The 67,881-nt window shown below is 53.7% G+C and overlaps 4 protein-coding genes and 1 long non-coding RNA gene across 13 annotated transcripts; 3 read left to right on the top strand and 2 right to left on the bottom strand.

Moving 5' to 3' along the window:
• The first annotated feature begins 15,550 nt into the window (after positions 1-15,550).
• On the top strand, positions 15,551-19,176 carry LOC132004863 (interferon-inducible GTPase 5). Of its 3 annotated transcripts, none has more exons than XM_059381460.1 (2): positions 15,551-15,816; positions 17,669-19,176. In XM_059381460.1, exon 2 carries the CDS (start codon positions 17,734-17,736, stop codon positions 19,126-19,128), a length of 1,395 nt encoding a protein of 464 aa, XP_059237443.1. In that variant the 5' UTR covers positions 15,551-15,816; positions 17,669-17,733; the 3' UTR covers positions 19,129-19,176. The 3 variants fall into 3 exon arrangements, with proteins under 3 accessions (XP_059237443.1, XP_059237444.1, XP_059237445.1); XM_059381461.1 differs by having other exon boundaries at positions 17,631-19,176; XM_059381462.1 differs by lacking the exon at positions 15,551-15,816 and adding an exon at positions 16,206-16,244 and having other exon boundaries at positions 17,631-19,176.
• A 3,100-nt stretch (positions 19,177-22,276) lies between these two features.
• LOC132005891 (interferon-inducible GTPase 5-like) lies at positions 22,277-24,116 on the top strand. The gene is made up of 2 exons (XM_059383402.1): positions 22,277-22,880; positions 23,473-24,116. Exons 1-2 carry the CDS (start codon positions 22,277-22,279, stop codon positions 24,114-24,116), a joined length of 1,248 nt encoding a protein of 415 aa, XP_059239385.1.
• Positions 24,117-25,536: 1,420 nt separating this feature from the next.
• Positions 25,537-44,878, bottom strand: SMG9 (SMG9 nonsense mediated mRNA decay factor). 4 transcript variants are annotated; one of them, XM_059381351.1, is made up of 14 exons: positions 44,586-44,875; positions 41,910-42,065; positions 39,521-39,595; positions 39,167-39,431; positions 38,979-39,076; positions 37,119-37,231; positions 33,696-33,807; positions 31,840-31,935; positions 31,333-31,418; positions 28,742-28,848; positions 27,915-28,022; positions 27,618-27,746; positions 27,163-27,307; positions 25,537-26,067 (listed from the first exon to the last, which is right to left on the bottom strand). In XM_059381351.1, exons 2-14 carry the CDS (start codon positions 42,057-42,059, stop codon positions 25,989-25,991), a joined length of 1,563 nt encoding a protein of 520 aa, XP_059237334.1. In that variant the 5' UTR covers positions 42,060-42,065; positions 44,586-44,875; the 3' UTR covers positions 25,537-25,988. The 4 variants fall into 4 exon arrangements, with proteins under 4 accessions (XP_059237334.1, XP_059237336.1, XP_059237333.1 ...); XM_059381353.1 differs by having other exon boundaries at positions 25,977-26,067; positions 27,163-27,320; positions 44,586-44,877; XM_059381350.1 differs by lacking the exon at positions 25,537-26,067 and adding an exon at positions 26,074-26,703 and having other exon boundaries at positions 44,586-44,878.
• Positions 44,879-45,143: 265 nt separating this feature from the next.
• On the top strand, positions 45,144-55,778 carry LOC132004995 (uncharacterized). Of its 2 annotated transcripts, none has more exons than XR_009400694.1 (3): positions 45,144-45,346; positions 46,634-46,776; positions 55,664-55,778. It is a non-coding gene; the product is annotated as an uncharacterized LOC132004995 (long non-coding RNA). The 2 variants fall into 2 exon arrangements; XR_009400695.1 differs by lacking the exon at positions 55,664-55,778 and adding an exon at positions 49,417-49,760.
• On the bottom strand, positions 54,804-67,453 carry KCNN4 (potassium calcium-activated channel subfamily N member 4). Of its 3 annotated transcripts, XM_059381655.1 has the most exons (9): positions 66,825-67,444; positions 63,678-63,773; positions 62,017-62,450; positions 60,019-60,154; positions 57,665-57,775; positions 57,423-57,541; positions 57,006-57,075; positions 55,785-55,952; positions 54,804-55,376 (listed from the first exon to the last, which is right to left on the bottom strand). In XM_059381655.1, exons 1-8 carry the CDS (start codon positions 67,272-67,274, stop codon positions 55,788-55,790), a joined length of 1,581 nt encoding a protein of 526 aa, XP_059237638.1. In that variant the 5' UTR covers positions 67,275-67,444; the 3' UTR covers positions 54,804-55,376; positions 55,785-55,787. The 3 variants fall into 3 exon arrangements, with proteins under 3 accessions (XP_059237638.1, XP_059237640.1, XP_059237641.1); XM_059381657.1 differs by lacking the exon at positions 63,678-63,773 and having other exon boundaries at positions 66,825-67,446; XM_059381658.1 differs by lacking the exons at positions 54,804-55,376; positions 55,785-55,952; positions 57,006-57,075; positions 57,423-57,541; positions 57,665-57,775 and adding an exon at positions 59,534-59,758 and having other exon boundaries at positions 66,825-67,453.
• Between the last annotated feature and the right edge of the window lie 428 nt (positions 67,454-67,881).

Below are 67,881 nucleotides of genomic sequence, written 5' to 3'. Positions count from 1 at the left end.
CATAACTATATGTGACATATTTGAAGGAATAAAATTAGAATCGCAAAAATGAGCTGACATCAAGAGATTTTAAGAAATGACCAGGCATGGGATGCCTGGGGGGCTCAGTCCGTTAAGTACCTGCCTTCAGCTCGGGTCACGATCCCAGGGTCCTGGGATCAAGTCCCACACTGGGCTCCTTGCTCAGCGGGGAGCCTGCTTCTCCCTCTGCCTGTTGCTCCCCCTGCTTATGCTCTCTCTCTCTGACAAATAAATAAAATCCTGAAAAAAAATGACTAGGCAGATTTGGAAACAAATCATACAGAACTATCGAGACAGATGGGAATTTTCAAAGAAAGTCTGAAAATCAAGGTGGGAAGGCTCTGGTTCTGAGTCTCCCCTTGCAACTTCCCCCCGTTTCTGCAGGGGTCCCCAAATCTTGAAGGGCTGTGCTACCCCAAATGTGTGCCACCTACAAGTGAATACGATGCTGGGCCCGGAAGCATCTGGATTTCATCTCACCAGCAAGCCTGAATGCGACTATGTGGCCACTCCCAGCCCACCAGGTGCCTTGAACCCTAAATTCCTCCGTTTCTACATTCTCTGCCCTTTCCAATCTTGTGTGTTTCCAGGGAATCCCCCCGCCCCCCCCCCAACCAATATGCCCTCAGAAAGCACAGTTACTCATATACAGCGTGCCCAAATGCATGGTTGCACAAACACACACACACTACTTAGCACATCTAGAAGCAGAAAATCATGCTGGCACATCCACACACCCACAGACATCTACATCTATGTCCCGGTGCCCAAAACATACCGACAGAGAAGCACACGTTTCTAAACATGAGCATCCTGTCATGTAAGTGAGATTAGAGGCACAACTCTGTTTAAACAAGAAATCTTGTGGTCTTTTTTCTTTCCTTCACTTCCTTGTTTGTGAGAGAAGACAGATTTGCCAACCGTCTTTACTCGGCTTAGCAAAGAACACGGACAGTTAGTTTTGTCTTCCAGAAAAGAGAGATGCTAATTGAGATTGTGTTTACCAGGGCAACAGTTTTTTAAGTGAGACAACTCAGCAGAATCAACAGACGTTTCAGAGGTAAGAAAGGCAATTTTCGAAGCTGGAGAGAGCAGCATTCCCTCAGCTCTGGGGTTGTGGGAGCCTCTTTTGTTAAAAACCGCACCGCGAAGTCAGATCTGCGATGCAGAGGAGAATCCCTTCTCCCCTTGGCTTCCTCTGATTACCAGCTGTTGGAGTTTTGCTTTTAAAAAGTAAACAGTGGGTTAAATTAATGATTACAATGAAGAGGGAAAAAAAAAAAAAAAACAACCAGTGGACCCAGGAGCTCAAAATTTACACTATGACAGGAGAAGGGACAAAACAGGGTAACTAACAACCAGAAGACAGGATATGGAATTTTTCCATATATGGTCCCTATGGGCTTGCAACACAGCCAGGCGGGGACTCTCTCTTGTCAGGTCCATGCACACAGGCAGGTACAAGCACACAAACATATAAAAGTACAAAATATACACATGCTGAAACACTGTAGCAACATCTGTGGAGACATTCGCATCTGTACTCCGACATCTGTATCCAAGCACCCTAAACCTTGCTGGGAACCCAGACACAGCCAGATGCAGAAACACGTTCAGACCCCCCAAAACCAGCCTTATGTATATCCCCGTAAAGAGGTGCTCTGTTCACACAGGGAGGCACCCAGACTCCTCACACAGGGGCCCACAGAGCCGCAAGTGAACATCCCCACCCTGCCGCAGACAGTTCCAGAACACACAAGAGACACACAATCACGTGTGCACTCAGGGAAGCGGGTGTGTGTGCTTGTGTGTGCAAACTGCCTCATAACAGATGCGCACACACGCAGCATATTTATATCCATGTGCCCAGAATGTACACACACACATGCACACGCGCACACACACATGTCATTCTCCAGTGGGCTTATCTTCCTCTTTCCCTAGGTCCCCCTGCAGCTGCGACTCTGACCAAGGATGAGGTCACCACCTGTTTCACCTGCTTGAGCCTCAATAGTTGTGAAACTCTCCTCTGCCCAGCGGACAGACAGTACTGCCTTCAGACTGCGGGCATCCTGAATGAGTGTCCCTGGAGACTGGCTTGGCAGCAGGGCCCAAGGCACACCAAGACCTCTCATTGCCTCCCACTCCCCACCCCCCCAGACTCCCACCCTGCCCAGTATTTGCTGCCCTGACTCCAGCCACAGAGGCCAGTGGCAGGGGAGCCTGTGAGTTTAAAATCTGACCAGCACTGCTGTTGTTGTTTATGACTGAAGAACAAATCAGCCCAAGACCTAGAGGCCTAACCAGTTACAAAAGAACTAATCCCATACCATATGACTCCTCTTATCTGAGAAGCCTAGGGTAGTCAAAGTAACAGAATGGTGGGAGTGTCCATTTTACAAAATGAAAAATTTCGGGAGATGTGTTGCATAACAATGTAAATACAGTTAACACTTAAAAAGGCCTAAGAGGATAAATTTTATTCTGTGTGGGGGTGGGGTTTTTTGGTGGGAGGGCCACAATGAAAAAAAAAATACCTTGTGGCTCAAAAAACTGATTTATTGTTCTCCCTGTTCTGTGGGTTGATGAGGTTCAGCATTCCACCGAGAACCTGAGTGGAGCTGGAACGCTCAGTCCAGCCTCTCACCTTGCGGGGTCTCTGTGCCTGTGGTTGGTCATCGGTCAGTAGCCTCGCTGAGCTGCCTTAGAGTGTGGTGGCTGGTTCCAAGAAGGAAGAGGTGGGAAGCATGGGCTTCTTAAGAGAGAAGCCTAGAACTGGCCCCATGTCATTCTGGCCGCAGTCTCTTGATGAGAGCAAGTCACAAGGCTGGCTCAGATTTGAGGGGTGAGGAAACAGATCCCACTTCTTGGTGGGGGAGTGAGTGGTAGGGTAAGATACAGAAAAGCATGGGGCATGGGAGATACGGTTGCAGCTATCTTGGTATTTAGGAAAACATTCTGGGCAAGGAGGCCCCTGTCAGTCTGCCCCATAAAGAAAAAAACTGGACTCTTCTGTAAACGGGAAGGGGGCGTTGAACTGGAAACTGGCTCTTCTCTGTCTTCTAGCAACATGAGTCAGCGTAGTAGGGAGAGTGTACCAGGCTTAGTGGTGGGCATTTCTGGGATCCTTCAGAAATTTCTGGCTGAGGCCTTGAGGTACTCTTAAATAGGTCAAGAGACATCACAGGTACAAAGCCACCCTGTTTGTTGGATCCCTGGCGGGAGAAGACAGAGGAAGGTGTTTTGTGTCTTGATGAACAGTGATAGGCTTCAAGCGTTTTAGGGGGAATCTTAAGCAAAGTGAGAGGGTTTTGGGGGGTTTCTAGTTAGGGGCTGGCTCACGATCACCTTTCCTCACCTGTGGATTGACTTCCACATCTCTCCAGCCTCAAGGAAAGGTGACTCTGTTGTCTGGAGAAGTGGCTCCTGCGTGGCCTCCAAGGACTGCAAATTTGGCAGCTCTGTCTCTGCCTTCACCTACAGTGTTGACTTTGGCTTCTGGATCAACTCCACCTGTTGCCAAGGCAACTGCCAAGAACTCACTCCTCTCGGTACGCCGTCACCAGAAAGCCGTCACGAGTGGCCAAGGGTGGTGGTGGGGTGATTTTGGAGGAGATTTTGCCCCGAGTTGAGGAAGGCAGGCTGGCAGGAGCATCCCCATTCCCCAGCCAGGCTGCCTGAAGGCACCCTGACCCCAGCTATGTGGAAAATCCCAAGAAGGTCCTCCCCCTGTGGGAGAGTCTGTGAGTCCAAGGAGGCCCTGGAGGTTCTGAGAGTCCTCCTGGCTGACTGTCGCCCTCCCTTCTACAGAAGTTTTGCCAACCTCACACACCCTGAGTGAGTTCCTGTGTCCTACATGTCCTGGTGGCCAGCCGGGGCCCTGCAATTCCTCCTTCTATATGCAGTGTCCCAGTGGGGAGACGGAGTGTGTCCAGCTGGACCTGGTGCTTGTAGAAGGTAATAGACGCGTGTGTGTGCATGTGTGTGTGCCTGTGTGTGTATGTGTGTACACGCACGTGTGTGCTTGAGAGTGAGCCTGAGCACGTCGGTTTTGGATTCGGGCATGCCGGAGTGGGGGGTCTCTAAGTCCATGAGACTTCTGAATGGGTACTGTCCAAAAGGAATAGAATGCAAGCCACATGTAGAATGTAAAGTTTTCAGGGGTGCCTGGGTGGCTCAGCGGGTTAAAGCCTCTGCCTTCAGCTCAGGCCATGATCCCAGGGTCCTGGGATCGAGCTCTGCGTTGGGCTCTCTGCTCGGCGGGGAGCCTGCTTCCTCCTCTTTCTACCTCCTCTCTCTCTGCCTGCCTCTCTGCCTACTTGTGATTTCTGTCTGTCAAATAAATAAATAAAATCTTATAAAAAATAGAATGTAAAGTTTCCAAAGAGCCACATTAAAAAGTAAAAAGTAACAGATGAAATTAATTTTTTATTTAACCCAGTATATGCAACAGTTGTGATTTCAACATGCAGTCAGTATAAGAAAATCTAAGGGAGGGCTCTTACATTCATCTTTTTCCTGCTAAGCCTTTGGGATCTGGTGTGGATTTTACACACACAGCCCATTCCAGTTCAGACCAGCCACGTCTCTGGTGTGCAGTAGCAATAGGTGGCTAGTGGCTACTGTAGTGAAAATTCTAGAACAGGAACACCTGGGTGGCTCAGTCACTTAAGTGTCCAACTCTTGCTTGCGGCACAGGTCATGATCTCAGGGTTGTGGGATTGAACCCTGTGCTGGGAAGGAAGGCTGCTTGAGGATTTTCTCCTTCTCCTCCCCCCACTTCACTTGCACTCTCTCTCTCAAATAAATAAAAAAATCTAAAAAAAAAAAACAAAACAAAACAAAGAAAATTCTAGAACATAGTAAGTGCCGTGTATAGCACTTCAGTGAATCTGAGACCATCATGACCGCAAGGAAACATACTCTAGTTCAGGGCAAACAGAGACAAATACAGAGGGTGCTGTAAGGCTTTTAAAAAATTTTTTTAATGGAGAGGGTCAAAGATTAATAAGAGTGAACACTTTAATAGCTGCCATGTGAATAAATCCCCTTCACCCAACCCCAATAATTATGCACTCGTGGCCAGTGCAGTTTCATCTTCACCCCCACCCCACATTATTTTGAATGGAACCTCAGATACCATCTCTCTTGACTCCTACAGATTTCCATACATTTCGTTAAAATGTTTTGTTAAAAAACAAGCCCCAGTTGCAGTGAGGTGTTCTTTGTTGGTAAAATAAGACTGGATTGCTTTCAAATCCCCCACCAAATCCCCAATAAACCAGTTACGTTGGGATAGTTATATACAAATGTATCACATCGTGCCATCTTCTGTCATAAATATGGCTCTGAGGAGGCAAAGGAAGGAGAAAACTGTTCGCCAAGTCCGTTGGAGGGGTGTGTGCAATCGAGTGGCCTCCGGGGTCATGAATACATTCAGTCATTAAAACATCCAGTATTATGAGCACTGAATACAAGTAAAAGAAAGCCTGCAACACACGTGTAAGATACAAAGAGTGACAATGGAAGACACGGAGGGACCAGGCCCCAGCCTGAGGATCCCAGCATCTTCTGGTGAGTTTTCCTGAAGGACAGGAGTCGGGGGCCTCCCTGGCCTCCAGGGCTGGCCCGCTCGCACATTTCCTGTTGGATGGGACAGTCTTGTCTTTTACGAAAACTTGGTGTCGGTGATGCTGGCACATCCCTGGGCTCTGTCCGACCTGGGGAGACAGGAGGACCCATGGGGCTGAAGAGAGTTGCAGGGAAATGGTCTTGGTCACGGGTCCCCTCGAACTGCAGGCATGGGGATGGGGGGACGTGGCGTGCAGTGGCAGGTACGCATGGGCACCGGGGACACCTGCCTGTGTGTGTCCTAATGCACATCCTCCCCCGCGTTTCCACAGGCGGCCAGAGCGTGAGCATGTACGGCTGCGGCTCCCAGGACCTGTGTGGTGCCCCCGCCACCAAAGGGCTGCTGGAGCTGCCCGGCCACTGGCTGGCCCTCCCTCCGCACTGCAGCACCAGCCAGCGGGCTGTCATGGCCTCCAAGTGCCACTCTGGCGTGCCATCCGGCCTCTGTCTTGCCCTGTCTGTGCTGCTGGTGGGCCTGGGTGCCGTGACCCTGTCCTGAGCAGGCCTGGCCTACACCACCCTTGCCCCGCATTCACTTAACCCTGCTTGTGTCCCACGTCGCTAGATGGCACCCTGGCTTCCCCCTACTTCCAGTATTTCTATGTCTGGAAGCTTCTGGTGAGAAATGTCAAAACCAGAGGGGGTGGGTAAGCCTCCTCCCTCAGACTAAGGGGTTCCCTAAGGCTAGTCCTCTTTCTTAACACCTGGGGCCCAAAGGCTATACCTCCTCCCTCAGACTAGGCTGTGCTTTCTCAGACCTTAGACTTGAGACAGCTCCCTGGGCCCCAAAGACTAAGCCTCCTTCCTCAAACTAGGAGGTACCCAACACCAGCTTACTCCCTCAGACTAGAGCTGTGTTTTCCAGAGGATTGGGAAGCAGCTGCTTCTGTCTCCCTCTTTAGGCTCTAGCAAAGTCTTGGGCAGCCAAGATAGAGTTTGGGACCAAATACACCCCCTTCCCAGGGTTCCCTTCCCAGGGTTTTAGAGCACCCCTTCCACCCCCACTACAGGCCCTCTTCTGTCTGGGCTCAGTCTCCCCGCTGTCACCAAATCTGAATGAATCAAATCCTACAATGCCAAGTGGATTGGGTTTCCTTCTTCTCCATCGCAGCCTCAAATGGGGCCCTGATTGTGGTCTGCTCTCTCCTCTAGGGATGTCGGGACCCGAGGGGACCTCCAGATGACGGTGTCTGGGAGCCAGAGTGGGCATGAGAGCAAATGCTCAGTCTGGAGTGAGTATCATTTTTGAGCCAGCATTGTACCCAAGGATTGAACCGAGAGGTAAAAATGGGGAACTCAGCACGAGGCGGGAGGCCAGGAACCACCTGCTTTCAGCCGAAAGTAATACAAAGTCCAACAAAAAGAACCGAAAGCAATCCCTCCGTGCTAATTGGACAAACGTTTATGGATCACATGCTATGTGACAAATACAGTTCTAGACACCGAGGATACCTAGTAAAGAAAGTTCTCTGCTCGCGAGAGGGTTATGTTCTGGTTGGGGGTGGGGACAGATAATAAACAGCACAGGGAAGAGGAATGGGGAGGCCCCCAGAAGGGGTGTGTGATGAGGCTTCTGGAAGGAGACCTCTGAGTGAAGACCCAAAGGGGGTGAGGCAGAGACCATACAGGTGTGTGGGGTGTTGATGGGGGCATTCCAGGCAGAGGGAACCAGAAAGGCAGAGGCCCCGAGGCAGCAGTAAGGAATCGCTAATATATATCGAAACAGAAAGAATGGAGGTACAGGTCCCCAGGGGTCATTAATTCAGCTGTTCAAAGGGGTCACTGAGAACCTAGCTTGCTGCCCGGGCATCCTCAGCATGCTGGGGTTTGGGTGATGGTGGCTGGGGTTCCGGCGTCATAGCCTCATATGACCATACCCCAAGTGGAGGAGGTGGCCTCCAACCTCGTCTTCCCAGAAACCCTGTCCCCTGGCTGCCTTTCCTCATTCCCCAGGTTTTCAAGGGAACGGTAACCCTGATTGACTTCACCTAATGGAGATTCTGTCTCTGGGGTTGGGAGAGGCCCCTGCCTCTCATAAGGCACGCCATGTTAAGCTTTCAACGGATGGAAACAGTCACCTCCTGCGGTGTTAATCAAGAGACAGCTGTACTACGCATTCTTTGTGTGAAAGAGACAATGGAGGCTCGCAGGAGAGAGTGCTATTAAGTGGGAGCCATGGGATTTGAACCCACATCTGCCTGATTCTGGAGGAGAAACTTTTGCCCCCATTAAACATGTCAAAACACACGCAAGAGTAAACAGTACAACGAACCTTCAGATATCTATCCCCTCCTCTACCGCCCGTGTCAAAAATCACCCACATTCTGCCGATTGTATCCCCTTTCCCTTCCTCTTTCTACTTTCCTCCCTCCCTCCTCGCCTCCAAATCTTTCTCTCTTCCTCTTTCCTCCCGCCATCTGTCTTCTCTTCCTTCCTGCTCCCCCTCCCTCCTCCCTCCCTGCTCCTACCCCTCCTTCCTTTCTTCTGCTTTGTGCCAAGAAGTTTTAAAACAAATCCCAGATGTTGTATTTTCCACAGAAATACCTCATTGTGCATCAGAGCCTGCACGCATAACCTCTGTATTACGTGTCCTTCCTGGGAGGGAGAACAGACTGAAATAAAGCCGCTGACAGTTTCCCAGACCTGCCCTTGTCCCTGTCCATTAGCAAAAGGCCCTGGAGTGTCCCAGCCTTCAGGGGAGATCTCCCCTTACCCCCGGGGGCTGCGATATTCTTCTCATGTCAGAAGTGCCTATCTCGATATGCAGATGGAAGTCGCACCAAAGAGAGAGATAGTGGTTAAGAGTGTGGACTCTGGGAGTCCCTGGGTAGCTTGGGCGGTTAAGTGTCTGCCTTTGGCTTAGGTCTTGATCTTAGGGTCCTGGGATCCAGCCCCCCAACTTGCTCTCTGCTCAGTGGGGAGCCTGCTTCTTCCGCTCCCTCTGCCCCTAACCTGTGCTCCTGCTGTGCTCACTCGTTCTCTCTCTCAAATAAATAAAAAATTTTAAAAAGATTTTATTTATGTATTTGACAGACAGAGATCACAAGTAGGCAGAGAGGCAGGCAGAGAGTGAAAGAGAGAAGCAGGCCCCCTGTGGGGGCAGAGAGCCTGATTCGGGGCTTGATCCAGGGCCCTGAGATCATGACCTGAGCTCAAGGCAGAGGCTTTAACTCACTGAGCCACTCAGGTGCCCCTAAATAAATATTTTTTTTTTTTAAGATTTTTGTTTATTTATTTGACAGAGAGAGATCACAAGTAGGCAGAGAGGCAGGCAGAGAGAGAGAGGAGGAAGCAGGCTTCCTGCTGAGCAGAGAGCCCGATGCGGGACTCGATCCCAGGACCCTGAGATCATGACCTGAGCCGAAGGCAGCAGCCCAACCCACTGAGCCACCCAGGCGCCCAATAAATAAAATTTTTAAGAAAAAAAAACACAAAAGAGTGTGGACTCTGGAGGCACCTGGGTGGCTCAGTTGGTTAAGCGTCTAACTCTTGATTTTGGCTCAGGTCATTATCTCAGGATCATGAGATAGAGCCCTGTGTTGAGCTCCACACTGATCGTGGAACCTGCTTGTGATTCTCTCTCTCTTCCTCTTGCTCTGCCCCTCCCTGCTTTCTCTCTCTAAAAACAAACAAAAAAAAGAGGGTGGACTCTGGTACCAGCCTGTCTGGGCTCAAATGCCAGCTTTGCCAGTTACTAGTTTTGTGACCTTGGGTGAGGACGATATGTGCACAGAAATCAGAATTCAATACAAGTATACAATAGCCTTTACCGAGTAACCTTGGGGAGGCTGAGCGCCCTTTGGGTCACATGGCCCAGATATGTGTTTGACTCCCAAAGCCCCTTTCTTTCTGCACCTAGTATGGCCTCCTGTCTGCCTGGCTGGATGCCTGCCTTAAGGTGGGGTGCAGAGGAGCCTGGGGTGGCGAGGAAGGAAAGAGACACGTTTCTGTGAGATTGGAGGCCCAGGGGGAGGCAGCCAGGATGTGATCCACCTCGGCTGAGATGGGAGCCCGCAGAGATGCTCAGGAAATGCTTGCAGGCAGAAATAGCCATCTGGTGACCGTGACCCTGGGGTCCGTGGGGGTGGGGGGTCGTGGAGGGGTAGGGTGGAGGGAGTCCAGCCTGGGCAGAGAGTTTAATTTTATTGTACGTTCCTACTTTTCTGTAAGGGCACCGATGAGAGCACATTATTCAAGTTTTTCACATTTATTACAAAAAGCATACACAAACAAACACAGCGTAAGCTGTACTTCTCAGCACTCAGCTGACAGGAAGCCTTGAAACAGCTTCAGTCCCCGTCGGCCCCTTCCCTGACCACTGCCTTTTCCTCCTTCCTCTCCCAAGATAAGTGCTACCCCGAACACCATACCTGTCATTTTGCAACAAATGCACATGCTTTGAATTTTTTCCCTTTTCCTTTTCCCTCCTCCCCCTCTTTCCTCCCCATAGATTGTCCCCAGGGAGAGTGCCCCTCCCTGGGATTTCACGTTAACAGCTTCCCGGAGCTCCTTGTGTTATTCTCCGAAGTCAAACAATCCTGTACAGACGTTTGATGCGTAAACACGTACAGATGCGTTCATATGCCTGCCTTGATATCAGCATGTGCGAAGATACATATACACGGGCACATGTATTTTGGTATATAGGGGTGTTTTTATGGGATATTGGGTCTTTAATAGGGTATTGACTGCAGCTCTCTGCATCTTGCTTTTTCTCCCTCAACAGCGCCTCATGGAAATTCTCCAAGTCTTTTGATTCACCCCCTTTCAGTGACTGGATGGCGTGGTCTTCCCGGCCTGTGGAGTGGATGTACCAACATTTATTCATTCGGGGTCCCACTGAAGGAATTCATGGTTCCCATCCTGCTCCTCCCCACCATTGGAGCCAGCAGTAAACATGCTGACAGCAGTGTTTATGTTTCTGTATGTCTTTTGAAAATGTCAGATGCATTTGAAAAGTTTGGATGACATAGGCCTTTAATGCATTGAAAGTTACTTCTAAAATGTAAATGAAATGGAATGGGGCACCTGGGGGGCTTAGTTGGTTAAAGCGTCTGCCTTGGGTTCAGGTCATGATCTCAGGGTCCTGGGATCGAGCCCTACATCGGGCTCCCTGCTCAGTGGGGACCCTGTTTCCCCCTCTCCCTCTGTCCCTCACCCTGCTTGTGCTCTCTTGCTGTCTCTCTCGCCACCCAGGCGCCCCATCTTGGGGTTTTGACCAGTGCCATGCTGAGCCATATTGAAACCTGATGAAAAAGGCCCTGTATACATACTTTGGCTTCTTTTTTAGTGGTTTTAATTTTTTTTCCAGAACACTAAAGTAGTTGGGAAAAAATACTGAAAAAAATAAGAGGGGCATATTAAAATTCACATTACTTTTAAAGTATTTTATTTATACCAAGAAAAGAATTTAACATAATTTTATTTCAGTCAGTTAAAATTTGTTTAACATCATCATTTGGCCAAAAGAAACTGTCAAGCATGAAAATTCTCTTGATCGAAAATGTGATAAGGGGTACCCAGGTGGCTCAGTCAGTTAAGTCAGTGAAGTTAAAATCCGGTCGTGATCTCAGGGTCATGAGATGGAGCCCCGTGTCAGGCTCTGTGCTCAGTGCAGTCTCCTTGGGGTTCTTTCCCTCTTCCTCTCCCTCTGCCTCTGCTCTCTCCCACCACTTCTGTGCTTGCATGCACACATGCACATGCTCTCTCTCTCTCTCTCTCTCAAAAAAAATTCTAAAACAAAATGTGATAAGCCAAGATGCAGATTAAAAAAAAAATCATTGATGAGTTGGCTTCCTGCAAAACCAGGGGTGGACAGTTTTCCTTCTGCTTCAGGCACCAACATGGCTCAGCATGTTGCTGGCCTTTATTTAAAATTTTGGGATCCTCTTCATTAAAATATGGATTGGGGTGCCTGGGTGGCTCAGTGGATTAAAGCCTCTGCCTTCAGCTCAGGTCATGATCCCAGCATCCTGGGATTGAGCCCCGCATCAGGGCTCTTTTCTCAGCAGGGAGCCTGCTTCCTCCTCTCTCTGCCTGCCTCTCTGCCTACTTGTGATCTGTCTGTGAAATAAATAAATAAAATCTTAAAAAAAAATAAAATAAAATATCATGGATTTTTGCATTAATTTTTGTTTTTTAAAAAATATTACATTATAATATCATTTATCTCGATAACAGTTTTTTGCCCCCCCCCCCCATATTTTGCACCCAAGGCCAGTGTCTCACTTGTTTGGCCATAGTCCTGGCCCTAGTTCTAACCAAATTGTGTCGCTGAGGGCAGAATGATCCCTGCCTCATCCCTGTGCTCCTCTCACGACACTCTTCAAAAGGCCTTCAATGCTTTCAATGAAAGCAACAGGTAGCAGTTATATACATCCTCAGTGTGGTCTATCATGAGATCTGGGCCCTGATAGCCTCTCAGACCTCATCTTCTAGCACTCTCTCCTTGGGTCACTCTGCCCCAACCACACCAGCCACTGGGATTCTCCCCCAGACACACAAGACTCAGTTATGCCTCAGGACCTTTGCATATCCATGCCCTCTGTCTGGGCATGTCTTCCCCCTGATGTCCACATGGCTTGTTTCCTTACTTCATTCAGACCTTGGCTCAAACAGAATGTCACTTTCTCGGGCCTTCCTGCACCACTCTTTCAAAAATAGAACACTTCCTCCCCCACGTCACTTGGCTATTTGGTGGCCTAAAACAATGCTTGATTTCCCACAAGTCTGTCCCATAAGTGGGAAATTCTAAGCTCAGCTGGTTCTTCTGTTTCCATGTGGTAGCAGCTGGGGTGGTTCTTGCGGCTGCATTCATTTGGAAGTCAGTGGGGACCCGAATGTGGTGGGTGGCTTCTGTCTTTCCATGGGATCTCTCCAGCTGGGTAGGAGGACCTCTACTTGGTAGGTCACTTTCTGAGAAAGAGAAAGCAGAAGGCGCCACCTCTTAAGTCTAAGCTTGCAAGTCTCAGCAAGTCCCTTCAGCTATATGTCATCGATCAGAGCAAGTTACAAGACCAGCCCAGGTTCAAGGGGAGAGGCCAGAGACTCCCACTCTTAGTGGAATAGTGGCGTGCACCACCCAACATTACAGGCAACCGACTTGATCCTTGCTTTCTTGTTCTTTTTTCTTCTCACTATTGATACTACCTTATTTTGGTTTATTATCTTTATCTTTCAAAAAAATATAAGCTCCACGAGAGTAGGGGCGGTCTGTATGTCAGTGCCTACAACTGTGTCTAGCCAGTACATACTGGAAGGAAGGAAGGAAGGAAGTCAGTCAGTCAGTCAGTCCTTGGGGACCAACTTCCGGTTTCCTCAGGACTATGGTGACTGGAGACAAGGTGAAGACCACATGTGTCGACGTTCCTAGGGAATTGCTTTAGGCTTTTGAAGAGACACGGGGAGGACAGGGAGGGAAGAAGGATTGGGAGCAGTCAGGAGAAATGGGAGGAAGAAGAGGAGGCAAAGGGCTGGGAGTTCTGTGAGGGAGGCAGGGCCTGGCACAAAGCAGGTGTTCAGCAAGTGTGTGTTCTGTGAATGAACTTCCTCCAAGAAGCCCTCCCTGACTCCACCTTCTCCAGCGCTGGCTCAGGCATCCCCTTGGTTCTCACACTCATCCCGGGACTCCAACCCTACTTTACCCCTGTGGGTTGTCACTGTCAGGGGAGGGTTCTATTTCCCTCACCGGACTCCTGTGAGTCCTATGCTGGGTTCCGAACATCAACCAACAGGTCCTCGGTGCTCAGCAAGCATATGCTGCGGAAACTGCCCCCCTGTAGGAAAGGGCTATTGCTGTCATTGCTGTTCCCAGCCTGGCAGACACAGAGTGGACACTCAGGAATCACCTTCATTGATTCTAAGATGCACTCCCCCTGCCCTGCCCCCACATTTTGACGATTCTGAAATCAGGAAGAGTCACCGGGCATGGCACCTAACAGTCACCGTGGGCCAGGCAGCCATTGTGACGTAGCCGTCACTGCCTGAGGTGATAATGAGCTGCTTTTAATAGCATCGTCCCTGCTCCTGATGGCACGGGAGGGTGTGGTGTGTGGGAAAGCAGGGGTGTCCGCTGCTCAGAGGCAGGAGTGATCCAACAGCGTCAGACTCTGTGGTTAGCAACAGCTTAGCCAATTTATTTCCCTTGTATCTTCCTAGTAAGATACACCCACAAAGTGATGCACAATAAAAAAAAAAAAGTCGGTACTTTCTACGTTAGTCTACAAAGAGTAAGTGTAAAATAAAAATTTTAAGTGACAAGGAAACGTCGTGTCAGACTTGTATTGGCAGCAATTTGTCCCCTTGTTAGGGGAATGGAAAATGGTGCGACTGACACCCAGTGACACCTTCGATCTGATTATACAGGGAACCCGTGGAAAGAAGGAATGAATAAATGCGTTCATCTCATTTGTCTCCGTCTTCCTCTCGATCCCAGTCTCAGCTCCTGGGTTTTATGTCTGTCTGGGGATGACAGGTGGGAGAACAGAATTCTAGTCCCAGTTAAATGAGCTACCTCGTCTGACGGGCTTCCCACGGCGCCTGGCACTTTGGAAACACCCAGTCCGTGGGCGCTCTGCCTCGTGTGTGGCTGTGTCAGCCGCCCACAGCAGCCTGTGGGGCCTATAAGGGCAGGGATGAGTTTGAGTCTCACCTCCGGACCAGTACAGGGACTTGGCTATTCGGTTTCAGCAGATGTTCGTGGAATGACCGAATAACCGTGTGAATTACAGGGTAAATGGGAACTCTCTGTCGTATCAGGGTCTTTGCACCAGCTGGTCCCTTGGCCTGGGAAGCAACTCCCTATCAGGCCGTCGGGCTCACAGATCTCAGCTCAGCTGCCCTCTCTTCCAGGAAGCCCTCCCTGACCCCCAGGCGGGGTCAGGTATCCCCTTGGCGTTCCCACAGCCCTCTGGAGACCTCCGTTGCAGTGCTGGGTCATCACTGTCTGCGGATGGATGAGACTCCCACATGGGAGAGAGCCCAGGGCGATCTTGGTCACTGCTGCCCAGGCTAGTGTGATGAATGAGCAGGAATGAGAAGGCTTGGCAGACAGGCTGCAGCCTCTCCCTGGCGGGCACCCTCAGGAATGGGTAGCGGCGCCCCTGGCAGCATGCGAGCCTGCATCAGAGGCATTTCGGCAGGTGTCCGGCTTTGTCTTGGCCCTCGGTCACCCGGGGCCGAGGGCAATCTTCCTTCCCTCTGACCTGGAGCCCCTGAGGGCAGAGCCTGGGGCTGAGCACTTCTGGGGCGCTGGCTCGTGGCTGGCTGGGGCCTGGGGATCCGGAGCGGGGGCTGAACGAATGAGGCCCGTGAAGCGGGAGGTGGGCTCCCAGGGCCACGGCCCGTGTGTGTCGTCCACGTGTACTGGAGTCTCTCGTGGCCGCAGGGCTGTGTGTGCCTGAACGTGTATGGCTGCACGTCGCCTGACTGCCGCTGTCCTGTAACAACTATATTGGGGGGTCTGGGTCTCTGCTCTCCCTCTTGGGCTGGTGCGCGTGTCTGTAAATTTAGGGAAGAATCCAGGTCTGCGTGCTTGGTGTCTGGGAACGTCCGCAAATATTTTTTAATCTCTTGACCTCCAGCTCCTTCCCTGCGCTTCCGTCCCATCCCGTGGCTCTATACCTTCTCGTCCCCTCCGTAACCGGTTCCTTTGACAGGTCCTCCCCCGGCTCTCTCTGAGGTGGAGACTGGTCCATTCTGTCTTCCTGCTGGCCTCTCCCTCTACTTTTTCTAGGGGCGTCTCTTTCCCCAACCCCAACTCTGCCTTGTCCCGGGGCCGTTGCCTCAGCCTCGCTTCTCATTCATGTTGCTCCCTACTTCCACCTCACCATTTGTCACAGTGCTGCCACCTTCAGTGATCGAGAGGAAGCAGAGGAGGCAGAGGGACCGAGGGGACCAGGATGTCACACTCGATTGGGCAGAGAGCTGGGATTTGGACGGGCTGGGCTGGGCAGGAGAGGACGGAGGACGTTAACGTGCGGGGCAAGGAGAGGCCTGGACACTGGATAGTGCACAGAGCTGTGGCACTGCGTTAGTCCTGGCCAGGACCCAGCAGAGCCGTGCTGGCAGTGACCTTGTGGGTGTTGCAGACCTGGCCTGTCCCCGCAGCCAGCACTGGCGAAGCTAAGCCAGCAGCCTCAGAGTACGCACACCGTGGGACAGTAGGTGAGTAGATGGTGTGGAGAAGAGAGCGTGAATGGCTTTTTGGGCAATAGTCCCCTGAAAGGAGAAGAAATAGAGGGTGGGTGGTGAGCAGGGTCAGGCCCTTGGATATGCGGTGGCAGAGCTGGGACTGGGTCCTATGGGTGACGGAGAGCACAGATGGGTGGTCCTCCCCTTGTTGAGGGGGGACTGAGGGCCCAATGTGACCAAGAGGGGGGCCGCAGGAGCAGCTGGGGGAGGGGGTCCCTGCCCCAGAGTGGGACCCCGCCCCCTGACATCACTGTCACATTATTGCGCTAGGGTTGGCTGACCAATAAGCTGCTGCTTGCTCTTATAATGGGTCCTAGCAACGGGTCTGACCTTGGGCTAACAGGAGAGGAGACCCCACCAGCGGGGAAAGTGTGAGGGGAGAGGGAGAGCCTGCAGGGCGGGTGAGTCTGGCTGGGCCCTGTGGATGAAGGGAGACGGGGGCTGCCAGGACCAACCCGAGCTCCCTGGCTGCCTGGCCCTGGCTGCTGGGACTTGCCCCCGCACCTGCTTTCCTCTCCTTGGGCCATATCCTTCCATGGCCCAGGGGGACAGGGTGCAGGGAGAGTGGGCATAGCACGGGAGAAATGTCCCTATCCGGGATGGGGGTGCAGAGCTGGCGGGAATAATGGAATAAGGAAAGTTTCTGTGGGGCGTACACAGGGACAGCCAGGAGGCAAAGAGGGAGGCAAAGACACGTAGCCGAACGGAGAGCTCCGGAGGGATGAGGGAGCCCAGGGAAATAAGCTTGAATCCTGGCAGGGACCTCACTTGGGTGGTCTGAGCGCCTCGGTCCCTCTGTCTGATGGGGACAGTGATCTCTAGTGTGAGCTTACCTTGGCCACCGGGGCAGGGCTGGGTGTTTAAGGAGAGGGACTCCCAGTGTCTGGGCATCTCCTCATGCCAGGCTCCGTCCACCAGCTGAACCCCAGGACGTTGCCTAGGGCCAGACGGGTGAGCTCACGACCCTCACAGGCCGCCTTAGCCCCGTGAGATAGCAAGGGTGTCTTCCGCGTGTCTTCCTCGGGGCACTCGAAGTCTCACAGCTTGAAGTCACCCAGCTAGGAATGCTAACCAGGCTGAGAACGCTTACTGCCTGCTGTGAGCCACGCAGTTTCAAAACACTTTCTATGTATCAACTCACTTAATTCTCGAAGACCTGAGTAGGGGTTTGCTATTAACCACAGTGACTGGCTTCATCTTACAGATGAGGGGAAGGAGACGGAGTGTTTCAAGTCACTCAGCCCGTACGTAAGGGAGCCAGGATTTGAGCCTGGGTCTGGCTCCAGGGTTGGGGTCCCCCTCAGCACCCCTTCCCGCTGCCCCCCACGGCAGTAGGGGCAGGAGCCGAGTGTGCTCAGCCTCGGCCCAGGGGCTGAGCTTCCACCCTTTCCTTCGGAGGCCAGGCTACCACATTCGTGCAGCCTGGTGCCCAATGAAAACACAGGCCCCTGGCTCAAGTATCTGTAAGAATTTCAGTCAGCATCAGCAGAGCGTTAAGCTGAGAGCTGAGCCTTCCAAGCCTGGGGCTCTGTGTGACCGCCTGGGTCACAAGCAGCCATCAGGCCCTTTCCCTGAAGACTCCTGCGCACCGCAGGAGGCACTCGCTATGCCTTTTACGCAGAGGAACAGGCTCAGAGAGGTGCCTCGCTCTGCCCCAGGTCACACAGCAAGTCAGAAGCAGGGATGGGATGTGAGCCTAGGTCTGTGAGACCTCAAAGCCCCCCACCTCGTGCCAGAGGGACTGCCCTTATGTCCTTGGTGTCTCTCTCTCCCTACCCGGCACCAAGGCCTAGGAGAAGTGAACGGCTCCCTTCTACCCCCGCAGACGCTGAGGACCACGCGTCCTGTGACTCTCCCCCAGCTCCCGTGCCCTCCGAACCGCTGGTCACCATGGCTACTTCGAAGTTGCCAGCAGTGCCCGGGGAGGAGGAGACCACCATCCTCATGGCCAAGGAAGAGCTGGAGGCCCTGCGCACGGCCTTCGAGTCGGGCGACCTCCCGCAGGCGGCCTCTCGCCTCCGGGAGCTGCTGGCCTCCTCGGAGAGCATCCGCCTGGAGGTGGGAGTCACAGGCGAGTCCGGCGCTGGCAAGTCCTCCCTCATCAACGCCCTCCGCGGCCTGGGCGCCGAGGACCCCGGTGCGGCCCTCACAGGCGTCGTGGAGACCACAATGCAGCCCTCGCCCTACCCACACCCCCAGTTTCCCGACGTGACCCTGTGGGACCTGCCGGGGGCCGGCTCTCCGGGCTGCCCGGCTGACAAGTACCTGAAGCAGGTGGACTTCGGCCGCTACGACTTCTTCCTGCTGGTGTCCCCCCGCCGCTGCGGGGCCGTGGAGACCCGCCTGGCCTCGGAGATCCTGCGCCAGGGCAAGAAGTTCTACTTCGTGCGCACCAAGGTGGACGAGGACCTGGCGGCCACACGCACCCAGCGGCCGTCGGGCTTCAGCGAGGCAGCCACCCTGCAGGAGATCCGGGACCACTGCGCAGAGCGGCTGCGGGCGGCCGGCGTGAGCGACCCCCGCATCTTCCTCGTGTCCAACCTGTCGCCGGCCCGCTACGACTTCCCGCTGCTCATGTCCACCTGGGAGCACGACCTGCCAGCCCACCGGCGCCACGCCGGCCTGCTCTCTCTGCCCGACATCTCGCTGGAGGCCCTGCAGAAGAAGAAGGACATGCTCCAGGAGCAAGTGCTCAAGACGGCCCTGGTGTCGGGCGTCATCCAGGCCCTGCCCGTGCCCGGGCTGGCGGCCGCCTACGACGACGCCCTGCTCATCCGCTCGCTGCGCGGCTACCACCGCAGCTTCGGCCTGGACGAAGACTCGCTGGCCAAGCTGGCCGAGCAGGTGGGCAAGCAGGCGGGGGACCTGCGCTCTGTCATCCGCTCCCCGCTGGCCAATGAGGTGTCGCCAGAAACAGTCCTGCGGCTCTACTCGCAGTCGTCCGACGGTGCCATGCGGGTGGCCCGCGCCTTCGAGAGGGGCATCCCCGTGTTCGGCACCCTGGTGGCCGGTGGCATCAGCTTCGGCACCGTCTACACCATGCTCCAGGGCTGCCTCAACGAGATGGCTGAGGACGCCCAGCGGGTCCGCATCAAGGCCCTGGAGGAGGACGAGCCGCCGTCTGAGGTCAGCCTGGAGGCTGCCGGCGACAATGGCGTGGAGAAGCGGGGTTCCGGGGAGGGGGGCTGTGAGGAAGCCCCGCTCTCGACCCGCCGGAAGCTTGGCCTCCTCCTCAAATATATTCTGGACAGCTGGAAGAAGCGGGACTTGTCGGAAGAGAAGTGAACGTGCAGACCCACCCCCTGCCTCACCCACAGACCAAGCCTTAACAAAACCAGCTTAACAAAGCCTGTGTGCTGGAAATGTGTACGCCGAGGGCCTGAGCTTGTCACTGGGGGGGGGGGGGGGGGGGAGGCGGCGCAGAGGGGCCCCGGGAGGCCTGTGGGACACACTGAACCCGGATGGGACTTGCTCGGGGCGGGGAGAGCTTCAGGGTGTGGATGGCAGGCCAAGGGCGCCTTGGTGGGGTCTCTCTCCCTGGTCCCCTGGTAGCCAAGGGAGATTTGTGGGGCAATGGGACAGCCAGGCCTGGATCCAAGATAGGCATCAACTTAGTGGAGACTGGGGCTGGCAGTGGTACTTATTTTTGCTGCCATCTTCGGTCCCTTTCCGGGAAGCCCCGCATCCCACAGGCCTCCTCTGGAGGGGGAGGGGCAGCCAATCGGTGCCCAGGATGGGCACAACGGTGCCTGGCAACCGGTCAAACAGGGTGGGGGACATGCAGGACATCCTGGGTCAGTCCTGCTGCCAGTGAGTGATGGTGGGTGTGGGGGGCCGGGGAGGTGGGAGGCCCGACGGCTTTGTGCTGGCCTCCGTGGGGAGCCTGGGGCAGCGGGAAGCTGGTGGTCCTTTCTCTGCCCATCGGAGGAGAGAAGGGGCTGAGGGTGAATCCTGCCACCTAGAATGGGTCACGTTGGAGAGCGTGCAGGTGTGTGTGTGGGAACCTGTGTGGTGATAAGCTTTCTGGTGTGTGTGTGAATGTGAGGGGCCTGGGTGAGCGTCCAGGATTCCAATGCTGTGGGTCTGGGGTGGTGGGCAGCCCGCTGACTGGAGTTGGACCTGTCGTGTCTGCCTGGCTGTGTGGGTGCACGAAGGCTGGGGTTGTGCTGAAGGCCAAGGGGCCCAAGCCAGGGTGACAGCGGGGGGTGGATGGGGAGACTCCTGAGAGGCACGTGGCTGCAGGCGTCCCTGTGTGCGGGCAACATGAGGCAAGGGGATCCGTGTCTGCAAAACCAAACCCGGGGCGTGCGCTCACTCTGCCCTTGGCTCTTCGGTGGGAATGCAAAAGTGAACCTGACCCCTTCTACACGCTCAAGCCCGACCTCACATGCCAAGTCAAGGGTCACATATTTAGAAAATTTAAAACTACCCGATTAGGGGCTCTGGACAGGACGGGCTGCCCCTAGGGCTTCTGTGGTCTTGGACAAGCGGTCGGGGAAGGGCTGGATTTAGGTGCAGAGAAAGATGAGTTTCCAGGAATTTACAAGGCAGCTGTGTGCAAGACCGGTGGCGGAGCAGGGACTGGAGGGCAGGGGAGGTGGCCTCATCCCTAGGTACTCACGAATACTGCCTATGGATATTCCTAGATCTGGGGAGGGTTCTTGCCTTCCTTGGGGGCCTCAAATGACCTTGAACCTAGGAAACAGGTCCAGACAAGGAGGGGCCACTTTCCCCTGGGGGATTAAAGAGGGTGCCAGTCCCCTCTGCTGCAGAGCTCTGGGTTTTGCAACAGGATTCTTCCTTTCCTGGAAGGCCTTCCTATTGGCTCTGTCAGGACTCTGTTTGGGTTCACCTGGACCTTTCTGCACTCAAGAGGATGTGGGGATGATGGAAATTATAATAGTAGAAATCCCAGACTCCCAGATATGAGGTCGGGATGGTCCACTCCAAATCTGTTCTCAAAAACACAGCCCACATCCCTATACCTGTGCACCCTCAGACATCATCCTAAACACAGGACCCCTGGGCCCGAGTGGCTGGGATGGAAAGGTCAGGCGTGAGTAGTGTTGCTCCCCACACAGATCCCATGGGTCACCCTGTCCTGTCCTTCCTGCCACCATCTCTGCCTCTGCCTCATCCCGCAAAGGCCACTGGGGGCGCTTTCAATGTCCACCACGCACCTCTCCCTTACCTGTTGAAAACCCATGGCTACCCACAGAGAAAGACCAAGTGCAGCCTGATTCTCCAAGCTCTTCCCAAGCTGGCCTCCGAACCTCGTCGACAGTAGACCCTGAGTCTTCCTAAAACAGAGCTGGAGGGCCCTGGGGAGTCATCGACCCATTTCACAGGTGAGGAACGGAACGGATGGGGGAAATAAAGGCTGCAGAAGGGGACAGAAGCCACCCAGTGTAACCCAAGTCCCTAGCATGGCTGGGACTAGTCGCTGTCCTGCGTTCAGTGTCAGCACTGGTTACCCAGGCCGTCACACCAAAGAGGACTCGGAGGCTCAGAGGCTGAGCGGGGTGCGTGGAGGCGCGCACTGCGGTTCCCGGGCAGATGGGGGTACTGGGAAGCCAGTGACAGTGGGGGCGGCATCTTCACACATGCTCCAGGCCCGTCCTGTCGAGTCTCTCTTCTTGGTGTTGGAGCTGCAGTGCCCAAAGAGGTCCTGCCTGGCCCACAGTGGGTGACTGGCTGCGCAAGGATGGGGTGGGGAGGCTGTATGGCAAAAGGATCGGAGGGGGCCGGTCCATATCCTGGCTCCAGGGCAGGCTGGAAGACATTTGGTGAGTGGCTTTTACCTCCCTGAGCCTTGGTTTCCTACCCTGCATAGTAGGGACTTCATCAAATGATGCTTGTGGTTAGAACAGTGGCTGGTCCTGGGTACACAGTGAGCAAACATTAGCTGCTGTCAGCAATGATGACAGGTCTGGCCCTTCATCACTGCCCTATATTGCTGATCACGGTGTTTGGCCTCTTGCTTGATCTCAGGGTCGTGAGTTCAAGCCCCATGTTGGGCAGAGAGATTACTTAAAACTAAAATCTTAAAAAAAAAAAAAAAAAGAATTTAAATTCTACCATCGTAAGACCCACTTCCCATTCCCAACACTTCATGCACGAGCTGGGGGCCTTGGGCATCTGATTCCTCCTCTCACTGCCAAATGCAGATACTCAGGGAATCTCCTTTACCGGCTGTTGGGGTTTTCGGAGATACTCCAAGGAGGAGAACCTGGCGGTGATGAATCAGAGTGAACTGAACTCAAGCATTTAGCACCAGGGCCTGGCATATGGTTGCTCTCTCAGTACGACTGCCGGCGATGCCTCAAGGACTGGGGCGTGCTGAGGGGTGAGAGAAACGAGGGCAAACGCTCCCTCACCTGTCCTGTTGAAGGTCGTCGATCCTGAAGACGGACGCCTGGATGTCGGGGGGCCCATGGCGAGCAGAGTCTTCCCGTCGAGCCTCAGCCAGTCCAAGATACTGAAGCTATGGGGGGACAGCAGCACTCTGAAGGGAGTCTTCGAGGCAGGGGACATGTCATCAGTAGCCACCAAGCTCCAGGCCACCCTTTACTCGCTGGAGAATGCCAGGCTGGATGTAGGCATCACGGGGGACATGGGCTCAGGCAAGTCGACCTTTGTCAATGCCATCAGGGGGCTGGGAGACGAGGACCCCAAATTGGCCTACACGGGCGTGGTGGAAATGACGGTGGGGCCCACGCCGTACGCATACCCGAAGTACCCCAACGTTGTCATCTGGGACCTGCCGGGCATCGGCGCACCCACCTTCCAGGCTGAAAAATACCTCCAGCGGGTGCTGCCAGCCCGTTACGACTTCTTCATCATCATCAGCTCGGAGAGCTTTGCTGCCCACCACGCCCGGCTGGCCCGTGAGCTCCGGCAGTGCGGCAAACGCTTCTACCTCATCCGCTCCCAGGTGGACGTGGACATCGCCGCCTCCCGCAGCCGGCGCCCCAGCACCTTCTCGGAGGAGAGGGTGCTCAGCCAGATCCGGGATGACTGCTGCCGGCGGCTGGAGGGTGAGGGGCATGCGCTAGGGGCCAGGGCGGGTGGGTTCTGGAGGGGTCCCCTGCCCCTTCCCCTGCCTCTGCCAGCCAAGGCCCGCTGAGAGGAGAGAGGTCGTCCAATGTCACACTGTGTGACCGAGCTGGGCCCCGCGGTGGGGTGAGGCTCACAGCTGCCATTCATTTACTGAGAGTTGGCGCTCTTCAGGCACAGGTGACAGAGACCAATCACCTGCATTAAGGAAACGGGAGGTGGGCTGGCTCGCGTATTTGCCAAGTTAGAGCCGTGCAAATGCTACGTGCCTGCGGGGCATGGGCACCTGTGGCTGAGCACAGCTAGTGTTTAAAGGATTACCGCAGGCACTGCTTCCATGCACTCACTTCACCAACCGGTTTCCCCCTTGTGTGGTTTGGTAACTTGCCCGAGGCCATTTGGGGTGGGGGGGGGGGTGGGGCGGCAGGGAGCAAGGCTGGGATCCGGGGCGGAGCCCACACTCTCCAGCAGGGCACTACACGCTCCTGGGAAGTGCTCGGCCTCCTGGGCAGCTGTAGGGACCTCGGGGCCTGCTCTGGTGCCAAAACGGCATGGTGCTCTTGTATTCTGCAGTGGGGGGCCTGCAGGACCCCAAGGTCTTCCTGCTCTCCATGTTTGAGTTGGGTAAGTATGACTTCCACCTGCTGGAGGAGATGATGGTGAAGGAGCTCGAGAGCCACAAGCAGCATGCGTTTCTGCAGGCCCTGCCCAACGTCTCGAAGCCCATCCTGGAGAAGAAGGCAGCCTCACTGCGGCAGCACATCTGGCTGGTGGCCGCGGTGGCCTCTGGCATCAACCCGAGCCCCGTGCCAGGTGTACGGGATGTGGCATGTGACCTACACATGCTCATCGACTCCCTGCAAGGCTACCGCTGCAGCTTTGGGCTGGACAAGGACTCCCTTGTCACGTTGGCGGGGCAGACGGGTCAAGCCCTGCACAAGATCCTGGAGGCAGCACGGGGCCCAGAGACCCAGGTCACCGAGGCACTGGTGGTGGAACGACTGGGCCAGGCCTCCCGGGATGCCTCTGCTTTCACCCAGGAGCTCCTCAACGTGCCCATCCTTGGCACCCTGGCCAACTGTGGCATCTCCTTTGCCACCATCTACCAGATGCTCTGCACGTCTCTGGATGAGGCGGTCAAGGATGCCCAGAGACTGCTGCTTCAGGCCTTCCTCGACGACTCCGAACACGAGTTCCCAGACAGATCCAATCCGTGATCCCAGCCCTGAGCCTAGGCCAGCTGGAGGTGGCAGCGATGGACTGGGAGGATACGGGTTCTGTCCCCAGGCAGGGTGGTGCTGGGTGAGGGAAAGAAACTCAAGCTCTAGCTCTCCTGGACTGAGCCTGTGTGCCGTGTTTGTGGTTTTGAGCTCTGGGTTTCACGCCCTCTTTGGCCACTGCCCCCACCTTCCCTGCTCTGAACCCCCGCGTCAACCAGCAGTCCCCTGGGATGGAGAAGGAACAGGCAGGACACGGGACAGGTAACCTTTGACAAGGTGGGGAGGAACACCATTGTCTAGCTAGAGAGGGCACTTTGGAAGGTGTTGGCATAGGTCAGGGCAGTGGGGCAGAGGGTTCAGAAGCATTTCCCTAAGAGGACAGTGAATGTCACAGCTCGGAAACGGCCAGTGAGAATGATTGAGGTTCTTGCCTAAGGTCTCGGTCAGCAAGTGGCAGGGCTGGAGCCTGCGGTGGGTCTCCTGCCCAAACCTCAGCCCCTCCCTCTTGGGCTACTCCTGGCCCGTGTTTTCTTCCCCATGCCCAGGATTCCAACGACCAGGACACCAGGACTGTGTGGGTATGCCCAAGGGCAGGAGAAGGCAGGGAGACCAACGGGGTATGGGGCAGCTGGCGGACAGACTCAGCTGGTGACTGAAACCAGCGGCATCCGTGAAGAGAGTGGAGCAGCAGGACTGGAGGGTCACGACTAACTGGGGATGGGTGGGATGGCCAGACCGATTTGGAGACAAACTTTGAGAAACAGCAAGCTAAGACGTAACAGATTGAAACCGAGCAGATGAGGGCAGGGCCTATACTGAAGGACATGGTGTATCTGACCGAGGGTCCATTCTGGATTTAAAGGTAGAGACTACTTTTAAACAAGAGTAGGTAAGGTCTATGGGGAAAGGAGGCCTCCATATTTAACCAACAGGAGGCATCGTGTGTAAGGGTAAGGTCCTGTTTGCATAAGGGTAGAAGCTGTTTCAACTCAGGGTAAATACTATGTTGAACTAGAACATGTCCTACTTTTTAACCACGTACTGAATTAGGTCCTGCATTTAACTAGGCATTTCACCAAAGGCAGGCACTGTCTTCAACTGAACGCAGAGGACATGAGGGTGCAACTGCATTTAGCCAAAGGAGGGCATGGGATTTTCCTATCAGTAACACGGAGATGGGAGGCTTGATGTCACCCCAGGAAACAGAACAGCCATTCCTAGGGGCTTCCTCCTCAGCAAAGACTGGTTTCCATCTGCTCCTGACAACTCTATGACCTACAGTGGATGTGTCCCCGTGGGAAGGTCACTCAGGCTCTAATGGTGGCTATAGGTAATGTGCCCCCAAAGGCTGGGACCCCACTTTGTTGCTCCCATGACAGCTCACCGAGGAGGTAAAGAGAGAAGCACCAGAACAGGCTTGTGTGATTGTTTTTATTCAAACCACCAGGTCTGCCCCAACGAAGAGCTCCCCAAGACCCTGCTGCACCTCACAGGAAAGGGCTCAGGGTCAGGGAAGAGGGACCTGCTGCTCCTATCCCTGCAGAGGGAGGTCAAGATGGAACCTGGGATGCTTGGGGACCATTCAGACTACTCCCACTGCCTGTCCCTGCAGGGAACCGAGGATGGGCTGCCCTGTCCCAGATTGGGGGTGGGATCTCAAAGTTGCCCCCCTGAACAATACTCCATTTAGGGTGGGGGGCCTAGCCCTGGACACCTCATGTCTCTGGGCGAGAATGTCGCGGTCCTTCATCCATCAGGCCTGCTGCCACTCTCCACCCACGGTGGGGTGGGGGGCAGGACACGTGTGGTCCCTCACCAACCATGGGGACCCAGAAGGGGGTTCTCCACATGACGCTCTTTCCCTCGGCCTCAGGCCAGCAGGCGGCTGTACTCTGCCAGGGCAGAGGACTTTTTCACGCCGTCCCAGATCCGGGCAGCGTAGTGGAACCTGTGGGAGGAGGTCAGCAGTCAGCTGCCCCGGCTGCGGCCTGTCAGCCTTGCACTGACCTTGCCGGGTGGGAAAGCAGGCACTGCATATGACCTGCACACCCTGAGACCAGAACCTCCACGGCCCGGACACATGGAAGACAGCAATGCTGATGGGACTGGCCAGGCTCTCAGACCTCACCCCGGGTGAGCCACACTGAGGGTGCCTGGTCTGGAACCCAGGCCTCAAGCCCCAATTCCGAGTCCAACTCCGAGTCGCCCCACCCCACACAGTGTTGGCCTCTGTGAACTCCCTCCAGAGTCTTACAACAGTTAGTTGTTAACAGCTACGTGACCCTTGCCTCCCTGGGCTCTGCCACTGACAGTGAGAGGAACAGAGCTCCCTGTCCCCACCCCTGAATGGCTGTGCTGCTGTGTGTGCTCCCCAGAACCCCTTCTGGCCCCAGCTGACCACAGACCCAGGGGAGCCACGCTAGAGGCTGCACCAAGGCCAAGCTAGTTCCCTCTCAAATGTGTGGCTCCTGGAAACGAGATGATGCCGACCTGAGATGCAGACCTGCTGTGGGCTCCGGACACAGTCACATAGAGTTGGGGCTGGGGAGGCTCGGGGCTCTGTGAGAGCAGGTAGGAAAGCCAGCTGGCAGAGAAGGAGTGAAGGTGGAGGCGGACAGTGGGAATGTGCCGTCCAGCGAGAGCTTGGAAAATGCAGCTGCTCTGGGGACTTTCCAGTGTCTTCTGGGAGGCCACACTTTCTGCCCTCAGGGCCTCAGAACAAACACTCCTCGAGCCTGACTGGGATCCCTGCTCCCACTCCTCACTGTCAAATGATACCTGGCCACAGCTGCTGTGACAGAGCTATGTGACATCTCCTGTCTCCAAGCCTAGATTTCCCCACTAGTAAAACTGGTGACAAGACTTCAACCTGCTGGCTACTTGGGAGGACTCAAGATCCCATGGAACAGCATCCTGCCGGGCATGGAAGCCATCAGCGATGTTTCCGAGAAGGAAACCGAGCTGTGGAGGGATCACAGAGACCTTCCTCTTGCCTGCACCAGGGTGGGGCCCTCACACTGACCCCTCTGCCAAGAGCTCTTACCAGTTCTTCTCAGTGAGGATTGTGTGTGACAGCTGTGGCCGGGCCATGGACATCACTTGGCTCCGGAGCTTGCTCACCAAGGACTGGAAACTGGGGTGGCCCCGGTACCCAGGGAGCAGGGAGAAGAGCGGGCTGGAGCCGGGTCCTAGAACGATGAGCTAGGGAGGATAAGGGCGCCAGCCTGCCAAGAGAGGGCCTTGCCTCTCTCCTGGCCACCCAGCTTCCTGGACTGGGACACCAGGAGTACGGCCCCGTTCAGACCAGTCCTTCCTGTACTTCCACAACTTGGACACATGCTCCTAAGAAAGGCTCCAAGCACCTTAGGGACAAGCCAGAGTCTCCCCTCAGACCAGTGTGGGTCCCTACCACCCCAGACCAGGGCATCCTGTGTCTCCCTCCAGACCAAGGAAGAACTGGCAGCCCTTGGACCAGATTCCCTCAAGGAGGAACCGTACCTGCCCTTGGTGGGTTTTCACTCTCTGCTTCGCTGTCCATGAAGGGCACCAGGAACAAGTTGACCTCAGAGTCCAGGAAGTCAGGTGGGAGCCCAGGGAAGACATTGCACTGTAGCATGGACAGGGTACCTGTGGGAGAGAAGCCATCAGCCTGCAGGTATGATGCCCAGGGGCAGGGGAGGTACACGGATGATCTTCAAGCTAGGGGCAGGAGGCCAGTCTGGACGCCGGGCCATGGGACCAGACCAGGAGTCAAGAGGCCGCTGGCCAGCGTTGGCGTGGTTCAGGGACCCTCACCCTTGTAACGTAAGTGCGAGTGAGCCATGAGCTGGTCAATCATCAGGTGCATCTGTCGCAGCTTTCGAGGACAGAAGTCTTCTCGACGAGCTTTGTTCTGCAGGAAGACTGAGGGGCGGGAGGAGAGACGCAGTCCTGTGAGGCCGCTGGGGCTTGGCTGTGTGGACTTCCCCCCTCATGCCAAAGATCTGCGGTTACCCTGGGTTCGGAGTACTCGTAAATATTTACGTGACATGTTACTTTGCTTCCAGGCTCTGCACCAGGCCCTGGGGACCCAGATACGAGTCAGATGTGGTTTCTGCCCCCAAGGAGCCCCCAGTCTGATGGAAAAGGCAGAAGAGGAAGATAGGCACGGGATCAGGAGTGAGACGGGAAGGCACCAGGGGCTTGGTGAGACAAGAGGGAAGTAGGAAGTCCCGGCCTAGGGCAGCATAAATGAACTAGATCTTTGTGGAAGAGCAGTGCGTGGGCAGAGCACAGCAGAGCGAGGACGGAGCAGGCAGTGTAGGCAGAGGGAGGGTGAGCAGGGTGCCCGGGGCCACTCAGGTTAATGGCAACTCATTCCGAGTCTATGCTGGAGATGTCACGGTCAGAGAAATGGGCGGATGTGGGTCCTTTCTGCAAAAAGCGATCATTCTGATCAAGGAGCTGGAGCCGGAGCCAGACCCAGACTTAGGCTTTGTGCTCTTGGTGGCCAGGTGGGACCCTCGAGGAAGGAGCAGCTACTCTGCTCTTTCTTCCTCCCAGCTCCCCACTTACCCAGTGCTCCTGGTTTTTGCCCCTCATTCCTCCTCTGCCCACCCCTCCAGCCCCAGAAAACCTCTCACCCAGGTGGGGGTAGTACTCAGTGCCTTCATCGGAGCCTGAGGAGCTGCTGGACTCATGGCTGGGGGACGGGGTGGACGGCTTCACCATCTCGGCTGTCTGGAGGAACCTGGGGTTTGGGGTGAGAGGTTGGTGCTCTGGCACCGGCACCCCCATCCCACAGCCTAGGGACAGGGCTCTCTCTGTGGATCTGGTAAAACTACAGCCACACTCAGATAAATGAATACACACCCTCTTTTGCAAGCAATTTTAGGGAATTCATAGACAACTCTCTCACACACCAATCCGTGGACCCATGCTAGATGTACACATTTTTTAATGAGCTTATGCTGTTAAAAAATACTTACACAAAAACAAAACAAAACAAAAAAATACTTCCATTTTTTAAAGCATTTGTACGATCACAGCAAAACTGAATTAAATACAGGGATTTTCACAGACACCCAGCCCCCACACATGCACAACATCCCTCTACTATCAACATTCCCACGGACCTATGACCCATTATCATCACCCAGTGTCCGTGGTTTACACTAGGGTTTCCTCTTGGTGTTGTATACAACCTCTTGGTCATGTGTCCACCACCCAGTATTACAGCACTCTGTGCTCTGCCCTACCCACCCCTCCCTCCCCTCCCAACCCTTGATCTTTTTTCACTTGTCTCCACAGTTTGGCCTTTTCCAGAATGTCATGTAATTGGAATCATACAGTAGCCCTTTCAAACTGGCTTCTTTTACTTAGTGGTATGCACTTAAGGATATATACTTTCTCCATGTCTTTTCATGTAACTAATATTCCATTGTCTGGATGTACCAGTTTATTAATTTACCTACTGAAAGACACACTGATGGCTTCCTAGTTTCGGCAATTATGAATAAAGCAGATTTGAGAGAGAGAACAGGTGCATGAGCATGCAAGAGTGGGGAGAGGGGAAGAGAGAGAATCGTAAGCAGACTCCACGCTCAGCATGGGGCCCAATGTAGGGCTCAATCCCAAGACCCTGAAACCATGACCTGAGCCAGAATCAAGAGTCGGACACTTAACCGACTGAGCCAAACAGGAGCCCTGTGAATACAGCTGCTTTATAAACATCCATATGCAGGTTTCTATGTGGGCCTAAATTTCAATTTATGCTATTTTAAAATACCTTTTCCAAATACATAAACAAAATACAACTGCTATCAGAGGTAAGGGATAATGAGACCCAATAAAAAGCTACGGATATTCTCCTCACACAGACACATACCCAAGTATGTCATTCAGTTTCAAGGGGTTCACCTGCCAAGAAGCGCACCGCGAGGCTCTGCCCCGTGCCGTCCTGCATCTACACCCCCGTCAGAACGTGAACCACACAGGGCAGTGTTTCATTCACACCTGTGTCCTCAGTGCCCAGAACAAGGAATGGCATCCATAAATGTTCAATATCTTTGTCATGTGAATGAATTCAAATACACAGTGGTGTGTGGGGGGGTACAGTTTCAGAAATAAGACACTTTTATCTGGTCACAACAGCTGGATGTCCCAGAAAGTCATTTTTACTGCTGGCCAGACCCACACTTCACCCCCACGCCCAGGGTCATCTGTAGACGCTCAGCTTGCAGTCATCAGCTGCTCACGGTGTCCAGATACGACGCGATCACTGAACACTTTCGAGTCTTCCACTCACTTAGTCTGAATAGAACAATCTGCTTATGAGTAGCCAAGGAAAAAGAAGCCACTCCCCTAGTAAAAGCTGGGGTTCAAACCCAGGGCTGCCTCACTTTGGAGACACCTGCTTCCCTTGGCTCCGCTCTCCCCTCCTCAGGAGCTCCCGCTCCTTCCTTCTGTCTGGGCCCTGTGCCCAAGGCGGCTGGCCTCCACACCACTATGCTCTGGGGCCTGAAGCCAAGAGGAACCCTCGTGCCTCAGGTTCTAAGCCAGTTCTGTCTTGGGGGGTGGATTTCTAGAACCTCCAGCTGCTTCAGGTAGGCCTCCTGCCAGATCCCAACTCCTTCCCCCTCTTCTTGCCTGCCAGGGCAGCGACAGAATGGTACGCATGCCTGCAGGGGATGGGCAAGATGGCCAAGCTGGATCCCGACGATGTTCTCCATTCAACGAACGTGCATTAATTATCTAGCTTGGGCCAGGCACTGTGGGAGGCACTGGGGCTCCTGGGGCATACATTCTAATGGGGGAGGCGGACCATAAAGAGACCCACAATGTCCTGTCAGGGAGCGATGAAGGCAAATGAAGGAAAACACAGTGGGCTAAGAAGTGGAGACTTCAAACGACATGAGAGAGACTGAGGCTCTCAGAAGAGTATTTCTGGCTGAGAGATGGAGGAATAGCCATGGAGTCACTAGGGCTTTAACGGAAGGAGCGAGGGAAAGCAGTGAGAGTAAAGGTCGGTGAGGTGACCGGGACTGTACCACGGAGGACCCTGTAGGTCATACTTGGGAAAGACTTTGGATTTTATTCTGAGTGATGGAAAAAGTCAGTGGAGAGTTGTCAGCGTGTGTATATATGCTGGATGGTGGTGACCCACTCCGGCTCACATTCTAAAGGGGTCCCCATCTCTTGCCTGGCTCCCCCTCCCCACCCACCCGCTCCTTACCTGTACAGGCTGAGGTCTGTGAACCAGTCCTGGACGACGATCACCACATGGCAGACCGTGAAGAGGAAAGCAGCAATCTGGAGTGACTGAGAGTGGGCAGGAAGAGACGACAGAGTTGAAGGTCCCCTCTGCCCAGGCCGGGGTCCCTGTTCCCAGGACTACACTAAGTGGGCAGCAGGGCAAGAGCCTGAGCCTGAGCCTTGAAGCACCTCCTGCATGCCCAGGCTGTACTGGCTCTTCCTTTACGACCGTCCGTAGAGTGACCACCCCCACCTCACAAAGGCAGGTAACAAGGCCTGAAGGGGGAGGGGGCAGGAAATGACTTTTCTGAAGAGCAGGGCCAGGAGGTGAGCCAGACAGGACTCTCAACGCTATTCTTTCCTACAGCTCTTGGGGCCCCCAAGGCTCTTTATGAAGCATAAACTGGGTAAACCCACATCCAGCTCCCCATCACAAGTTGAGGGGAAGGATGCGACCTCTCCTCTAGGATGGACTTGGCCCCCTCACCTGCATCTCAACGTAGGTGTGGGGCAGGTTGTACTCCGGCGGCAGCTTGCGGTCATTGTTGATAAGGTGGTCCAAGATGGAGGGACTCAGGATGGGCTGCAGCAAGGGAGAGAAGGTGTCAGGAAAGGGCTGGTGGCTGGGACTCTGAGGGTCGCAGCCACCCAAGTTCCACACGTTGAAGGCAAATACCTCGCCTCTCTCAGGACAAAATGAGCTCAGGAACACGGCAGTTTCTAATGAGTCAGTGCGAGTGAGCAAGAGGAGGTGAGAGCAGAATGTTTCAAAGCAAACACACTTCCCCCAGCCCTTTCACAAGTCGTCACTGCTCTCAAGTGCCTCACGCTCGAGAACTCTCCTAGTGCTGCTAACCGTAATGTTGACTTGAATGACAAATGTCCTTTCGAGTGTCTTTTTCTTCCCTTAGTTGTCTCAGAGGCTTTTAAAACTTCACTAAGATAATTACTTTGGTCCAGAAACAACGATTAGTGTGAAAGTTGGCGAGGATTTAAAAATTACATCCGTGGGTGTAAAACAGTCAGTAGTGAATGAGTTCATCACCTTGTCTCTAAGGAACACTCCATCTCAAAGGGTTTTGAGAAGTCTTCTTGACTTCTTACAGCCATGAGTGGAATTCTTTAGGTAAGAGGCTCTCCCACTGCTCGCTTTCTTGGACTCCCAATGCTGCGTGCTCTATTCTGCCTTAACTCCTGTCCGTTCCACATGGGTCCCGGACCCAGCTTACAGCGCCTCAGTTGGTCTCTAGCACAGAGACGAGCCCCTGCACAGGGCCTGGCTCAGATCTCATGCCGCATTTGTAGGTTTTCCACTCTCTGCGTCATCAATGCCTATGAGGACTTGAACTCTGTTCCATCAACACTCAGTGAGCACCAAGCATGGGCCAGGCCCTGACCAGCAAGCTGCTCCCTGAAGAGCACCCGGCAGGTGGGGAGGGGGAGCCCTCCACATGCAGGGGGCTGTGACAGAGCAGTGCTGTGATGGAAGGTGCATGCGGCACTGGCGGGTGCTCAGAGGAGGGAGGAAGTCCTCTGGGAGGAGAAGACACTAGCCAGGCAAAAAGGCAGGGGAGAGAGAACTTCTCACGATCATGATATCACCAGCTAAGAGGAGTAAGTATGTACTTCATGTCCGGCACTGTCATTAGGACTTTACTCGTCTTCGCTCACTGAAGCCTTACATAACCCTACCCGGTAGGCAATAGTATTCTTCCCACTTAAGAAAACTGGGGAACAGGCAGTTTCAGATAAAGGGAACAGGCTGGGGACACCCCAGAAGGAGAGAGAGATCATGACCTTGTGGTGTGTGTGGTGGAGCTAGACACGCAGCAGAGAGGGCAGGCTAGAGTCCGAGAGAGGAAGCTCCACAAGCCTTGAACACCATGCTAGGGACGGGGACTCTGCCTGAGGTCAAGGGAGAAGATGAGGAAAACCACCAGTCACACACATGACAGGTCAGCTCGAATGACAGTGACGGGCCTGAACACTATGGGACAGGTCCAATGCCAAGCACTCCGCTGGACTGTCCTACTAAATTCCTGCAATGACCTAGGAGGCTGAGAACAAACTATCATCCCCTTTTATAGACAAAGCAACTGAGGTCTAAGTGGGTAGACACATGGTTCAAGTCACCCAGCCCGTAAGAATTAAAGGCCAAATCTGGACATACACAGACCGACTTCAGGGCCCACACATTTAACCACTCTGCTAGAAGATTCTTTAGGCTACTGTGTACAGGATGGATGGGAGGGTGGGGAGGGAAACATGAAAAGAGACTAAAGCCCAAGAAAAGACATGAATCATTCTGGGATAAAGCTGAATGCGGAGGTTGGAGGTTGGCACCTGTGTGTCCAGGAAAACGATCCGCTCTTGGGTAATAAAGAAGTCGATGCCACTGGTCTGGTTGCCCCCACGTTCCTTCATTTCAGCACTCTGGGCCCGGAAAACATATGCCCTGTGGAGAGGGGCAGGCGGGGTGTGTTAGAGGTCTGGTTCTTAGCCTTCGACGCCTCTGGAGCACGACGCTGCGAAAGGAACGTGTGAGTGATGGTGCCCTGCCTTTCCACAAAGCCTTCCATCTGTGGCCCCTGCCGTCTGGGGGCTTACATTTTATTCCGCATGACTTTACCCTCACTGTTAAGATCTGTCCACCACTGAATGAAGTCAGTAGCCTGAGGTATTTAAGAGCAGGGACTTTGCTCGACTGCTGGGATTTCCAGTGCCAGCTCTGCCTCTTCCTGGCTAGGTGGCTTTGGGCAAGTCCTTCATCTCTTTCTCCTCTGTTTCCTCACCTATGAACGGGGATAACAACAGTCTCAAAACTCTTGGCGTTATGATGAGGCTAATGTACGGGAAGCCCCTAGGAACGTGCCTGATGCACAGTGATGCGTATCTGGGAGCCATTAACTACCAACTGCACCTGCCACAGGCCAGACGCTGCAGACACAGCACTGAGCCCTCCCCACCCCCAGGACGAGAGGCCATTTGGCTACAGAACTCGGTTCCCAGTTCCTCCCTTGTGAGGAAGTCTCCCTCAGTTCCACCTGCGCTGGACGGTGAGAAGAGACCAAGCAAAGCAGGCAGAGCTGAGCCTTGCCCTAAACCAACTAAACTAACTTGGTCATATTCTGTGGCTCGGACAAAGAGATTTCCTCTTTCCATCTGTAAAATCAGGGTAATGGTACCTAGCTCGCCAAAGGTACTCCCCGCCTCCCTGAGACGCTTAGTATGCAAGGGCCTCCCGCCTCACCAACACCGCCCTGAAGGCCTCGCATGCGCGCAGCAGCGCGGACATCTCTGCTCCCGTGGAGCTCCTGGTCTACCTCTCAAACCAAGAGAAATCAGTAACTTCGAGCGGCAGGAAGAAGAGGTGTGAGGCCTTCTGAGTGGGGGTAACTCAGCTGGTAGAGCTGGGAAGGGATGCCATAAAGACGTGAATGACCACACTGAGAGTCAGAGAGAAGAGAGTTAATTATGCAACTTGAATTAAGTAAAAGGGAAGGTACAGGGGGGATGGAGGATGGAAGCGAAGACGGTCCCAGGCAGAGGACAGGTGGTGTGTATGAGGCATCAAAGCCGAGTACGGTGAGAGCAGAGAACAAGGGGGCTGGGAGCCAGAAGGGGGTATGCAGGCCTGTGAGACACAGTAAGGAGCTGCGGCTTTGGCTAATGAGCCTGGAGAAGCCCTGAAGACGTTTAAGTGGAGAAGTGAAAGGACTGGATGTAGGTTTTAAAAAGCTCCCCCTTGTGCCGTACGCTGAGGACCGTAGTGTGGAAAGAGTAGATGACAACTTACAGGCCCGACACCCTAGGCCTCTCTTACCACTCCCCCCCTTTTTTAAAAGATTTTTTTATTTGACAGGGAGAGAGAGAGAGAGAGCACATGTGCACACAAGCAGGAGGAGGGGGAGAGGGAGATGCAGACTCCCCGTGGGCCTGGGAACCAGACACGGGTCTCCACCCCAGGACCCTAAGATCACGACCCGAGTCAAAGGCAGCACCAGAGCCCCTCCCTTAACCTCTCTGACCAGGTTGCCTGTGACTTCCCATCCTGTTCACTCTGCTCCAGCCCCACGGCCTCCACGCTGTGCTGCACGCACACCAGGCAAGCTCTAGCCCCCGAGGCCAGCTTGTACCACTCCCTGGTTAGAACGCTCTCCCTCCTCCAAGTCTGCTTTTTCTCTATGTCCTGCTTGGGAGGCATCCCCTGACCACTCGAGTTAGGACTGTCATCTATCCCCCATACTACTTCCTTAGAACCCCTTCCCCTGTGATTATCATCTTCTAACATCTCCAAGAACTTATCTGTTTGCTACGGACAGAGGTTTTTGCCAATTTTGTTTGCTGCTGTATGCCCAGCATCCAGAACAGCACCTGGCACATCATTAGCACACGATAAACACTAGCTCAACTGAACTAAAGCAGAGAGACCAGTTAGGGGGCTCTTGGCATCCTCCAGGGGAGGGTCAGGAGACAGGAATGAAGAAGGGAAGAAGCAGATGAGTTCTTAACATAATCCACAGACCCGATGGCAAGAGCTGAAATCAAAATCCACCATGCCACAGGCGGACGTGGCTCAAAAAAGACCAGCTAGGCCTGTAGAATTCTCTCTAGCTCAGGAATCTGAACTCAGAGCTGGGGGGAAATTTCGCTGGCTGGGGGAAGCGGAGATGGAAAGAATGCTATCTGAGAGCTGGGGCTGCTCCCCAGCGGAGCCAAGGTGAGCCGAAGTTACAACTGAGTAAGTTACAAGTTATAAGAGAGGAGATGGCGTGGACTGGGAGGAAGGGCAACCCCACAGCTCTGGTTCTAGTGGATGTATATGCTCACAACAGTGGTTCTTAACTTGTTCTGGGTCTCCCTCAGACCCCTCTAAGATCCAGTGGAAACTGCAGACCCTTTCCTTAAGAAGAAAAGCCTGACTGCCCATACACGTAAAATTCTGCATTTTACTGTTAGGAGGTTCGTGGAACCCCTGATGCCAATCCATGGAATGCAAAGTAGTATCGCCTGTTTCATTAAAAAACCAAACCCCTGTATTTTTTAGACAATCCCAAGTGGCTACTACCCTTTTACCTTCCCAGTTTGAGTCTTCTTTAATCAGACTATGTATGGTCCCTCCTTCCTAGTCCCTGCCTTTCCCCCTTTCCTCCCCTGCCCTCAGTTTTGGTCCCTAGTTCTTAAGCTCCCTCTTCCCCTACATCCTCTCCTGTGATTTCATACTTTACTTTACAATCATGCCATCCTTCTTCAAGAATGCAGAACTGAAGTTGGTTTAGAACCCACGCCCGACATCTGGGTCTCTTTCCCCTTTCTATTTACCATGCCTTATCAACCAATATCCCACAAGCATTTGCTCTGTGTCAGGTTCTTACTAATGTTTGCCTTCCTGATCTCATCCTTCAAAAGCCCACTTTACAGGTGACAAAGTGAGATCTTGGGAGGTGAAGTAACCTGGACAAGGGCAAACAGTTGGTGAGTGGCAGGGCTGAGAGACTGAGGTCAGCCTAAATCTAAAGCTGGGTTCTGTACCATTCCTGGAGCAAGGCAGGGAGGGAGGGAGGGAGAAACAAGATTGGTTTCCCTGGAGCTACACAAAGATTTAGTCCAGCCCCTAATCACCCCCATCTGACAAAGGCATGGAGGCCATGGGAGGTAAAACATTATCTCTAAGTCCTTTTGGCAACACCACTTGCTATACCTAGGCCCACCCTTCCCCATCCCAGGTGGGTGCCCACCTCCCTCCTGGCCTTCCACATCCCTTACCTCTGGTCCTCCTCAGGAGTATTGGCCGACAATAGTGACATGACCATGGACTTGCCTGTCCCCTGGAGGCCCAGGACACCAACCACCAACACGTCAGTCTGATCCAACAGGTACTGTGGGAAGATGAAGGACTGTGACCCTCATAAATGTGTCAGTTGCTGGAGTGGGAGTGAAACTGGGGTGGGGTGGGGTGGGGTGGGGTGGGCAGAGACTTCCAGACAAGGCTGGCCTGATGAAGAAAAACTTCCATGGCTTGAATCCTGAGCTGGGCAAAGAGCCTGTACATGTATGTGGCGGCACAAAGGATAACTCTTGTCAGAGATCCCAAGTAGTAAAGAGCCTGGCATGGTCAAGAAGCTGACAGGAGGGGTGCCTGGGTGGCTCAGTGGGTTAAGCCTCTGCCTTTGGCTCAGGTCATGATCCCAGGGTCCTGGGATCAAGCCCCACATTGGGCTCCGTGCTCAGCGGGGAGCCTGCTTCCCCTCTCTGCCTACTTGTAATCTCTGTCAAATAAATAAAATCTTTAAAAAAAAGAGAGAAGCTGACAGGAGATCAGTGTGGCTGGAACACACTGGCTAAAAGGGGAACCTGACTTTGCTGAAGAGAAGGAGAAGGGTACAGGAATGAAGGACGGGTGGAGGAAGACAGGTCTTGTTACTGAGGGCTACTGGAGCAGACTCCTGCAGGGCTTTCGGCTTAGGGAAGGCCGGGAAAACATATGGAAGCATGAAAAAGGGGAGAGAGTACAGGAAGGGTTGCTCAGTCTGTCCTGGCTCCCGTCTGTGGGATTTAAGGGTCTCGGAAAATCCTGAGGCCTTCACCCCTGGCCCACCAGTGCTGATGCCTTCCACCACCAGGGGGCGTGAGAGGCACTCCTCAAGAAAAACAGGGACGTCCTCAACTGGCTCCTGGGAATCACCTGGAGTTTTTTAAAGGGAAAAAAAAAAAGGCAGCTAATCTCGGGCCTCACCCTAGACACATTAGAGCAGAAAACCTAGGCCTAGCCCAGTTCAGTAAGGCAGACGCTGTCCACACATGGCCATTTAAACTTAAGATTAAACAAAGCTATACTGGCCACATGTGGGGTATGTGGACTTGTAAGTGCCCACGAGCCACACCTAAGAAGAGTGGCTACCACACGAGATGGTGCAGATACACTCTCAACACTGCATAGTGTCCTACCTGAAGAGCAGGCCTGGACACTGGCTTTTGTTCTGTTTTGTTTTAAAGCTCCCCAGTTGGTATCCGTAAGACAGTGGACACAGAAAGGCAGCAAGCCAGGTAAGAGATGGGCCTGGCATGTTGTTTTAGTAACTCCAAGCTGCCAGAGAAGGAAAAGGGACACATCTGGGGGAATCTGGGCAGGGATGGGATGGGAAAAGCAGCAGAAGAGAAGTGAAGCCTGGGAGACCGGAGGCAGGGCAGTCCAGGAATGTGAGGTCTGAGCTAGAGCGGGGGCCACCGTGATGGACAGGGAACCTCTGGGGAGTGAGATTCAAACCAGTTAGCACTGGTACAACATGGGTTTCACTCAGAAATGGAACTGGAGCAGGGTCCAGGAGGCTGCCCTGCTGTGGGATGGCATCTGGGTGATAGTGGGAGTCCCTCCTTGCCAACCAGTAACCAGTGGCAAACCATTTCAGTATTTTAACAACCAGCACAGCCGATCTAGTGGAAGCTGCTGCCATCCAGCCCTGGCTGAGGACTCTGATTCCTTCTGTCTCATTGTTGCAACTGCCGGAAAGCTGGCCAGGCTCGTACTGCCTGCCAAGAGGGTGGCGGTGGGGAGTGGGGTGGATGTGGTGAGATGTGGCACCTAGGGACGCTCAAAGCGCGGAGACACGACGGCCCCCTCAGTACCTCAATGGCGCTGTCACACCAATTCATCTGGTCGTCCACCAGCTTGATGCTGTGCTTCATGCGTTCTGGGGGCAGTAGTTTGGCCTGGCCCACGACCGCTGGAGACGGGGAAAGCAGGAGACAGGATGTGGTGAGGCTCCGTGAGGGCATTCCGGCCCCCAACCAGATCCTGCCCGGCCCCAACTCACGGTCCATGGCTGCTGGTGCGGCAGTGCCCATGCCTCGGTTCTGGATCTGGTACACAGGCTGTGTAGGCCTCTGCCCCTCCTTTTCTCCCTTGGGTGGTGCAGGGGCTGCAGGGGGCGCGGGGGCAGTGCCCTCGGGGGTGGAGGCATTTGTTGCAGCCGCAGGCCCTTTCCCCTCTTCCCGCGGCTTCATGAGGACGATGGGCTTCTCCAGAGGGGCTGGGGCAGGTGGGGCAGCAGGGGCTGCTGGAGGTGGTGGCTGCTTTGACTATGGGAGAGAGAAGTTTCCAGTCAGAGAGAGGGATCCTTGCCCTAACTGCTCCCAGCCTCCCCTTCAGAAGATTCTTCCCCGCTCACCCGCTCTGCTGGAGGTTTTGAGAGGATGATGGGGGTTTTCTGCATGACCGATGAGCTGGTCTCTTCGCTGCCATCCTGTGGTGAGGGAGGGCAGTTACTCAGGAACGGCTCCCCTGGCTCCCCTGGGACACTCCCAAAGGCCGTCACGTGCCAGGTACAATTCTAAAAGCCTTCATATATCAACTTCTCAATTCCACCAACGACCCCGGGAGATAGATACGATTATCCCCATTTTACAAATGAAGAAACTGAGGTCCAGAGAGGTTACTGCCTTGCCCAAGGTCACACAGCCAATAAACAATGGAGTCAGGATTTAAACCCTGGCAGCCTAGCTCCAGAGCTGCACTCCGTGGCCTCTGCCAGACAACAAGCCCAGGCAGAAGGAGCCAGGGCCCAGGAGCTCGATGTGGGTTCAAACTTGGCCCTGCCATTTGCTGGCTGTGTGAACTTGGATAAGGAACAACCCTCACTCCAGACTGCTTCCTCATTTCGCGAACAGGGATAGGAATTTCTTCATGGGACTCCCACAAGATTGAAAGTAGATGAACTTGCAAACAGTCCGCGTGGCAGGAGCTCAGTGCCTGCCGGCTGCGATCCTGCCCGCTCCTCCGCTGATTCCCACACCTTGCCCTTCTTGTGCTTCTTTCGACCCACCCCCGACCGGCCTAAATGGAAAGGGGAGAGATCCGAGTTTGAGTCTTGTTCTTTTCTGGCTCCCTGACAAACCTCAGGAGAGCCATGAACCTTCACCGGGTCTGTTTCTTCACCATATACTGGGGATACTGGCCTATGGTGAGGAACAAACAAAAGGGCACAAAAGTGTTCTAGAAAGAACAGTTATGACAGAACTACAGGAGAGGCCATGGGCCTTCAGAAGGCCAGGGAGGAGGGGAGGATATGTGGGGCCGAGGCTGTGAGGGCAGCGAGAAGATGGTGGACAGGAGATGTACTCAGGAGGCACAATGTCCAGCCAGGGTGTCGGACTGGCTTGGGGAGGGGGTGTCCAGCCAGGATGAGGCCCGATGGGCTGTCACGGATACTGGGAGAAGGAGAAATGGGAGGGAGCTGCTGAGATCAGCAGGGGACACAGAGGATGTGAGGAGTCCACTGACCAGTCAATGCCAAAGTCAGAGACAGACCAGAGACTCTGGAGTTGCTTATCCCCCTAGGAAGATGGTAACGTTCCCCAGGATATGTGTGGAAGGAAGAGAGACGCTCTGTTCTCTCCTGTGCTGCAATTCAAGGGAAGGAACAAGCAAGAGCTGAGCTTACTGTGAAGAAATTATTCTTCATGTTTGCAGTTTTATGGTTCAGAAACTGGTCCCAATTGCCCCTTTCTTCCCTCCCCTCCCCACCCAACCCAAACCTCTCAAAGGTGGAGAAAGAACCTCAGTGGGGAGCAGCTTCTGGCAGTGACTCACCTAAGCACACGAGGGGAGCAAGGCAGGACTTGCACCTGTGCCAAGGCTCTGTATTCCCAGCCCAGGACACTCGAGCAGAGAGAACAGGCTGGGCTTGGGCTCAGCTAGATCTGGCCTTGAGTTCTGGCCCCAAAGCTTACTGGCTGTGACTTTGGGTTAGGTCTCTTCTCCTCTGAGACTCATTTTCTTCATTAGTGAAAATCAAACCTAGGTTCTATTTCATGCGGGTAGCTCTAAGGGTTCAGGGAGACCCCAAAGGATGTTAAAGCACTTTGCGCAGCACCAGCATACCACATGCTGCCCAACACAGTGACAGCTGCTATTGTTAGGGGGCGCCTGGGTGGCTCTGTTGGTCAAGCATCCACCTCTAGATTTTGCCTCAGGTCATGATCTCGGGGTCATGGGATAAAGCCCTGCATCAGGCTCTATGCTCAGCGCAGAGTCTGTTTGTCTCTCTTCTCCCTCCAACAACCTGCACCTGTGCTCTCTCAAAAAAATAAATATCTTAAAAAAACAAACCAAAAACCCCAAACAGCTGCTGCTGCGATACAACTCTTTAAAACACGAGCTTATGGCACCTCTCAGCTCAAACTCTCCAATGTCAGTTTCATTTGGCAAAATCCAAAGTCCTTTCCCAGGTCTCTCAGGTGATCTCCTATCACCTTTCATTCTTCACCCACTGCAGCCACACTGGCTTCCTGGCTGCTCCCGGAATACACCACACTTAAGGCTCAGGGCCTTCACATTTGCTCTTCAGATTTCGTTATGATGTATTTCCTCACCTCTTCAGGGAGGCCCTCGCTGTCCACTTCATCTACGACAGCCACCTCTGTCTCTCTCTGCCATTACTCCAAGTTTTGTTCACAGAGCCTCAGCATCTAGATTAGTGCCTGGCACATGGCAGGTGCTTAAAAAACATTTGTGCAACGAGTGGATACATGATGTTGCCCTTGGGCCCACTCACTCACCCGTCTCTCTCTCTCCCATGGGGCAATGTAGTCCCTCTCCCGACCACCAGGCCCAGAGAGGTTCTGGGGGCCACCAGGGCCAGGCTCCTTCCACCGTCGCCGCCTCTCTATCCCATAGAGCCCAGGCTGACTGTGGCCAGACTCAGACATGGTTGCCTAAAGAAAGAAAGAGGTTGATTTCAGGGTAAAGAGACGCTCTGCCATCTGTCTGGCTCACTCTGGACTGTAAGAAGGCACTTTGTTTTCAGAGACCTCTGTGGCTGTGGCAGTGACTGCCAGCTGCCTCTCAGGATCTACTCTTTTCTCACTTCTTCCAAAAAATATAAAACTCTCAGTTCTGAGCAGGGCACTTGGCTGTCCAGAACACACTTCTCAGCGTAATTTCCAGGTAGGTGGTCATGTGACCAAGTTCTTTCTGGCACTGGTATGACACCAGAAGTGTGTTTTGGCAGCTTTCAGAAACTTTCCTTCACAGACAACGGCACATGCCTTTTGCCCTCCTTCTAGCTGAAAATGTGATGTGCAGGCTGGAGCTCAAGCAGCTACCTTGGGCTGGAAGGAAGGAGAGAAGGCATGGTAGAAAAAGATTCAGAGATCCCCTATTAACCTTATATTGTCTACTTCTGGATGCAGTGAGAAACAAATATACTTCTCTTACCTGTAGCCAAAACTATTCCCAACTATTAATCACTTTGCCCCAACATAAGCACAACTCACAGGGGAAGGGTCACGTAAAAATGGGACAAAGATCCCAAACTGCAGCAAAACATTTCCTTACACATCAGTAACATGATCCTCACTCTGACAACTACTGTTTTGATTATGAAATACTGGCATACACGGGGCACTCAAGGGCCTAATTTCATCTGGTGTCTCATCTGGCATCAGTCTGTTTACCTTCCATTTCTGATGGTCAGCTATCCCTCACACTCCAAGGTCTCACCAGTGGTTAATCTAAGGTGTTATAAAATGTACTGCTACCCATATGATCCACCCTACCATTTAACGAACTTTATAGGTTCCTCTAGGGAGTTTCCCCAGCTGTTTACCAGACTTAACAGTCTGTTTGCAAGACTGTAAGACCATCTACTATTGAGCTCACCGATCAAGCTGGCAAACTGTAGCCTATGGACCAAATCAGGGCTGCCTTCTGCTTTTGTAAATATGTTTTACTGGAACACAGCCACGCCCATCAATCTATAAACTGTTTATAGTTGCCTTCTTGATAGAATGGTAGAGCTGAGTAACTGAGACAGAGACACTATGGCCTGCAGCATCTCTGGCCCTTTATGGTTTGCTGACCCTTGCTTAGTGCTTAAGTGCCTGTGAAATCATTCTGCGAATCCCCCCTCCCACCCAAGCAAACAGTGACTAACTGGGCCCAGTGCCGGATTCTTTCTCCAGAACTGCAGTGTTTACAGGATGTGGGAGCAATTTTGCTAGCCAGGTGGGGCTTATCTAGCTCCTTTCTCCAAGTGCCTTCTCTGCCTGCCACAAACAGCTCTAGACGGCCTTGGGAGACAGGAGGGCAAGGCCTGTTTACACACGCTTATGGAAAACGATCCACTCAGCACTTCAATGACTGTTTACAGTCTTGGAGGGAGATTCCCTCAGAAATCGGAACTCCTGCCTTCCTTGCAATTAAGTGTTGGTTTACACATTATTCCGGAGACAGCGCCACTCCCCCACCCAGTGCTTAAGTGTCTCTCTTCTTTCCTCAATGGGGATTCTATCCCAGTGCTCCAGCGTCCGTTTAACCAACCACAGGACCCTCTTCCCAGACTAAGTGTCCTCTCCCACGTTATTCTGGGAACTTCCATGGTACCTGCGTCTGCTTGACAGCTCTTTGGGGGAGCTCCCCAGAATTTGAGTCCACCTACATGCAATGTGGGGACCCCCAATATTTCCAGGCTCCTTTGAGGATTCTCCCAAAATGCCTGAAGCCAGTCTGTGTTCACAGGACTCTGACGGACACCTCGCAGATGCCAGGAATCTAACTAGACATTCTCCGGGCAGCTTCGTCAGCACTAGTGCATTTCTCCACATGACCCTTTCCGGGACTCTCCCAGAACCCAAGTGTCTATCGGCAAACTCCTAATTCCTAACCCCATATTTATGCCCGCCCACCCCCCGAACCTAAGGGCCGATTCACACTATTTTTCTGAGGGCTCTCTGACACTCAAACACGTATATTTACAAGTTTGTATACGGGGTACCCCCCCCCCAAGAACTTATGAGTCTATCGATTACTCAGAGGGCATCCCCCTTAATTAGGCACCTGCTTGCAAGCCTCTTATGGGGAACCCTACAACTTAAGTTTCTTTTTACACAGTATTTGGAGGACCTCCTGGGCATATAGGGTCTGTTTGCAGACCCTCTGGCGAGCGTTTTCCCAAAACTTAAGTTTCTCTTTACACGTTCTCGTTGGGACCTTTGCAATACTTAGACCCTCCCAGAACCCAAGCTCCTATTTACAGATTACTTATCGGTCTCCACCCCAAGCCCGCAAGCCCGGTATTTTAACGGCCGCTCCCCCCTCCCTACTCAAGTTACGCGAACCCGCCAGCCGTCCCAGCGACTGTTTAACGGTCGGAAGGGGGGCGGGGCCCCGAAATGCGCCCCGCGCCCCGCCCCCTGCCGGCGCACGAGCCTCGCGCGGGCTGGAAGGACCCTTACCTAAGGCGGCTGCTGATTGGCTCTTGGGGCGCAGCGCTACGCGCGCTTTCCGTGACGGGGCTGGTGGGGGGAGGTTCCACCACAAGCCACGGGCTTGTAAATGGCGTCTGGGGGACAAGGAGCGTGGGGTAGACCGAGAGAGCAGGTACCGGTCACTCCGGAACCGGTCTAGGAACCCCGGAAGCGGCCCCCTGGGGAACGCGGGGCCGAAAGAGGAAGAGGAGGAAGTAGCGCGGGACGGAGCTTAAAGCAGGACCCGCGGGGTGTCGGCTTGGCGCATGCGCTGAGGGCTAGGCGCGGGAGAACTGAGCGTCAGCCCTGGGCTGAGCATGCGTCGATGGACGTGGCTGGCCTCAGCGCGCATGCGGATGAAGGAAGGGAAGGAGGGAGAACACCGCGGTTCCGCCTTAGTGCGCGTGCGCATTTGTGGGGCGGCCCCTCTGTGGGTGTCTAACACCGAGGGAGAGAGGGCGGTTACTGGGATAAGCAGGTTCGAGTCCCGCCTCTTCAGTGGCCTAGGGGTTCAGTGGGGGTGGGGCGGAGGGGAGGAATTTCAAGGTCCTGGGCCGATAAATGAGAACACAGGAATGAATCGAAACTGGCGTGAGCGCTGGAGGCTTCCCGCTTTGTGATGGGAGGCAGATTAAATCACACATGGAAAGGACCCAGGTCCGGCTGGACCTTGAAGCACGGCCAAGAGCACCCCAAGCACAGGGAAAGGTTTAGACGGTCTCGCATTCAGAGATCCCCCGGGGTGGAAGGTGAGGCAGCACCGATGGGCAGCTCAGATTCTGAAGGGATTTCGGGGCAGGGTCTGTTGGGAGATGGGGACTGTGGGGAACCTTGTGGCGGCCGCAGCAGAGCAGGAGCCCAGGACTAAAGATCGAAAATTCAAGACTAGCCCGTGGCAGAAGCCCCTGCGCGCGGCCCGCGGAGAGCGCATGCGCAGCGTCTCAGCGCGGGCGGGAGGTTACCGGGGAGGAAAGTTCGCTCCAGAGGAGAGTGATTCATACGTATGTCGGCGACTGGGGGGAATTTACCACTTTTCATTTGAAATCTCAAAGCGTTTTCCTTATTTCTGTTTGAACAGGGAATACAAGTACATGCTGACGGGTTTCAAGCAGCCAATGGGGTACATAATAAAAATAAGTCTCTACTCTGGATCCCATATAACGGTACTAAAGCACCGGCTCCCGGTATCCTTCTGGAACTCCTGTTAAAGCATTGGCGTTAAGAGCTTGAGTTCCCATAAATGGGTGTTCACATATATGGCAGCCGACCTTAACCCTGTCTGCCCGTGTCTAAAATGAAGCTGGCATCAGAGTTACATGGATGAAAGTTCCCAGAACAGTGCCTCGTGCATAGTAGCTCTGTGCATCATGTTTTGTGGTTTACGATGGGAATGATAGTGACGGATTCTGAACTGCCCTCTCCCCTCCAGGCCTCATCCCTGCGGCTATTTTCTCAGCACCTGTGCCAGGTGGAACTGTCTCCAGGCTGCCACAGGCTGGTTGAAAACACCAGTCACTTAAGGCGAGAGCCCTGTATAATGATTCTCCAAAGACTGTTTCCCAGAGACACACATGACAATCAGGCCGTCTGCATTCTGTCAGTCAGTGTCCCTCTTTAGCATCTTCACCTCAGTTAGATGAGTACCAGTTTTTCTTTCTTTTCTTTTTTTTTTTTTTAAGATTTTATTTATTTATTTGATAGAGATCACAAGTAGGCAGAGAGAGAGGAAGGGAAGCAGGCTCCCTGCTGAGCAGAGAGCCCAACGCCAGACTTCATCTCAGGACTCTGGGATCATGACCTGAGCAGAAGGCGGAGGCTTTAACCCACTGAGCCACCCAGGCACCCCTGGTGATTACCAGTCTTTCTTAACTAAATTTCTCAATACCAGAACACCCTCCATGCCGGTTTCACAGCTGAGCAGCCCTCAGGTGGAAATGACTTAAAAAGGAAAAAGAATGGCACTGACATTGGGCCTACTGTGTACCAGGCTGTGTTTTATATACATCACTACAACCTTTGCCTTCCCCATTTAACAGATGCAGAAAATGAGTCCGAAAGAGAAGATCCTTACAGAAGTCCACTAGCCAGGAAGCAGCAGGGCCTGGATTCAAATGCAAGCCTGTCTCACCACAGAGAAAGCCCACATTTTTCCCCCTGACAACCGGCAGCCTGCCTAGTGGTGAGTCAGTGGTGCAAACAAGCACCCAGAGACCTGCCTTTTTTTTATATTAGTGACATGGTTGTGTGGATGTACCATGCTTTAACCATTTCCCTATTGATAAACATTTAGGCCGTTTCTGAACTTTGGCTCTCACATTTGCTGCAGTTAATATTGTTGTACCTCTGATGGTATGCATATGGTAGTATTATCAGTGATCTCTTGTTTGAAAGTGGAATTGCTGGGTCTGGGCTACAAGCTTGGGAATGTTGAGAGCCATTGCCAAAGGATCTATGTGTTTCTTCATTCACTTCTCTGTTCATTTTATTCATCCATCTACTGAATGAATTATGGAAGTCTAGTCAGCTGCCAAGCATGGCTGTAGGCCAGAGATCCTACAGTGAATAGGAGAGAGCACCTGCCCTCTAACAGATATTCTAGTAAAGCAGATGATGTCAGGTAGAAGAGACTTGGAAGGAAAAGTCAGGGTAAGGAAATTTCGAGTGACAGGGGTCAGAGAGTGACAGGTGGTCAGAGAGGGCTCTCTGAAGAGATGAATTTGAGCAGAGGCCTGAAAAAAGGTAAGGAAATGAGCCATGTGCAGATGCTGAAAAACAGTCAGTGGAAAGACCACTGGAGGAAGCAGGAGTGGAGCCAGCTGTTGAGAGATTGTCAAGGTGACCAGGTGACTAGAGCGGAGCCGGGGGAAGAGAGGAAGGGTTGTTTAGGAATGGAGCTATGGAGAGGGGCCAGGTTACACCGGGTCTTGTAGGCCATGGTAAGGGCTTTAGAAGTTACTTTCCAAGTGACAGGAAGCCATTAGAGGGCCGCGAGCAAGGACCAGCATGTTGGAATGTTTGTTGTATGAAAATTTCTCTAGTGAACACACCGAATTAATGACAGTGGTTGCTTGTGGGGAGGAGGGTCATAGACCCGTGGATCAGAGTTGTGAGGGCGACTGCTTAAGACTTCTGCATTTATGAGCCATGTGACTGTTTATGCACAAAATGGTTAAAGCAGTGCTGGTTGCTGTGGGGAGGATGGCCTGCAGCTGGGCAGGCGTGGACAAAGGCCATGAGGAAACCCATGTCCCTGCCTGGACGGGAGATGATGGTGACTCAGGATCAGGATTGTGTGAGAGGAAGCATGAATCAGGGATGACTTAAAAGTTATCCTAAAGGTTTCTGGTTTGAGCAACTGGATGAAGAGTGATGCTCTTTTATGAGGATGGGTTAAGAGTCATCTTGATGGGAAACTGGCAAGCTTTGAAGTTACCCTGAGATACTCCCTAGGTATCAAGTAAGGAGTGACAGTTTGGGGGAGAAGCTAGGATTTGTAGATACACAGTGTTTACTGACTTGATGAAATTGTATTCTGTTAAAAATTTTTTTTGCTCTATGAAAATTTAAAAGCAAACACAAAAGTATTGTGGTGAATTCTCACATACCCGTCACTCAATATCGATAGTCATTTATGTTCCATTTCTGTTGTTCTATTTTCCCCCCTCCCACACATAAGCACAGTTTTTACTTGGAGTTTCCTTACTTTTTTAAAGCAAGTCTCAGATGTCCTGTAATTTTATTTTTATTTATTTATTTACTTTTAAGATTTTATTTATTTGGGGTGCCTGGGTGGCCCAGTGGGTTAAAGCCTCTGCCTTCGGCTCAGGTCATGATCTCAGGGTCCTGGGATCGAGCCCCGCATTGGACTTTCTGCTCCACAGGGAGCCTGCTTCCTCCTCTCTCTCTGCCTGCCTCTCTGCCTACTTGTGATCTCTGTCTGTCAAATTAAAAAAAAAATTTTTTTTAAATTATTTATTTGACACAGAGAGAGAGATCACAAGTAGGCAGAGAGGCAGACAGAGAGTGGGGGGGAAGCGGGCTCTCTGCTCAGCAGGGAGCCCAATTCTGGACTTGATTCCAGGACCCTGAGATCATGACCTGAGCTGAAGGCAGAGGCTTAACCCCATGATCCACCCTGGCGCCCTGTCCTGTCATTTTATTAGCAGGTCTACAAGTATGCTCCATTTGGAGCTTTTAGTGTGTAGATGGTACTTAAAGCCCTGGAGTTGGCCGAAACCATCCAGGTCGAGTGAGTAGACAGAGCAGAGATTAGGTCCTGGGCCTCTCGCATCTAGGAATCAGGGGGAGGACCAGCACCCCAGAAAGGGGCTGACAGGGAGTAGGAACGTCAGTAGAAGGGATGACCTGGAGCCAAGGGAACAAAGGGTTCCAAAGAGACGGTGATCAGCTGGGGACCAGAGGTCTGGAGAAGTTGTTAGGGGTAGGTGTGGAGTCCATCATGAAGAAGACATGGCTTTTGGGGCACCTGGGTGGCTCAGTTAGTTAAGCTCTGCCCTCAGCTCAGGTCATGATCCCAGGGCCCTGGCTCCCAGCTCCCTGAGGGGTTCTCCCTCTCCCGATTCTCCCTCTCCCTCTCCTCCCCACCATTTGTGCTCTCTCTTTCTCACTCTGTCTCTCTCAAATAGTAAATAAATAAATATATAATAAAAAAAGAAAAAGCATGCTTTCTTTTTTGTTCCCAAGTCTAACTGTTAATGGAAACTTCTCAATATTGTAATACACATTGTGTGAAGAAAAGTTTATGAGTACTTTTCTTTTTTTTTTTTTAATTTAAAGATTTTATTTATTTATTTAACAGAGAGATCACAAGTAGGCAGAAAGGAGGAAGCAGGCTCCCTGCTGAGCAGAGAGCCCAATGCCATGCGGCTCTATCCCAGGACCTGTGCCGAAGGCAGATGCTTAACTGACTGAGCCACCCAGGCGCCCATGAATACTTTTCCTCAGCTTTTTTTTGATGAGATGGAGCTTAAGTATGATCAAGTGCATAAAAGGCACAGACCTTAAGGGTACAGGTCAGTGAATTTTTACAAATCTGTATACTGATCTAACTACTAACTAGGTCAGGGTAGAGGTCATTTGCAGCACCCCAGAAATTTGTTTGGTGCGTTTTCCTGTCCGTTCCCCTGCCCCACATTGATCTGATTCTGGTCCTAGACAAGTTCTGGCTGCCCTTGAACTTCATATAAATGAAATCTTACAGCAGGTCTCCTGTGTGTCTGGTTTCCTTTGCTTTTTTTGTTGGTGAAAATCTCCCATGTTGTATGAAACGGCAATTGGTTCTGTAAGAACTTACTTTAAAGGACTTCTACCTCCTGATTGTTTTACAATATCTAAAATCTGAACTTGAATCCCAGATGTTTTGTAGTTCAGTGAGTTCATAGTGAACTTTAAACATAACACCGGATCTAAGGTGCTAAAAGTTCTAGTGGGATGTTGTGTTTTTTTGTTTTTTTGTTTTTTAAGATTTTATTTATTTATTTGACAGACAGAGATTACAGGTAGGTAGGGAGGCAGGCAGAGAGAGGGGAGGAACCAGACTCTCTGTGGAGCAGAGAGCAGGGCTCAATCCCAGGACCCTGGGATCACAACCTGAGCCGGGATCACAACCTGAGCCGAAGGCAGAGGCTTTAACCCACTGAGCCACACAGGCACCCCTAGGGGGGTGTTTTTAAGGTGGTAGACGTTTCACCATGTTTGTATGCTTTGGAACGGTCCTTAAGGAGGTAGAGGGTTTGCTGACAGAGGACAGGCGGAGAGAGGAATTAGACTTGAAGTGAAGAGGGGCCTGTTCATCCTGGTAAAAGAAAAAAGAAAGGAAAGCCGTGCCATCTGACATCCCTTCCAGATTGTAAAAACCACTCTCTTGCATTCTTTGTTGGCAGCTATTCCAGTCAGCATAAAAGCTCAAGATGGGTCTACAGTCTGGTGTTGATGTAAATTGTAGGGATTCCTTTGTGAACCATAATGAAGAAGTGGGTAAACGCTGGTGACATTTGTTCTAAGTGGATGGGGCAAGAGGGAGAGGACAGTGGTGGGCAGCTACAGCAAGGAATGTTGGGGAAGAGGAGTCCCTGGCAGGAGCAGGGGATTTTTTTTTTTTTAAGATTTTATTTTATTTTAAGATTCTAGTTATTTATTGGTCAGAGAGAGAGCAGAAGGACGGAGAGCTAAAGGCAGAACAGGCAGAGCAGGCAGAGGTAGAAGCAGGCTCCCTGTTGAGCAATGAGCCGGATGTGGGACTTGATCCCAGGACCCTGGGATCGTGACCTGAGCCGAAGGCACTTAACTGACTGAGCCACGCAGGCGTCCGGATACTGTGATTTGTGTCATGTGTTTGGTATGCATCCCATTTCTGGCTCCTAGTACCTAAAACCATTGGAATTTTCTGTGGTGAGAGCAGGTAGCTGTGTCTTTTGTGATGTTAATGAGGCGGCTTTGGGAAAGTACCCAGGTAAAGTACCGAGGGCTGGGGGCTGACTGCCAGGGACCCAACCTTGTGAATAAAGATTAGAATATCCGGTCTGACCCTTGGCCTTTGGGGGCAGGGAGAGGGGTGTTGAATCAGTTGCCAGTGGCCAGTGATTTTATTAATGATGACTATGTAATGAAGCCTCCATCAGAGGACAAAAACCCTCTCCAAAACCGAAAAGGACAGGGTTGCAAGAGTTTGCAGGTTGGTGCACATGTGGAGATGTGGGGAGAGTGGGGCCCCTGGAGAGGGCATGGTAGCTCCCACCCTTCCCCATACCTTGCCTGCGTGTCTCTTCCCTCTGGCTCTTCCCAAGTTTTATCCTGGCTTATATCCGGTTAATAAAATGTTTCTCTGAGTTCTGAGAGCTGCTCTAGCAAATTAATTCAGCCCAAGGGGGCATTTGTTGGAACCTGCGATCTATAGCTGGTTGGTCAGAAGCACAGGTGTCAACCTGGACTTGCCACTGGCGTCTGAAGATTCAAAGGGGTGCAGTCCTCTAGGACTGAGCTCTTCACCTGTGGACTTGAACTCTGTCTCCATGTAGACAGTGTAGATGAGCTGAAGTGCAGGACACCCAGTGGATGGCTGAGAATTGCTTGGGGTGTGTGCGGGGGGAGCCCACACACTGGAATTGGGTGCAGAATCATTAGCAGCCAGGATGGGGTTGGGGGAGACTGGAAGAAGGGTGGGGCCGGACCCTAAACAGCCCCCCAGGTGAGACCTGTGGGTATAACACGATGTGATACTATTCAGCAGTGAAAAAGTAACTGGACTGGATGGAGCTCATGGCCACTGTGCGGAGCCCAGGAAGCCAGTACACACCAGCATGTAGAGCAGGGTTCAGAGTTGGGCACAAGAGGTCAGGATGGTGGTTACTGGGGAGGGAGGAGGGTAGGGAGGGACGGGACAGCTTTTAGGGGGCCGGAAACTTCTAGCTTGATCTGTGTGGTGGCTGCTCAGGTGAATAAATTTGTAAAAATTCATTGAGGCTGCATTTAAAATGTGTGTGCTTTAAGTAAAATGGGTCTCAATAAAAGAAAAAAAATAAGCTGAGCCAAGGAGCCAAACTTTGACAGAGAGCGGGTGGGAGCCCCGGAAGAGTTTTGGGCCAGGGCCAGACCGGGTCATATCTGAATGTTGGGAGAGTCCTCGGGGTCTGGTGAGGGGGTGCATGAGAGGGGCCAGGGTCTGCCTCAGCCTCAGCTCCTGACTGGCTTTTTAGCCCTGGTAAGCCCCCACCCCACCCCTTTCTGGGCCTCTTTTCCCCATCCAGTCATCTCATGGGCATGGAGGCAAAACAGGCAGGGGAGGGAAGAAGCCCAGAGCACAGTGAGACTGAGCCCCTTGACAGAGCTCTCTGATTCATGCCTACAGTCCCAGCCCCTGGTGCAGGGCCTTCAGGAAGTGCCGATTTTATGAGGTGCAGTGCAGAAACTGCTGGGAGGGGGGCCTCAGGACCGATGCCCCGCTTTGGGGAGCCGGAGCAGGTAGGCGGGGGCAGATGCAAGGTGCTTCAGAGCAAATCTCCCATGTGTTCTCTAAGTTTCTTTCTCGCTCTCTCTCTCTCTTTTTTTTTTTTTTTTAAAAGATTTTATTTATTTATTTGACAGAGACATAGCGAGAGAGGGAAACAAGTGGGCCGGGGGCAGGTTGTGGGAGAGGGAGAAGCAGGCTTCCTGCCCACCAGGGAGCCCGATATGGGGCTCGATCCCAGGACTCTGGGATCTTGATCTGAGCCGAAGGCAGATGCTTAATAACTGAGCCACCCAGGTGCCCTGTTCTCTTAGTTTCTTAGTGAAGAGCCCGTTCTAACCAGTTCCTACCTCGTCTCAGCAGAAACTACCGTGGTAGAAGGTGAGGAGTTTGGGCCACCCCAGGTCTTCAGTGTTTTCATTCAGTGATCTTCACTGAGGCCCGGCATGTGCCAGCCCTTGACATTGAAGACACAGTAGAGAACAAAAATGAAAATGTGGTGCCGTGATCTCTGAGCTAATGAATGGGCCTGCTGGCTACGTGCTGGGGCTCTGGAGCCAAGCTGCCGGGGTCAGATCCCAGCCCTCCCCGCCCCAGTCTGTACGGTGACTGGGCCGGTTTCTTAAATCTCTCTCTGCCTCAGTTACCTCATACATAAAACGAGGCCACAATACCTACTTCGCCTTCTTTTAGAGATTTTATGAGGTCATTTATATATAAAGGGCTGAGTGTGATGGTGGGCTCGAAAAATATTGTGATAAAGGGGCACCTGGGTGGTTCAGTTCAGTGTCTGCCTTCAGCTCAGGCCCTGTTCCCAGGGTCCTGGGATCGAGCCCCACGGTGGGCTCCCTGCTCAGCAGGGGGCCTGCTTCTCCCTCTCCCTTTGCTGTCTCCCCCCCCCACCCCGCTTATGCTCTCTCTCTCTGTCAAATACATAAAATCTTTAAAAAGAAATACGGTGATGGAGACAAGATTCATGGGACTGTGAGAACTTCAGAAAGGGCTCGCTAGAGAAGGGGATATCCAAGCTGAGGCCTAAAGGAGTGTGCGGGCAGCAGTGGGGTGTGACCAGGGGGAATAAGTTTGGTAGGAGATTGGCAACACTGCGAGGAGGCCTTCCTGCAGGGGGAGGGGTGTTGGAAATGTCATCAGAGATCCCATCTAGTTCCTGTCTCCTCTGCTCTCAGGTGGGCTGGCGTCCAGAGGAAAAGGGCAGTCTATGGCAGTGGGTGGTACAAGCCCCAGTTTAGCTCTCAGGGCGGTGCATGAGACTTGCTGTGGATTTGGAGGGAAATCTAAAGATAGCTCAGCAGAAAAGGATGACTCGAAGCCCGGGCTTCCCCGCAAATCGAAGGAAGCAAGGGTGAATCAGCTTCTCAAAGTATAATGAAGTGGCTGTGGGAAGTGAAACCTCAGTTGGAAGGCCTCAGTCCAAGGCCACTCTGTCTCTGACTCACCTCAGACAGGGCAGAAGGAGGGCTTAGCGCCAGGGCAGGCGGGCTGTGAATCAGGGGCCTGCAGCCAGATTCCCCGGCTCTAGACCGGGCTCCTCTTGAAAGCTCAGTTTCTGCATCTTTACAATGGGGTGGGGCAGGGCGGGAAGTCATCGTGGTGAATTACAGAAGGGAGGCACACAGTAGGACCTTCAGAAGTGCCAGCCCCTTCCCTTTTCCTGTTTGAGTCGTAGCAGATAATGAAATGAGTATGTGGGGTGGTTTGGGGTTCTTGTTAGTCTCCTGATGGGTGAGAAGTCATCTAGGTTCTGGTGAGATGAGTTGGGGGGAGAAGGCAGCAGAAGAAACAGCAGCTGCGTGTTGTGTCTGAAAATCAATAGCAATAATAAAAATGATCAACTGTCTCTTGAGTGTTTGGTTCTTGCTAAATACCCGATCCTCTATACCACTCTGTTGCCGTCTTCACAGCAGTTCCATGGGAAGGTGGACCCATCTCAGAGGTGAGGTAAATTGTTCAGAGAGGTGAAGCCACTTGCCCAGAGTCACACAGCCAGTGGATGGCAGAGTTAGGCTTTGGACCCTGAACCAAAGCCTGGGTTTGAAGCCCTTGCTCTTAGCCTCATATCTGTAGGGTGGGGGCTGTTGAGGGCTTCATGGCCTAGTTGTGGCCTATGGAGCTGGGAGGAGACTTGGAGTAGGTGTCTGCTTTATAGATTGGGAGATGGACAGGGCAAAGGCCTTACGCTAGATGACCTGCCTGTCGGGAATGTACATATGTTTAGAAAGAAATAGCAGCTCCTTCTGGCTTTGTTGAACATTTATTACAAAGTTAAGAGCAGAGACTGGTGAGCTGTACCCCCCACCCCCCTTCTCTGCACCAGATATTCTCTGCAGCTCTAGCAAACTGTGTCCTCCCGGACCTCCCGCCAGGGGGCGCTGCCTCCCGCCACCTCAACCTCAGGCCTGGTTCCATTAGCTTGGCAATTCCGTGGTCACTAAGGCATCCCAGGATCTTGGACTCTGGGACCCAGGAGTCTCAGCCCCCAGGCACCTCCACTTCTAACTGAAAGCTGGAGGCCATCCATAGCAGCATAGTAAGGATGTTTCTGTCCAGGGTATGTGGGATAGTAGTGAGACCATTTTCCCTTTTGGGGCAGGGGTTTGGGTGTATGTGGCCACAGCCTTTCTCCTTGAGCCAGTGTCTCCTCAGTCAGTCAGGGAGTGAGACCACCCTAAGGTGGGGCCCCTTTGGTCCTTGCACTTGAGGTGCTTTATTCATAGGGCTGGGTCAGGAGTAGCAGGGACAGTGTCCTCCACCTCAATCCTGGGGAAAGTAGCGTGGTTCTTCCTCCATGGGTCCTGGGGAGACAAGCAGAGAGATGGATAGATAGGCCGGAAACCAGAGGGAGGGAGAGCAAGAGCAGGGACACTGAGGTGGAGACAGACAGACACCAGTGGACTAAGGGGGAAGAAAGAGGGTGGGTGTATCTGCCACCAAGAGACCAGGCATCTGGACAGAAACTAGGAACATGCCCAGAAACAGGCATGGAAGGGAGAGGGTATTGAGGGTCAGCCAAGGGGAGAAAGAATGTCTCCTTCCTCCCAGGACTGCCAGTCCAGCCCCAAACTTGAGTCCTCTCCTCCAGATAGGCAGAGCAGAAGAGAAGGAGTAGCAAGGCCATCCCCTAGTCCTTTGGCCACGAGCGGAGCTATCTACAGGCACCGTTTCTCCAGGATGTTTTCCTGCCCGAGTCCCAGCTGCCTCACCAGCTACGTGGCCTCCTGGCTTGGTTCTGGAAGCTGCCTCGACCCCAGGGCAGTGCTAAGCAGCTCAGTCAGCGTGTCCAGCTTCCCTGCCAGGGCGTCCATCCGCTTCTCCAGGGCCTGATGTGAGCTGCTCAGACCCAGCTGCAAGTCACACAGGATCATGTGCATCTGGGCAGAGAAGAGGGGGTGGGAGGTAGCAGCAGGCTGCGCTCGACTTCCTCCTCACCCCAGCTGCCTGGCTCAGTGCTTTTCACACATGGTGTAAATCCTCTTAAAAGCCTGGGGAGTGAGGATTCCATTCCCATTTTTCACAACTACGGAAATGGGCCTGGAACAGTTAAATGACATGCCCAAGGCGGCTCCTCCGGTGAGGCCTAGCGTTTGTGGAACTGATGAACGACTTCAGGATCCACATAGCCCTTTCATCGGCTTCTCGGACTAGGAGCCACAGCTTTATGAGAATTCTCGAACTCTCAGTTTTTGGCTGGATAATCTTCAGAAATTATGACCTGCCAGTTCTGGCAGATCTAGGCCCCCACCTCCTCCCTGAGACCTGCCATGCAGTTTAGGGGCCCTGCATCTGTGACTGCTTGCCATGGCCTTGGTGCCAAGGGCCACTGTTTGAATTGTCTTGGGCTAATAAGAAAAAGCAAAGGCGGCTTAATAAGCAAAAGGTGCTGTGAGCCAAGCCAAGGGGTGTGACGTTACCGTCCCCAAGCGCTGGCGAGTCCGGTGGTCCCAGCCGGAGAATGACAAGCTGAGTCAGCCCCGTGGCCCTGGGCCCCTCTTCGCAATAGCAGCAGAGATTGCCTTTTACTGAAACAATGTACCCTGTCTGTGTCAGAGTTGTTAATTTGTGTTTTATTGGTCTTGCCATTTGTGTTTGAACTTGGTTTGTATATTTGCTTTGGTTTTATTGCTGTCTAAGAGTCATAGTTGGAAGGAATTTTGTATCCGTCCACATTAACTCGACAATAAAAATAATATAAAACCAAACACTAAAGTTCTTTGTGTGATTTCTTTTTCTAAGGTTAAAAGGGATCGGTCCCCTCCATGAGTTTAAGAAACTGTCCTATCATTCATTCAACCACAAACCTTTGTTGAACACGTGTGTGTTTGCCAGACCCCTGCCAGTGTTCATTATGCTGGGGCCGGATGTCCCTGCCAGCTGCCCTGGCCTCCCTTTTCTTCCAGACCCTTCCTCCCACAGGGTCCTGGTACCTTGGAGATGTCCACCATGGAGTTCACTTGTTCCCGGAGCTTTCTGTGTTTCAGTCGTACCTGGCGGAACCTGTGGGAAGAAGCCAGAGGTCAGAAGTGATCCCAGCTCGGGGATGGGCTAAGCGGAGGAGAGACTCACATAGATATGGTCCGGTGAGGAAGGGTTGCCAGAGCTGAAACCCCCCTAAGCCCATCTCTTAGGTAGAGCCCCAGGTATCCTGACTGCACCCCCATACAGATTGGCGCGGACCCACAGACACAGACGCACAGGACAAGCCATCACAGAGTCACTGTGAGGTCTAGGTGGACATCTGTTCAGCGGGCCTGCACACCAGTGTCCCAGCCTGGCCGCACACGCACATTCGTTGCCACACACCATATGGAAGGGAGGTGATGCGCACAGAAGGAGGCCCTCACCTGTTGATGGCGGCCAGCAGCCTGCGCTGGTGCCTGCGGGCAGCCCCGCGCTCCTTCCTGCGTGTGTGTTTGTAAAACATCCAGGCCTCTTGCAGCACTCGAGCAGCTGATTCCTTCATCTGGGGGTGGGCACAGTGTCAGTGGAGGCAGACCCCTAGGGCTCTGGGAGGAGGAGGGGGTGGCATCTGGACTCCTGGGTCTGAGGGAGGCGGGTGCCTTGGGTGCCATGTGCCCATCCTCACCTCTTTGGCATACTGGATGTCCATCATAAAGTTGTGCACGTGCTTCTCTGCCTTATTAAACTCCAGCTTCCGGGCCACCACGGCCACCAGCAGGGCTGTGCAGCAGACCCCCTGTGGGCACAGCAGACACTATGATGGAGGGCGGTGGGGCTCTGGGGCCACCAGACTCCCTCCTAGAACCCTCCCAACAGCCACAGAAGGCAGGCCAGACCGCCCCGGTGGACAGATGAGCAGGCCCAGAGAGGGGAATGGGGGTCCCACACACCCCCGAGGGGGTGGAGCCAGGATCAGAGGTCATGTGTCTGAGTCCCACTTGTGGATGTAGTGTTTATACCACCAGAAAGCTCTTGTTAAAGGTATGATTGGAGAAGAGGAGAAGGGCTGATCTTGGGTGAGAGGTAGAGCTTGGGCTCCTGCGAGAGCCCTTCCTCCCCACTGCTCACAGCCTGTTGGCCATCAGGTCACCAAAGGTGTCCCTCCCCCTCCTTCTGCCCCTGTGGCTCTTGGCCAGTTCTGGCCCCATCCTTTCCCTCCTGGACCATCTCCTGACCCAGACCCGAAGGAGATCTAACATTATGACCCTGCCCCCTTACCCTACTGCCCCAAACTTTTTACCCTCACTTTCAGAGCCTTCAGACAACTCAGCCTGACCTCAGTCTGCCATAGCTTCTCGAGCATCTTGGACTGAACACTCCCCACTTCTCCCAAGACTTCTGAACCATCAGCTGCTTGGCGCCATCAACAGATTGGCGCGGACCCACAGACACAGACGCACAGGACAAGCCATCACAGAGTCACTGTGAGGTCTAGGTGGACATCTGTTCAGCGGGCCTGCACGCCAGTGTCCCAGCCTGGCCGCACACGCACATTCGTTGCCACACACCATATGGAAGGGAGGTGATGCGCACAGAAGGAGGTGGTACCTGCTGTTCTTCCCTGAGTTACAATGAATTTTCTTCTGAAGTCTTCCCCTTCCCCAGAATGTGTCTCAGCTCAAGAACACTCTGAACAATTTACTGGTTATAAACACCATTTCTAGGAACACTTGTGTTCCAAGGCCAGCTCTGAGCATGTTACTTAATGTCTCGGGGGCTCACTTTCTTCCCTATAAAATGGGCATGCCCTCACAGAATTACTCTGTGGGTTCCTTAAGTGAACACCTGGAAAGGGTTCAGCGCAGAGGCTGGCACAGAGTCTGTACTTGATAAAGTTACTTATGATTATCCCATTGTGTCAGGGAACCTCCCTGCCAGGAACTGAGCTGTGAGCCCAAGTGCGAATCGCCTGATCTCTCTAGGTCTGTTTCTCCTTGTGTCAAATGCGGGAGGAGGTCCCAGGCATCCCTGAGGATCCCTGACCCTTTGGGAGTGTTTCCCTGGCTGAATCTCTGCTCCTCTTTCTTGGTCCCAAAGACTCACTCCTGTGGGGAGGGGATCACACTTGCCCATCACCCCATCCATGACCAGTGGAAATGTAGCATATCTTTTTTGGAACAGCGTCAGGACTGGGGGCCGCAGCCCTGAGTAGGGGGAGCCAAACTGCAAGGGGAGGTGAAGCCAAGGTTTTGGGTGCTGGGTCCTGGACGAGGATAGGGGCTAGGAAGGGGGAGCTGGATTCCTGGGTCTATGAAGGGAAGGTGGTAGATGTCTGGTTTCAGGAGGAGACCAACTCTGGGGAGCCTCTGCCACATCCTTGACATGAGCTAGGGTGGGCAGCTGGATGCTTGCGGCTAGTTACAAATAACAGCCTTCCGACCCCCACCCCTTGACCCATTTACCAAGAATTTCCTATGTGCTGGGTGCTGAGACCCTGTGTGTGGTTTAACTCATCTCAGGAACCCCAGAAGGAATACATTAGTACCAGCATCCCCATTTTATTATAGGCTTAATCCCAGCTTGGAAGTGGCAGAAGCAGGATCTGAAGACAGGCAGCCTGACCCCACAGGCAGGCTTTGGATGAAGCCCTATGGAGGCTGGAGACTAGGTTCCCGTGTCCTGGAGAAGCTGGGAAACCAAGGGCCTGTGTCCTAGACTGAGAGGGTAAGGGCATGAGGAGGAGGGTGTCTTCATGAGGATCAGGGTGGATTCCTGGATTCTGGAAGGAAATGGGGTTGGGAAGTCAGGGGCCTGTGTTTTCCAGGATGGTGAGGTCTAGGGTCCTAAGTTCCAAGGAGAACAAGGATTTAGGGGATGGGTTCCTGGATTTTGAAAGGAAATGGGGCTGTGGGTGTCCAGATACCCAAGTTCCTTGGGGGGTGGTGTCCTTGAGCCCCTTTGTTGGCTCCATGATTTCTTTGGGCCCAAGAGATAAGCAGTTGGGGGAAGGGGTAGGGTCCTGTAGGGGGCTGTACTCACCATGACTCCAGTGCAGAGACAAACAATCTTGCCCCACATGGTGCCTGGCACCACATCTCCATAGCCAATGGTCAGGAATGTGATGGGGATCAGCCATAGTGTGTCTGAAAGGTGTCCGGTGGCATTAACGGCCTGCCTGTGGGGAAGGATGGGTTAGTTCTAAAACCCTACCCCAGGGCTTCCCTTGATGTCTGATATTCTCCTTCCTCACACACCCACAGTCCCCAGAAGCATTCAGAGAAAAAGTCTGTAAATTCTGGGCTTTGGAGAGCCTGCCTGGCTTCCTCTCTGCTGTGCAAGCTGGGCAAAATGTGCTCAGCCTCTCCGGGCTGTGGTATTTGAACCTGGATTCAGCCAGTTCCAAGGCTTGTTTGGTTTTCGTTAGGTTTCCAGGACTGCTGCTTTCTGAGCAGGTTGAGAGGTTGAGAGGGGACAAAAACCCAGCCCAGAGTCCTCTTGTCACACCCTGGCAGGGATCTGTGTACACACAGAGGAAGGGGTGATTTTTTTCTCTTCTCTTCTCTCTCTCTTTCAGATTTTATTTTTTTTTTTTCAGATTTTATTATTTTTTTAAATTAACCTCTACACCCAACATGGGGTTCTAACTCACAACCCCAAGATTGGGATTCATATACTCCGCCGACTGAGCCAGCCAGGCACCCCAGAGGTGCCTTTTTCTAATGTTCATAAAGATGCTTTATGGCCTACAAGTGGTCCTGTCAAGACTAAAAAGGCAGGATCCTGCCCTCCCTTCCCCCCACTTCATAGAAGGGGACATTTAATTTGAGCCATGGAAGGGACTGAAAATCCTGATTTGTCTAAACTTGAGTCCACAGACCCCTTGTATAAGAGTCAGCAAGGAATGCTTCATTTGTGAGGCCCCAGACATGTCAGACCCACTACACTTGTGTTTGGATGTGGGGACTGAATTTGCACTGTTAAGCCCTACTCCCCTCATCTGGAAGTACATTCAAGTTTGAGGACTTCTGCCTTGGGGTTGAGAAATGTGACCCCCCCTTGCCCACCCTCCCATTTTTCAGACGAGAAACATGGTGGCAGGAAAACAGAGCCTACAAGATGTATCAGTTAAAAATCCTGAAAGAGGGGTACCTGGGTGGCCCAGTGGGTTAAAGCATCTGCCTTCGGCTCAGGTCATGATCGCAGGGTCCTGGGATCTAGCCCCCCGCATCAGGCTCTCTGCTCTGCTCTGCGGGGAGCCTGCTTGCCCCTCTCTCTGTGCCTGTCTCTCTGCCTGCTTATGATCTCTGTCTATCAAATAAATAAATAAAATCTTAGGGAAAAAAAAAAAAAGAATCCCTTGCTAGATGTACTAAACCAGATGTCCCAAACTTGAGCTGGGGTCAGAATGCCTTGTTAAAACAGACTGCTTGGCCCCCACCTGCCAGAGTTTGGGATTTGTTAGGTGTAAGTAGGGCCTGAGAATTTGGATTTGCAGCAGGTTCCCAGGTGATGCTGCCGGTTCTGGAACCACACCTTAAGACCAACTGGCTAAGATTAATGTCACTTTCTTTATCTGTAAGAGAGAGGACCTGAGGCCCAGCTTGCAGTCTGTCCAGTAGGCAGCCTAGAATCCTGCATCCATTCCCTGTAGGAAATTCCCTTCCAGGGCAGCCCCAAATCACCACCGTCCCAGGATGGGGGGGGCACCCCAGTTCATCTGTGCTAATTCAGAAAAGGTGTCCATATCCTCCAAGGAGGCAGTTGCAACCTTTGGCCAGGCCCCAGTACCTGGGTTTAGAGACTGAACAGGTGTCCCGAGACCTAAGACAGGACAGGTGTGGAAGCGGGGGAAGGAAGGGCTTGCTAGGGTCTGTGTGTGTCTGGGGAGACTGGAGGCTGCAAGCGGAGGAAGGGCGGGAGCTGGCCCGTTGGTTCCTCCCTGCCCAGTGGATGAGTGTGGACCCCGGGGGGGGGGGCAGCTGCGGCTGTGAGCGGCTTCTCCAAATGCTCCCCCACCCCTCACCGCAGCACCCTCACCTCTCAGCCACCGACAGCACCCAGGCGGTGGTGAGCCAGAGGCCAAGCGTGAGGCAGAGCAGCAGGCGACCGGGATGCGTGTTCATGTACAGCTTGGCCACGAACCAGTGGCGGAAGCGGACCTGGTTGAGGGCACCGATGCTGCGGTAGGACGCGTTGAGCAAGACGCCGCTGCGCAGGAGGACGGCGCGGGGCACCAGGTAGAGGCGCAGCAGCATGGCCAGCGACAGCAGCGCCTCGCCCTCATCCAGGAAGCCCGGCCAGGACTGCGTTGCCGCGGCCGTGGGCCCGGACCCCAAACCCTGGGCGCACGGCGGACCCTGCACCGGCGCGGGATGCAGCGCGCACACAGCCAGCTCCAGCACGATCTGCGCTGCCTGCCGCCCGGTCAGCGCCACGCGCCAGTCCCGGAGCCCGTTGTCGGTCATGAACAACTGCGGGGAGGGGACAGACGGGGGAGGGGGTCACAAGAAGGTCAGGTGGCCGCCGCCTGCCAGAACCAGGAGATAAGGGGGCCCGTCCACCAGGGTCAGGGTGGGTGGGGTTGGGGAGAGTGGGGAAGGAGTGGGGCTGGACCTTGAAGAGGACCTCTCTCCACTTTCTTCCTAACGCCCTCCCCCTCGGTTTCGGCCCGCTTTCAGAATTTCCTGTGTACCCCCACATTGTTCTATATATTGAAGGTACCCGTGCACAGAGCAGAAAGCCCTGCCTCCTGGGAGCCTACAGTCCTGACGCACGAAGCCATCTCCTCCTGTTTCTGGGGCCAGGGGAGTAACTAACTGAAAACCGCACCCCACTGGCAGTGCAGATAGCCAACATTTACAGGGCACTTTGAATGGGCCAGACACTGCTCTATCTGCTTTACATGTTATGACTCAGGGAATGCTCCCAACACAGTGAAATTGAAAGCATTTTACCCCATTTTACAGGTGCAGAAACTCAGGCCCTGGTCTTTCAGCTGTGGCGGCACAGCTGAGCTACAAATCCAGGCCACTTAACTGTTTGACTAGTGATGATAATGTGTACTTTCTACTGAGCAGGTGCCACAGCGGGGAATGACTACACATGATGGATAACCCCCATTTTGTATACAGAGGTTCTGGGGGAAGGGGTAGAGGCAACAGGATCTAGGGGTGTGGGGGATGGGATGAGGGGAGGGCGCTGGTAGAGAGTTGAGTGTCAGGATGAGACAGGACATGGGAGGGGGGTGATGGGTGGAACGCCCCCCCCCCCACCCCCGGAGTCTAGGGGGTAATTGGCACAGAGGTGGGGAGCTCAGGAGTAGAGAAGGACCCTCAGGCACATGGCCTGGATTTCAGGTTACTTGGAACTGGAGTAGGTGGCGCCCCAGGCAGGGGTGACAGAGATCTGGGGGGCTGGGCCTGGAGTGAGGCTGCCTGGGGGTGGGAGCCCTCAGCATCCATGAGCATGCGAGGGGAGACAGGGCTGCAGGGGAGCATGGGACTGGGTTGCTCCAGGAGGCTCGGTCTGTCTATCTGTGGTTCTTCTCATCTCGGTGGGTGAGGGTGTGGACAAATCTCAGGGTGGAGAAACCTCATTACTCAGACCAGGAGGAGGAGGGTGGAAAGTGTGAACTGACAGGGAGCCGTGGGGGCTGGGGTGGGGGCAAGGAAGGGGCCCAGGGGTGGGGCCTGCCCTACCTGGACCTCTTTGGCGTGAAATGCCACAATAAGACAAAGGAGCAAGAAGGTGGAAATGCTGATGGTGCATTTAACCAGGAACAGGTAGAGCGCCCACTGTTGGAAGGGACAGAAAAAGGGGTAAGATCCTAGGTTCCCAACTGGTCAGTCCCCTCCACCTTCCTCCCATAATGCCATCTCTTCTCAATTCCCTATTTCCTGGCCTCCGCCACCCATTCCTCCTTGCCTGTCCTCCCCCCACCCCCATCCCCACAAAACCTGGTTCCACCCAGTGTCTCAGTTTTGGGGAATTCTCAAAACCATCTGGTCCCCAAGGAAAGTGGTCCCTTCCTTCCCAGCCTGACAACCCCGGCTCAGAGGCCGGTGTGTACCCTCCTCTTCAGCCTTTCTCATAGGATCCACACCTGAGGGGAGACCTTACAACTCACAGCCCTTTTTAATTCCCGCATCCCTCCCCCACCAAAAATAGTTCCTCAGTTAGGGGGTGGGGGAGTGGGGAGGTCTAGAAACAGACATCTGGCCTCGAGAAAGTTCCCCCGACCTTCCCTGACCACACAGCTGGTCCAACCCTAGAAAGCAACCTGCCCTAGAAGACCCTACCACCTCCCCAATTACCCAAGAAGCCTAGAAATGATCACCCAATACTCAAGAAGTGAATGACACCCTCCCACACCCCCACCCCATCCAGGACACTGGGTCCCCGAGACCCCAGTCCCAGCTCTGTGGAATGCCCCTGGGTCCTGGCCCCTGCATCTCCTTCCCCCTGCCCTCTCTCCTGGCTCTAAGCCCAGGGCAGATCTAGCCGGAAGCACATGGCCTCCAGAAACCACGGAGAGACTTTTTTTTTTCCCTCTCTCTTTGTGTGGCAATACCTTGGAGAGATCTAGAATTCTGGAAGAAGAGGTTTAGGGGGGACTGGGACTGCTGGATCCCCTAGGAGGAGTGGGGAGGGGTCCCTGCCTGACAAATGTTGTTGGGGAGGAGGATCCACCTGGGCTCCCCTGCTGAGCTCACCTGTTTCTCCAAAGATGTCTGCCAGCTCCCCCAGCGGGCCAGGGCCCCACCTCTATGCAGGGGAAGAGGGCCAATTTCCTGCCCCAGGGGACCTGCCCCCCCAACCCTCCCCAAACAATGGTGCTGTTGTTCTTAGCCCTCCCCTACCCCCTTATCCTCCTAAGGCTCCCTGGTTCCCTGCCCCTTTCTTTAGTTTGTCACAAACTCCACTCCGCTAGACACACCCCCTGCCCACATGGCACCCCACTTCTACTTTGCTGGTTCCTCTTCCCCCAAACTCCTGACTCAGTCTCTGAAATTTCCCTGTCTCCGGGGATGCTTCTGTTTCGATCTCTGTTTATGTCTGAGGGTCTCCGTTTCTGTCAGACTTTCCATCTTTCTGTGTGTATCTCAACTTGGGGAGCTCTGTCTTTCACTGTCTCTTACTGCATCATTGTCTCTGTCTCACACCGTCTTTGTCTCTCAGTGTCTCTGTCTCTCAGTCTCAGTCTCTCTTCGCCCCTCCTCCTGCTGATTTCAACAGCTTGTTCCCCTGCACTTCCACAGCTGGGCACCTGCCTCTCCTTCAACCCCTCCCCCTGGGGAGCAGGTGTCTGGGTCCCTGCAAAATGGGTTCCTAAGACTGAGATGGCGGTGGGGAGGAGGCATGGATGTTGTCAAGGCACAAGTAGAAAGGGGGCTGAGGAGGACCCTTAGGGCCACATATCTCAACCCTTACCCCCAGTTTACAGATGGGGAAACTGAGGCCCAGAAAGCTGCAGCCGCTTTCCTAGAGTCCAGCTGCTGGAGACAGCAGACTGGCAAATGGCAGAGGGCAGGAAGAAATGAGAGGTGAGAAGGGGGAGAGAGGGAGTAAGGAAGGAAAGACCCCCTGTCCCTTCCCCTCTGCAGGGAGCTCAGGCCCCACCTCCCCTGCTGGGTGGGGTTCTGAAGCGTGGGAGCGGCGGGTAGGCCCTGGCCATGCTTCCTGTTGGCATGGGCTCCGGTAGCCCCACCCCCCCGTGCCCGCTGCCCTGGCCTCGGCTCCCCGGCCAGAGGAAGCTGGCCTGCCCTGACCCTCCATGTGGCTCCTGGTCACTTTGGAACTGCGCTCCTCTGCCACCACCCCCAAATCCAAGCCTGAACCTCCCTCCTCCAGGAGCGGCCCCCAACCCAGTCCTCATGTCAGCGTCCCCAGCCAGCCCAACTCCACATCCCTTACCCTAGACAGTTCTCCAACCCCTCCTTTCCGGTTAAGCAACTCTGTTCTGTCCTTAAACCACTGATTCTGACCCCTGTCCTCTGTCTGCCCCATCTCTGCCCAGACTGGGGCTGGAATGTGCCGAGAGCCTGCTCAGGCCTGTCCTGGCCCCACCTGTCCTTTTCCTCCCCACCGACTCTATCCTCGGTCAGGCCCCCCTTCCCCCAAAGACACTCTAAGCCTCCTTCAGACCCAGGAGCCTGGGCTCCCTGCCCCTCCCCTGGGACCTAGGAGCCCAAGACACTGTACACCTACTTCTGCATTATGCCCCAGAATAGCGTGCAGACCCTGGGGAGGCTAGGCCTGATGCACATGGGAGGGGCAGGGGCTGTTTTCCATTTCCCATCCCCACCCCAGCCAGTCTTTTTGGTCTCTGCCCTCCGCTGCTGAGGCACTGGGTAAACCTGCGTTTAGATAAGGACCAAGAAGCCGCCGCCTAGTTGGAAGAAGTTAGCCTTTCTCCCCACCCTTCCTTCACTGAACCTGAGGCTACCCCTCCCCTGATCTCTTCTTGGGAGACTACAGGATCTGGTCAGCCACCCCCTGACCTCACGGGGTCCTGGGCTTCCAGCTGTCCCAGACAAACCTTCAAAGACTGAGACACTGAGACCCATGTTCCCTTCTTTTTGCAGAGAGAGCCCTGAACATTTACCTCCCTTGGGCCGCAGGAGTCCAGACCCTCAGCCCCCTCCTCCTGCAGACCCAGGAATCCCGACCCCTAGCTCCTCCTCCCTCAGAGTTAGGGGTTCAGGTCCCCAGGTCCTCCCCTCTCAGACTTAGGACTCCAGCCCCTCCTCCCTCACACTTGGGTCCCGACCACCAGTCCCTCCTCCCTCACACCCAGGAGTCTCAGCCCCCAGCCTCCCGTGGCCCAGGATAAGAGCTCCACTCACCGGGCACCCTCCGAACCACAGCATCTCCGCGTGCAGCACCATGAGTCCAATGCCAATTCCCGCTAGCGCTAGCGCCCAGCCGGCCAGCCACTTCTCCTGCTCCAGCAGCCGCTTTCGCCGCTGTAGGGCCCCCAGGCCTGGCACCAGCTCCCCGCCCATGGCCCCTGCGGTCTTGGGGCTCAGCCAGCTTCCTGCCCAGGGTCCCCCACCTCGCAGCACACAAAGGGCAGCCACTGTGGCTTGCAGGTCCTCGGCCTGCTCTGCTCCTCGCTCTGGGGCTCTTGCTTTGAGGCACAGAGGAGTCTGTGCCCTCTGGGGGTGGTGACGGCTGGGCAGGGCAGGGAGGGGCTGGCGTGGCCCTTGGGCAGAGGGAAGGCTCCCCAACCACCCTTCGCAGCCTGAGGAGGGACTAGGGTGTGTCTTGGGGCAGAGCAAGGAAGAGGCGTGCATCCACGTGGATGAAGACACATACTGGCACACAATAGATTGTGTCACACACAACGGTCTGCCCTCTGTAACACACACCTATATTCAGCCACACCCAGACACCACAAGACACCCGGTGACAAACCCTCACACACCACCGCCGGAGACGGGACCGAACACACATGGGGCACACACCACAACCTACAGTGAGTGACTCACAACTCCCCGATGAGCTCTGCAGCCCACAGCCACACCCGACACCACACAGATGGTGTGACACACGCCAGCACTCAGCACGGCAGGCAGTGCCCTGTGGCTCCCGTGACCACCCAGACCGTTCACACACAGGCACAGAAAACTGCAATCGAAACTGGGACAACATCCTCTTGCCCAGACAGTCACCCCCGGGCTCTCTTGCTCCATTAGCATGACACACACTAACGGTTCCACGGACACACATCAGGTTACTGAGTCACACCCACGTGCCGCACTCAACATCCCTGTGTGAACCGTGCGCTAACAGCACCCCAGACGTGATCCACCTGTGCACTGGCGCCCAACACGTGCGGACACAAAACATTTGGGGACACACCTCAGCAGTCCTCAGGCCCCCAGCACACAGTGAAACGCA

The sequence above is a fragment of the Mustela nigripes genome, chromosome 17 (genome assembly GCF_022355385.1).
Source record: "Mustela nigripes isolate SB6536 chromosome 17, MUSNIG.SB6536, whole genome shotgun sequence".
In the NCBI taxonomy this organism is placed as follows: Eukaryota; Metazoa; Chordata; class Mammalia; order Carnivora; family Mustelidae; genus Mustela; species Mustela nigripes.
This window is presented reverse-complemented; position numbering and strand designations above follow the sequence as displayed.

Excerpts from the sequence above, each read along its gene's own strand:
- LOC132004863 (XM_059381460.1), top strand. The coding sequence starts at position 17,734 with ATGGCTACTTCGAAGTTGCCAGCAGTGCCCGGGGAGGAGGAGACCACC.
- LOC132005891 (XM_059383402.1), top strand. The coding sequence starts at position 22,277 with ATGGCGAGCAGAGTCTTCCCGTCGAGCCTCAGCCAGTCCAAGATACTG. Across the intron at positions 22,881-23,472 it reads CTGCTGCCGGCGGCTGGAGG|TGGGGGGCCTGCAGGACCCC; the intron begins GTGAGGGGCATG and ends TGTATTCTGCAG.
- SMG9 (XM_059381350.1), bottom strand. The coding sequence starts at position 42,059 with ATGTCTGAGTCTGGCCACAGTCAGCCTGGGCTCTATGGGATAGAGAGG. Across the intron at positions 37,232-38,978 it reads GGTGTGACAGCGCCATTGAG|TACCTGTTGGATCAGACTGA; the intron begins GTACTGAGGGGG and ends ATCTTCCCACAG. Across the intron at positions 27,308-27,617 it reads TGAAAACCCACCAAGGGCAG|GACCCGGCTCCAGCCCGCTC; the intron begins GTACGGTTCCTC and ends TCATCGTTCTAG.
- KCNN4 (XM_059381655.1), bottom strand. The coding sequence starts at position 67,274 with ATGCACGCCTCTTCCTTGCTCTGCCCCAAGACACACCCTAGTCCCTCC. Across the intron at positions 63,774-66,824 it reads TGTGGTTCGGAGGGTGCCCG|TGGGCGCTCTACCTGTTCCT; the intron begins GTGAGTGGAGCT and ends CCCTTCCAACAG. Across the intron at positions 55,953-57,005 it reads CCATGGTGGACATCTCCAAG|ATGCACATGATCCTGTGTGA; the intron begins GTACCAGGACCC and ends TTCTCTGCCCAG.